This window comes from Leucopleurus acutus (genome assembly GCF_964270905.1).
Source record: "Leucopleurus acutus genome assembly, chromosome: 21".
Classification (NCBI taxonomy): Eukaryota; Metazoa; Chordata; class Mammalia; order Artiodactyla; family Delphinidae; genus Leucopleurus; species Leucopleurus acutus.
In genome coordinates this window covers 33,846,223-33,918,311 of record NC_139163.1, presented here as the reverse complement: position 1 = coordinate 33,918,311, position 72,089 = coordinate 33,846,223, and positions in this window count along the sequence as shown.

Below are 72,089 nucleotides of genomic sequence, written 5' to 3'. Positions count from 1 at the left end.
GGCACAAACTAATAGATTCTCTCCTTCCAGGATAATTTCTTTAGGGCCAACACGCCAAGCTACAATAGCCATATCAATGCCCCATCTATCCTGAAGCAAATCTAGCCTCAAAAAGACTTAGCAGTTTTCAGGTCAATGCAGAGATTAAAGGAAAACATTACGAAGTTTTCAGGTGTAAACTGAAACTGAACCAGGTGCAGGCATTTAAAGTCAATCCCATGCCAAGTTAGTGGCACCTGTGGGCAGGTGGGCTGTAAACAAACCTTCCATCACCGCAGATGAGAAGGACGTCTGCCCAGCAAACAGCCTTAAGGCTTGACTCAAAGCATCCCTGAGAAAGAAGGGCAAAAGCACATTCCGGCAAAGCATTCTAAGGAGGGGTGGTCGGGTGGAAGGGAGCAGGCAGGACTGTGCAGGGCCTGGGTCCCCCTGTATCCCACACACAATTCTTCTGCCAGTCTCGTTGCTGAACTTTTAAAATATATCAAGAAGTCACCACACTGTCTCTCTCGCTCGCTACTCCTGGTTTCGCACCATCAAACTGCAGCCACCTCCCCTCCCCACCAAGCCCTCTTCCATCCTGGCCTCTCTTCAGACGTTTCTACAGCAGCCGGAGGGCACCCTTCAAACCTGCAGTCAGACTGCGTTATTTCCCTGCTCAAAACTCTGCAAAGCCTTCCGACACTTAGAGTAAATCCTGAGGTTCTCAGCAGGCCTCTGGCCCTGGTGACATGTCCCAGGCCTCACCCCACCTCCTGGCCCACCTCCCCTGCCCTCCTGCCTCCACCCCCTGACCTGGCTGCCCAGAACACGGAGCATCTGTGCTTCCTATTCCCTTTTCCTAGAACATTCTTCTCCAAGACCATGGGCTCACTCCCTCATTTCAAAGGTCACCTCCTCAGTGAGACTTTTCTCGACCACCCTACTCAACAGCATCCCTGTCACCTTCACTCCCACCCCCCACTTCATTTCTCTTCTTCCCACTTCTCCACACCTGTCACTTTATCACATAGCTCTTTGCTACTGCCAGTCTTCTACTCTGGAATATAAATCCTGGGAGGAAGAGAAGGACTTTGTTCACCACCGTATTCCCAGTATATAGAACAATTTCTCACACATAATAGGTTCTCAGTAAATGTGTGTTGAATAAAGGAATGAAGAAACAAACAAATTTAGTCCCCACTCTAATAAATAGGCACGTCACTGGTCTCATCTCTGGGATGAGGAAGTAATACTGCATGGTTGCTGACGTCTCCTCTTATTCTAAGATGCTAATATTTCCTTCATCAGCTCATCACCACCATGAAACAGCGGGAAGCTACCATCCGATTAGTATGTAACATGTTTGCAGGTGTTCACGAAAACTACCTCTTAGCACACTTTCCTTTTTTATGGATTCGGGGTTCCTTAACATCCGATTTGTTTCAATTGTCAGTAATATCTGTTTATACATATATACTCACCTGCACAGCCACTCCAGGGAGATAGGAACCCTTTTCTCATGCTGGCTACCTAGCTCTTTGTCCTTCCCAAAACTATCTCAGAAATTTGGGGGATTTTGTAATTAGGGATGCAAGGGTCCCTGTAGCTGAGCAAGTCGTATCATCAGGGTTTCCAGGTGGTTTCTGAACACTCTCACAAAGAATGTATTGACATAGAGAAAGATATATATGATCTGGAAAGCTAATTAACATCAATCAAAATTATAACATATATTTTACTTCATGTGGCTTTTATTTAGATTTTACTTTTTTTTTAAACTTACAACACTTGTCTTTTCCTTCTAAAAACTGTTTTTAGAAAATACACCACTCAGGGCTTCCCTGGTGGCGCAGTGGTTGAGAGTCTGCCTGCCGATGCAGGGTACACAGGTTCGAGCCCCAGTCCGGGAAGATCCCACATGCCGCGGAGCGGCTGGGCCCGTGCGCCATGGCCGCTGAGGCTGCGCGTCCGGAGCCTGTGCTCCGCAATGGGAGAGGGCACAACAGTGAGAGGCCCGCGTATCACAAAAAAAAAAGAAAAAAGAAAGAAAATACACCACTCAATTACTGACTCAATACTCAAATTGTTAGTGTCACTGGTCATCCAGGAAAAGAAAAGCTCTTTCCACACTGACATTTAGTTTAGAGACTGAAATGGAATCATGGGCAAGTTTGAAATCTAATTATCTTTTAAAAATTGGTTCCTCAAAGGATGAGGCCATTACGTACATGTCAACAACATTCTTGTAACGATTTTGAAAAGAACTCTTTTCCTCCATGAAAAATTTGTATAAAGGAATTTGCTCATTATTAGCCAAACAAAAAAATTCTGAACATGATTTGAAATTTTCCAAAGGAAATCAATTCCAAATACTTGATATTCCTTGCACTACATGCATGGGTAAATAGTTCTATTTCATTGCAACGGTACCTTTCATATTAAAAAGCTTAATTTTTATTCCTCAGGGAATTTCAGAATGAAATTCGGTATTTCAAGGCCTTAGTTTAACAACATAGATGGTATGAAAAAGGAAAAAAATCACAAACTAACCTCTTTAACGAACACAGATACAAAAACCCTCACTCAAAATGTCAGCAAACTGAATTCACAAACATATAAAATATCAAGTTGATTTTATTCCAGATACTAAGTTGGTTTAACACAATGAAATCAGGAATCTAGTTTCTCACATTAGCAGTCTAAAGCAGAAATATCATATAATCTTCTCAACAAATGCAGAAAATATATTTAGTAAAATTCAATATTCATGATTCAAAATCCTTAGAAAAGAAGGAATAGAATACCACATCTTTCCTCTTTATTAAATTACCTACGCCCTACCCCAAAATGCTATAGCAAACATCATACTGAATGGTTAAATGCAGAAAATTTCCCTTTGAAATTAAAAGGACAACGATGTCCACCTTCCTAGTCAATAGTAAATGGACCCCAGCCAGCATAATGGCAGTAAGTAAATAAATGGTATAAGGCTTGGAAAGAAAGCCTTATATAATTGGATTCTTCACAAATGACATGATTATGTTTGTTGAATATCCAAAGGTATTTACACATAAGCTGTTAGGAGAGTTTCACAATGCAGAAAAATCAATTAGCAATGCAGAAAAACCAATTAAATTTCTATATAAGCAGCAAACAGAAAATTAAATCCTAAAAACAATAACATTTGCAAGAGTATAAAAAAATCTGTGAAGTGCCTAGCAATAAATCTGACAAAAGATACATAAGGTTTCTAAGGAAAAAACTACAGAACTTTATTAAAAGGCAGTTTAAAAGACTTAGAGAAAGATTCAGTATTATAAAATATCAATTTTCTTCAAATTAATTCACAGATTCAATGCAATCCCACTCGAAATCCCAAAACTTTATTTGGGGAGTGTTGAACTTCACTAAGTCGATTCTAAAATTTTAAATGGAAATGTAAATGGCCAGGACACGTCAAGACTCTCTTGAAGAAGCATGCCCTCTCACATATCAACATTTTTAAAAAAAGTAAACCAGTGTGGGCATTTCCCTGGTCGTCCAGTGGGTAAGACTCCACGCTCCCGATGCAGGGGGCCCGGGTTCAATCCCTGGACAGGGAACTATATCCGGCATGCTGCAACAAAGATCCCAGGTGCCACAACGAAGACCCAGTGCAGGCAAAATAAATAAATAAATAGATATTACAAAAAATAATAAACCAGTGTGATATAGGCATAGAATAGACCAACAGAACAGACTCACATTCTTACTGATATGTGATACATCACAGAAGTAGAAAGGGTAGTCTTTTCAACAGAACTGGGACTATTACATATCCATAGAGAAGAAATCAATCTGGATTTTTAACCTTACATCACACATCAAAATTAATTTCAGGTGAACTTCAGACCTACGTGAAAGGCTACATAAAGAAAATAATTTAATATAGAAAATTCATTAAATCAGAACAACTGCTGAACAATCATCGACAGGAAGACACTGGAACTCACCAAAAACGATACCCCACATCCAAAGACACAGGAGAAGCCACAATGAGACGGTAGGAGGGGCGCAATCACAATAAAATCAAATCCCATAACTGCTGGGTGGGTGACTTACACACTGGAGAACGCTTATACTACAGAAGTCCATCCACTGGAGTGAAGGTTCTGAGCCCCACATCAGGCTTCCCAACCTGGGGTAACGGGAGGAGGAATTCCTAGAGAATCAGACTTCGGAGGCCAGCAGGATTTGACTGCAGGACTTTGACAGGACTGGCGGAAACAGAGACTCCACTCGTGGAGGGCACCCACAAAGTAGTGTGCACATCAGGACCCAGGGAAAGGAGCAGTGACCTCGGGGGAGACTGAACCAGACCTACCTGCTACTGTTGGAGGGTCTCCTGCAGAGGCAGTGGGTGGCTGTGGCTCACCGTGGGGATAAGCACACTGGCAGCACAAGTTCTGGGAAGTGCTCCTTGGCGTGAGCCCTCCCAGAGTCCGCCATTAGCCCCACCAAAGAGCTGGGTAGGCTCCAGTGTTGGGTCACCTCAGGCCAAACAACCAACAGGGAGGGAACCCAGCCCCACCCATCAGTAGACAAGCTGATTAAAAGTTTTACTGAGCTCTGCCCACCAGAGCAACACTGAGTTCTACACACCACCAGTCCCTCCCATCAGGAAACTTGCACAAGCCTCTTAGATAGCCTCATCCACCAGAGGGCAGGCAGCAGAAGCAAGAAGAACTATAATCCTGCATCCTGTGGAAAGAAAACCACATTCACAGAAAGATAGACAAGATGAAAAGGCAAAGGACTTTGTACCAGATGAAGGACCAAGATAAAACCCCAGAAAAACAACTAAATGAAGTGGAGATAGGAAACCTTCCAGGAAAAGAATTCAGAATAATGAGAGTAAAGATGATCCAGGACCTCCGAAAAAGAATGGAGGCAAAGATTGAGAAGATGCAAGAAATGTTTAACAAAGACCAAGAAGAATTAAAGAAAAACACCTAGAAGAATTAAACAACAAACAAACAGAGATGAACAATACAATAACTGAAATGAAAAATACACTAGAACGAATCAATAGCAGAATAACTGAGGCAGAAGAACAGGTAAGTGACCTGGAGGACAGAATGGTGGAATTCACTGCCACAAAACAGAATAAAGAAAAAAGAAGGAAAAGAAATGAAGACAGCCTAAGAGACTTCTGGGACAACATTAAATGCAAGAACATTCACATTATAGGGGTCCCAGAAGGAGAAGAGAGACAGAAAGGACCCGAGAAAATATTTGGAGAGATTACAGTCAAAAGCTTCCATAACATGTGAAAGAAAATAGCCACCCAAGTCCAGGAAGTGCAGAGAGTCCCAGGCAGGATAAACCCAAGGAGAAACATGGCAAGGCACACAGTATCAAATTGACAAAAATTAAAGACAAAGAAAAATTATTGAAAGCAAAAAGGGAAAAACGACAAATAACATACAAGGGAAAAACGACAAATAACATACAAGGGAACTCCCATAAGGTTAACAGCTGATTTATCAGCAGAAACTCTACAAGTCAGAAAGGAGTGGCATGTTATATTTAAAGTGATGAAAGGGAAGAACCCACAACCAAGATTACTCTACCCAGCAAGGATCTCATTCAGATTTGACGGAGAAATCAAAAGATTTACAGACAAGCAAAAGCTAAGAGAATTCAGCGCCACACCAAACCAGCTCTACAACAAATGCTAAAGGAACTTCTCTAAGTGGGAAACACAAGAGAAGACAAGGACCTACAAAAACAAACCCATAACAATTAAGAATATGGTAATAGGAACATACATATTGATAATTATCTTAAATGTGAATGGATTAAATGCTCCAACCAAAAGACACAGGCTCGCTGAATGGATACAAAAACAAAACCCATATATATGCTGTCTACAAGGGACCCACTTCAGACCTAGGGACACATACAGACTGAAAGTGAGGGGATGGAAAAAGATATTCCATGCAAATGGAAATCAAAATAAAACTGGAGTAGCAATACTCGTATCAGATAAAATAGACTTTAAAATAAAGAACATTACAAGAGAAAAGGAAGAACACTACATAATGATCAAGGGATCAATCCAAGAAGAAGATATAACAATTATAAATATACATGCACCCAACATAGGAGCACCTCAATACATAAGGCAACTGCTAACAGCTATAAAAGAGGAAATCGACAGTAACACAGTAATAGTGGGGGACTTTAACACCTCACTTACACCAATGGACAGATCATCCAAACTGAAAATTAATAAGGAAACCCAAGATTTAAATGACACAAAAGATAGATTTAATTGATATTTATAGGACATTCCACCCAAAACAGAAGATTACATTTTCTTCTCAAGTGCTCATGGAACATTCTCCAGGACAGACCATATCTTGTGTCACAAATCAAGCCTCAGTAAATTTAAGAAAACTGAAATCATATGAAGCATCTTTTCTGACCACAACACTATGAGATTAGAAATCAATTAAATGGAAAAAACCATAAGAACCAGAAAAACATGGAGGCTAAACAATACGCTACTAAATAACCAAGAGATCACTGAAGAAATCAAAGAGGAAATCAAAAAAATACCTAGAGAAAAATGACAATGAAAACACAACAATCCAAAACCTATGGGTTGCAGCAAAAACAGTTCTAAGAGAGAAGTTTACAGCAATACAAGCCTACCTCAAGAAACAAGAAAAATCTCAAATCAACAATCTACCCTTACACCTAAAGGAACTAGAGAAAGAAGAACAAACAAAACCTAAAGTTAGTAGAAGGAAAGAAATCATAAAGATCAGATCAGAAATAAATGAAAAAGAAATGAAGGCAGCAATAGCAAAGATCAATAAAACTAAAAGCTGGTTCTTTGAGAAGATAAATAAAATTGATAAACCATTAGCCAGACTCATCAAGAAAAAAAGGGAGAAGACTCAAATCAATAAAATTAGAAATGAAAAAGGAGAAGTTACAACAGACACCACAGAAATACAAAGCATCCTAAGAGACTACTACAAGCAACTCTATGCCAATAAAATGGATAACCCAGAAGAAATGGACAGATTCTTAGAAAGGTATAACCTTCCAAGACTGAACCAGGAATAATTACAAAATATAAACAGATGGATCACAAGTAATGAAATTGAAACTGTGATTAAAAATCTTCCAACAAACAAAAGTCCAGGACCAGATGGCTTCACAGGTGAATTCTATCAACCATCTAGAGAAGAGCTAACATCCATCCTTCTCAAACTCTTCCAAAAAATTGCAGCAGAAGGAACACTCCCAAACTCATTCTACAAGGCCACCATCACCCTGATACCAAAACCAGACAAAGATACTACAAAAAGAGAAAATTACAGGCCAATATCACTGATGAATATAGGTGCAAAAATCCTCAACAAAATACTAGCAAACAGAATCCAACAACACATTAAAAGGATCATACACCACAATCAAGTAGGATTTCTCCCAGGGATGCAAGAATTCTTCAATATATGCAAATCAATCAACATGATACACCATATTAACAAATTGAAGAATAAAAACCATATGATCATCTCAATAGATGCAGAAAAAGCTTTTGACAAAATTTACCACCCATTTATTTATGATAAAAACTCTCCAAAAAGTGGGCACAGAGGAAACCTACCTCAACATAATAAAGGCCATATATGACAAACCCACAGCAAACATCATTCTCAATGGTGAAAAACTGAAAGCATTTCCTGTAAGATCAGGAACAAGACAAGGATGTCCACTGTCACCACTGTTATTCAATATAGTTTTGGAAGTCCTAGCCACAGCAATCAGAGAAGAAAAAGAAATACAAGGAATCCAAATTGGAAAAGAAGCAGTAAAACTGTCACTGTTTGCAGATGACATGATACTATACATAGAGACTCCTAAAGATGCCACCAGAAAACTACTAGAGCTAATCAATGAATTTGGTAAAGTTGCAGTATACAAAATTAATGCACAGAAATCTCTTGCATTCTTATACACTAATGGTGAAAAATCTGCAAGAGAAATTAAGGAAACACTCCCATTTACCATTGCAACAAAAAGAATAAAATACCTAGGAATAAACCTACGTAGGGAGACAAAAGACTTGTATGCAGAAAACTACTAAGACACTGTTGAAAGAAATTAAAGATGATACCAACAGATGGAGAGATATACCATGTTCTTGGATTGGAAGAATCAATATTGTGAAAATGACTATACAACCAAAAGCAATCTACAGATTCAATGCCATCCCTGTCAAACTACCAATGGCATTTTTCACAGAACTAGAACAAAAAATTGCACAGTTTATATGGAAACACAACAGACCCCGAATAGCCATAAAAATCTTGAGAAAGAAAAACAGAGCTGGAGGAAGCAGGCTCCCAGACTTCAGACTATACTACAAATCTACAGTAATCAAGACAGTATTGTACTGGCACAAAAACAGAAATATAGATCAATGGAACAGGATAGAAAGCCCAGAGATAAACCCATGCATGTATGGGCACCTTATCTTTGATAAAGGAGGCAAGAATACACAATGGAGAAAAGACAGCCTCTTCAATAAGTGGTGCTGGGAAAACTGGACAGCTATACGTAAAAGAATGAAATTAGAACACTCCTTAACACCATACACAAAAATAAACTCAAAATGGATTAGAGACCTAAATGTAAGACTGGACACTATAAAGCTCTTAGAGGAAAACATAGGAAGAACACTCTTCGACATAAATCACAGCAAGATCTTTTTTGATCCACCTCCTAGGGAAATGGAAATAAAAACAAAAATAAACAAATGGGACCTAATGAAACTTAAAAGCTTTTGCAAAGCAAAGGAAACTACAAACAAGACGAAAAGACAACCCTCAGAATGGGAGAAAATATTTGCAAATGAATCAAGGAACGAAGGATTAATCTCCAAAATATATAAACAGCTCATGCAGCTCAATGTTAAAAAAACAAACAACCCAATTAAAAACTGGGCAGAAGATCTAAATAGACATTTCTCCAAAGAAGACATACAGATGACCAAGAAGCACATGAAAAGCTGTTGAACGTCACTAATTATTAAAGAAATGCAAATCAAAACTACAGTGAGGTATCACCTCACACCAGTTAGAATAGGCATCATCAGAAAATCTACAAACAGCAAATTCTGGAGAGGGTGGGGTGGAAAGGGAACCCTCTTGCACTGTTGGTGGGAATGTAAATTGATACAGCCACTATGGAGAATAGTATGGAGGCTCTTTAAAAAACTAAAAATAGAATTACCATATGACCCAGCAATCCCACTACTGGGCATATACCCAGAGGAAACCATAGTTCAGAAAGACACATGCACCCCAATGTTCACTGCAGCACTATTTACAACAGCCATGTCATGGAAGCAACCTAAATGCCCATCGACAGACGAATGGATAAAGAAGGTGTGGTATATATATACAATGGTATATTACTCAGCCATAAAAAGGAACAAAATTGGGTCACTTGTAGAGACATGGATGGATCTAGAGACTGTCATACAGAGTGAAGTAAGTCAGAAAGAGAAAAACAAATATCGTATATTAACGCATATACGTGGAACCTAGAAAAATCATACAGATGAACCAGTTTGCAGGGAGAAACAGAGACACAGATGTAGAGAACAAACATATGGACACCAAGGGGGGGAAAGTGGTGGGGGCGGGTGGTGGTGGTGGGATGAATTGGGAGATTGGGACTGACATATATACACTAATATGTATAAAATGGATAACTAATAAGAACCTGCTGTATAAACAAATAAAATTCAAAAAAAAAGAATACATTAAATATACTGAAGTTCCTAATAGAAAATACATTGAATATAGAATTTAATATAGAAAATACTTCCTTACCTTGGGATAGGAAAGGATGTCTTAAACAAGGTCCAAAAAAGCACAACCCATAAAGGAAATAATTTATGAATCTGACTACATCAAAATTAAAATTCTGTTTACCAAGAAACACCATAGGAATGTCATCAGGGAGCTGGAGAAGAGATAAGGCATATGTAGAACCAAAAGAAGACTAGGATCCAGAATGTGTAAAGAATTCTGGAACAATACAAAAGAAACAGATGACACAACAGAAAAATGACCTGCTTTACAAAAGAAGAAATCCATATGGCCATAAACATATGAAAAAGCGATCAACCTCAGAGTAAACAGAGAAAAGCAAAGAAAAACCCCAAGAGATATGAATACACACTCTCTTATAGCAAAAAACAAGGTTTTGCCAACACTAAGTGTTGGCAAAGCCAGATGACCTTCTGGAACACAGCAGAGGTGAAGACAGCCAGAAACTCCCCTTCTCGGCTGAACAGAGAACGCCAAGCTGTGCACGGGACACAGGCACAGAACAGTCATAGCTGCTTCATCTGTGTTCCCCAGACTGTTAGCAAAAGCAAGAGGTGGAGAAGCACATGTCATAGTTTCAGTCAATGAAACACTATATGGCAGCAGAATTTAACAAACTATAGCTACACACAACAAAACAGATGCATCTTACAAACCTAATGCAGAACAAAGAAGACACAAAAGAAGTACAGTCTGACTCCACTTACTTATGATACCAAAACAAGAAAAACCAAATGATATTATTTAAAGAGTGGTGAGATTATCTTTTAAAGCAAGAAAATTATTATCATAAAGATGAGAATGGTTACCTGAGTGAGGAGGAAGGGGTACGATCAGGAAAAGACCGGCAGGCTGTCCATGCTCTCGGTTACAAAGGTGTTTACTTTCTAATTATTCTTTAACCTATATATTTATGGTCTATGGGGTTTTCGTACATCTGTTATATTTTATAATGAAAATTACTGAAAAATATGTAAATTCTAGAGTTTGATTTGGAGCTATTAAAGTTTCATTGTCATAAGCAAGTACAGGATGATAGGAGAATGATAAGAAATAGATTACAAATAAGAGTGGAAGCTATTCCCTACTTACTTGTCCCTCTTCTTAGCCCCCTTGGCTTCTCACTTGTGTTCCCTCCACTGAACCACAGAAAAAATTCACGTCCAAGTGCTGCGTCCATCTCTGCTACAGCTGACCTCAGCCTGTTGTGCTGTGGTCCATGTGTCAGCCTGGTCTTCCTTCACATGGGCAAATAGAGAAGTGGGGGGATGGGCAGGGGGCACAAAAGAGAAGACACCATGACCCCATCTGCCTGGATGCCAGAAACTATCACAAGGCCAAGAGCAGGAAGAACATGCGCTGAAACTGGTTCTACCTGCAAGGAACCAACAGGGTGAGGACGGCCAGGGGAAGCCACAGGGGCCGCCGGCCGAGGAGTTAGGGGGACCTGAGCCACCACGGGGCCACACAGGCAGGGGACAGGTCGCTACTCCAGCTCAAGGCCGGCTCCCCACTCCTCACTCCTGATCCCCCACCTCCACCTACAGCAAAGGACCTCAGGCTTTAAGACACTTCCCTCAGTTTTCAACTTTGAAAAGGCCACTTGTGGTCATTTACAGCAGAGGTCCCCAACCCCCGGACCACGGCCCGTTAGGAACCAGGCCCCACAGCGGGAGGTGAGCTGCAGGTGAGCAAGCGAAGCTCCGTCTGCCGCTCCCCATTGCTCCAATCACTGCCTGAGCCATCCCCCATCCATGGAAAAATTGTCTTCCACGAAACCGGCCCCTGGTGCCAAAAAAGTTGCAGACCGCTTATTTATTTATTTTATTTATTTATTTACTTATTGGGCCTCTCACTGTTGTGGCCTCTCCCGTTGCGGAGCACAGGCTCCGGACGCGCAGGCTCAGCGGCCATGGCTCACGGGCCCAGCCGCTCCACGGCATGTGGGATCTTCCCGGACCGGGGCACGAACCCGGGTCCCCTGCATCGGCAGGTGGACTCTCAACCACTGCGCCACCAGGGAAGCCCCGGACCGCTGATTTAAAGTATTTTTTCCAATTAGGATGACTTGCTCATTTAGTACAAGTTCTTTAGGCTCACACCAAAAGATCAGTTTGAAGTTCCCTTGCAGAGTAGTAAGAACTTAGAAAGAAAAGTCATTTTCAGCCACAGCAGCAACTGGCAAGTCCCTGATGACCCGGACTCACCTCTGCTGGCCCCCACTGGGTGACAGCCCACCTCCACCATCCACGCCACTGCACCGCCCTCACGCCCACCTGCTCCCCACATGCAGAGCTCACCCCAGCTCCGCCGCCTCTCCCGCAGCAGGCCCGTGCCCCGCAGCCTCACTCTCGCTCCAGGCTCACCCCCCAGGCCTCCCACTCCGAGCCTGCTCAGACCCTCGCGGCCTCAGCTCCATGCAAGGGCTCCCAGCAGCCTCCTTGTGTACCACTCAGGGGCCTCAGCCTGCCCCCCCGCCTCTTCCCCCACACTGCCCCCCTCTTCCTGCCTCTTCCTGCCTCTCCCTGCCCCACGCTGCCCCTCCACCCCACACTGCCTTGCACCCCATGACGCCCCCGCTCATCTTGCCCCCACTCCATCGTGTGCCCTGCCCCGCGATGCCCCCATGCTGCCCCCCTCGTCCTGCCCCACGATGCCCCAATGCTGCCCCCCTCATCCTGCCCCACAATGACCCCACACTGCCCCCCTCGTCCTGCCCCACGATGCTCCCACGCTGCCCCCCTCGTCCTGCCCCGCGATGCCCCCATGCTGCCCCCCTCGTCCTGCCCCACGATGCCCCAATGCTGCCCCCCTCGTCCTGCCCCACGATGCCCCCACGCTGCTGCACTCATCCTGCCCCCGCGATGCCCCCACGCTGCCCCCCTCGTCCTGCCCTGCGATGCCCCCATGCTGCCCCCTCGTCCCGCCCTGTGTTGCCCCCACGCTGCCCCCCTCGTCCTGCCCTGTGTTGCCCCCACAGTGCCCCCCTCGTCCTGCCCCGCGATGCCCCACACTGCCCCTCCACCCCACACTGCTCCAGCACCCCATGCTGCCCCACTCCCGATGACCCCACACCGGCTCTCTCTGAAGCCTGGAAGGTGTGTCTTCACGGCCCTACTCACCAAACACCTCCTCCTTGAAATCTCGTGCCTTCCGCTGGGAACTTCCCTAGCCTGCTTTGACCCCTCTGTGTTCTGTGCACCCACAAGACTTTGCTTAAGCTTCAGCTGAGGTATTTATTTCACTTAACATGTCTACAGCCAAACTCTTAACTTCCCTCACCAAACCTGCTCCTCCTTTGGGCTTCCCATCCAGTGCCCAGAGCTATGATCCACCTGGTCACTCAGACTGGAAAGGCATCTGGGATGCCTTTCTCTCCCCGCCACATGCGATCCATCAGCGGCCCCACTGGCACTGCCTGCAGTCCCCCATGTCTCCCACAGCCTCCCTGTGGCCCCCGTCTCTTCTGCGGCCTACAATCCCTTCTCCACAAAGGACACAGAGAGACCTTCTAAAAACATAAAGCCCATGATGTCATTCCCTCTGTTAAAGGACTCCATGACCTTCCACTGATTTTAAAATAAAATTCCTTACATTTTCAGAATCCTGAATTACCACGCTGGCTTTAGATTAGATGAGGATTTTTATTTTTGCAATTATAAATCAGCATTTATTAAAAATAAACCAAAACTTGTAAAGGAAATAAATCAAGAGAAACTAAACTGTTGATCTTGCATTAATCACATTTAGCTTAGAACTTAGCTGTACTTTCTTAGAAACAGAAACAAAATAATCATGAGAATGTGCGAAACCCATAAGCACCACTGGAGAGTCACCACACCCACAGTGACTCCCCCAGAGAGCAGTGCGGCCTCGTGGGCTATTCCCCAACGTGAGCCGATGAGAGAGCAGGTAATAAGTCAAAGATCCTTTGCTTTGGGCTGGAATTACAGCAATTCAAATTGGTACTAAGGAACATTTCATTTATATCAGATGTTCTAATTGGCTATTGATCATAAAGTAATTTCCGAGGGCCGTCTTAGAACAAAGGATCCCAGACAGTAAAAAAGTGGCGGAATTACTGTTAAATTCACCGATAACACCTTGGGAACAAAAAAAACAACAAATAAAAACAGCCACAAAAATGGATGCCGGTTCCACCCTCATAGATTCACATTTAGTTTCTCTAGGGTGAGGTCCAGGTAAGGTTTCAGGCCCCTGCAGACGTTTCTATGGGCTGAGAACCGCAGAACCAGGTGACCAGCTCTAAGCCCTTCTCCAGCCTCGTTCCCTCCCATAAACCCCTCACTCACTCTGCTCATTTTTTGGTTCCTCCAAGACATCAAGTTCATTCTTGCCCTTGGGACCTTTGCAAGAGCTGTTGCCACTGCCCTGTATGTTTCTGCACCCTCTCTAGCCCACCCACAGGCTCACTCCTTCCTGTGCCATCGTAGATATCACCTCCTGAGAGAGGTCTTCTTGGCTGGATCCCCCAGTCAAGAAGCCACTGGTCACTCTGTAGCACTTCTTACTTCAGTTATCTGCAGAGCACTTATCCTTCTCTAAATTTCTCTTGGCTGTTTTCTGTCTATTCTCCACCAAAGTGAAATCCTTATCTGTGCTGTTCATCACAGCTTCCCAAGCTTCTAGGACAGTGCCTGGCACACAGCAGCAATTCGGTAAATATCTGTTGAATGAATGAGTGATAAGCAAAAAAACAAAATAATAATCTAGGTCACCTCTATCTACCATGCCTCATGAAAATCAACACTGTGTTACAAACGTAGCCAAACTTTAAACATTACAGTCAGCCTTCCTGAAAAATATCCTTTTCCCGTATCTATAGGATGAAATATTGAAGACTAAAATCCATCTTTCAGAAAAATTGTAAAATTGATACGCATCATATAAAACAATTACCAGTCTGTGTGACTCCCAGAGTGAATACATTTAAAATAAAGCATCCCTTCAGTTTCCTTTGGCAAAAACTGTCACCTCCCCAGGCAGTGCAGCGTGACTGTTTACTTACATTCTTCGACATCGTGTAACTTTTTTGAATTAAATCTTTTACTCTGTATTTTTGACATTTATTCATATAATTGGGTTGTTAGAGAATCTTTCAAACTCAAGTCCCCCTAATAATCAATTTTAGTGGAAATAAACAGGTAGTCCAAAGGAAAAATGAGAGATATATTCAAATACTATTTCCTCTAGCTCCACTTTTTGGGTACTAAAAGTAGAGGCACCTCTATTCATATATTAAAGAAATTCAAGGCTGATCTAGTCTTTAAGTGTCCATTTCTAGTTACACCAAGAAAATCACCACCAAAAAATAGCTTTACTTTTAGGGGACTGAATGGTGGTCTCCAAAAAGATATATCCACACCCTAGAACCTGTGAATATTATCTCACATGGCAAAAGAGTGAATATCACCTTACATGGTAAAAGATGTGATTATGTTAATGATCTTGAGAGGAGGTGCTTTCCTGAATTATCTGGTTGGACCCCAAATGCAAACCCATGTACCCTTAGATGAGAGATGCTGACAGAAGCGGGGGAGTCAATGTGGTCATGGAAGCAGGGGCTGGAACGAGGTGGCCAACAACCAGCAGATGCTACAAGAGGCAAAGACCAGATCCCTCTGGAGCCTTCAGAGGGAGCACAGCCCTGCCAGCACCTTTCTTTTAGACTTCCAGCCTCCAGAACTGTGAGACAATGCATTTCTATTGTTTTAAGCTTTCAGTTTGTGGTCATTTCACAACATTTGTTATAATGGTCACTTAATTGACCATTAAGATGTGCTAGACACTATGAAAAGCACGGCACAAAAAGTTTGATAGCTATCCAAAAAATGTTTTTGTTTTAAAGTAAATAAAGTTTGACATTTACATTTTAAATAAGTATAATTTAAATATATTCAATTTCCATTTGCAGGACAGATCAAGAATACGGTGTTCTGTTCTCCTCATGATTTGAAGCCAATCGCTTGATCTCTGTAAGGCAGTTTTCCACCTGAAAATACAAGATTAAAATTCTTGACCCCCTCACGGTTGTAAGGATAATGAGAAAAAAGACGATGACAGACAACCCCTCAAAGATTCACAGAGTCTTAGAGCTACAGTAGCCCTAGAGGAGAATTTAGCGCCAACCTCGATCCAGGGAGGGGAACACAACAACTCACGGGGGGAGGCCCTTGCCCTGCGAGAGCCAGGGAACCCTAGGTACCTTGACTCTGCCAAGAGCCCTTTGCACAGGGATGTGCTGCCTATAGAAGGATAAGGACAATATTCCCAATTCACCCATGCATGGGACTGCAGCACAGATTGTTTCCACTGAAAAGACTCTGGCCTAGGCCTGATGGGGGGAAAAGTAACAAAACAAAAACCCAAAATGTATTCTGAGGATAATGAGCCAGACCCTACACAGAACCTGCACAAAAACGAGGTGTCAGGCGATTGTAAACATCAATTCTTCCAGCATCAGTTAGCCAAGAAAGAGATCGAAAGGATCTGCCTGGAACCCATCCCAGGTAATAAACAATCCAAAAGGTCACATCTTAATGAGTGCCAGTCAGCACTGCCATCTTCCCATTAAAGAGAAAGTGTGATAGAGACAAAGTATGTGATAAAACTCACACCCAAACAGGTTAAAAATTCTTAACAACTGAGAATAGGAGGCAGCTTCTTTAATTTGATGAAGGGTATTTACAAAAACCCTCCAATAGGCATCAGACCTATCAGTGAAATGATAAAAGTTTTCCCTTCAGGATCAGGAATGAGATAAGGATGCCCACCACCACTACTTCCGTTCAACACTGTACTCAAGATCTCAGCCTATGCAGTAAGGCAAGAAAAAGAAATAAAAATGATAAGGGATGGAAACGAAGAAATAGAAGTGTCATTATTTACTGATGTGTGATTATATATGTCAAAAATCCAAAAGAAAGCACAGATGAAATATTAGAACTAACAAGCATGTTTAACAATGTTGCTAGATACAAAATTCAGTATGTAAAAATAAACTGTATTTCAATATATCAGCACAGAGAGTCAGAAAACGAAATATTTAAAAGACACCACTGACTACATAATCAGAAATATAAAGTATCTAGAAAGGGGTTTAACAAAAGATGTACAAAACCTATACAAGGAAAATTATCAAGTTTACTGAGTTTTCTAAAAGTAACTCAGGTGTGTGCATGGGTTTTAGTCATAACAAATGAAAGAAAAATAAATTGGATATGATTATCACCATATCTTCTCATTCAAAATTGGTTTTTGAAATCTAGAGGTATCTTGATGCATTAAATAAGAATTCTGATCAGACAGGTACAATGTAGGTTCTGATTGTAGACCAGAAAGACTTCTTATCATTATCCCATGTTTTAAGTAAACATTGAAGAAACATTTGAATTACCATACTTTTCCACACTAAGTACTATATTAACTGTGAAAAACAAAAGGACTTTAAGTCCTTTAATTTCACAATGAATATACAGAAAAGTCTATTGGATTATAAGATCTAAAGTGACTTTAACACATACCTAAAGATATGTATACAATTTTAACACATCTGAGATTCTACTCCATCTACTCTATTCCAATCCATTTAGAATAAGTGGTCCAAACCAATGGATATATAATGGGGCCAATTCATCCTTTAATGGGAATTATTTGAAATTTCTGCCTTAATTTTTAGTTATTCCCCTGTTAGAGCTACCTTTAAATGTAGGTGGAATGGATAGCTTCCCTTAATGTGATATTTAGAAAGCAGACTTCTCAAAATTCTCCATTAGCCTGAAAACATCAAAAATCCAAGCATCAATGGTAATTTCTTTGAGCTAAGACACTATGCCTCCTGGGATCCATTTTTAAAAGAAAAATACTTCTTGGAGGAGGTAATATATATGAGTCATTATCCAATTTTAATACAAAACTTAATTTACCTGACTCATAAGCAAGATTTTGGGGAATCAAATCTGACAATGCACAGGAGAAAGGCACAGTACTTTTAGGGAGTACAGAGAGCTACCATTAGCCAGATGGGCTGGCACAGTGAGGCATGCTGGAAAGTACAAAGTTGACAACATCACAGTGCTGAAGGAAAAGTGAAAAGACGCCAGAGACAAGCATAATGCACTTGACAGTGTAGCTGAGGACACAGTCCTGCTGTCAAGATGTGCTTGAGTGACTTGAATATGGCACTTATTCGCAACCTGACTTGCAGTGCTGATGGCCTGTTCTCTACAGCACCCCAGTGGAATATGGTAAACCCATGAAAGCAGGGGTTATGTTTTATTCTCTTACAGACCCTAAGGCACAATAAAGCCCTCAATAATACTCAATAATAGCATTTGGTGAATTGAAAATTCATTTAAAAGCAAGTAACTTAGCTCTGGGGATATAAAAATTATATGTTTAAATTAGAGATAGCATTTTTTTAAATGTTAAAGTTGGCTGCTGACAAAACCAAGTGTTGACAAAGATGTAGAGCAACTGGAACTCACAAACAATGCTGGTGGGAGTCTACACTGACACCACCAATTTGGAAAACTGTTTCTTAGTGAGTTCTAAAGATACACACAGGCTCTGTGATCCAGTAATTCAAGAATAGATGTGTCCACCAGAGTTTTATTTGTAATAGTCATTGTATGATGGACACAAATTGTCCATCAACCGTAAAATGATACATAAATTGCTGTATATTCCTACAATTGAACACTACACAGCAACAAACAAGAACAAACCGTTGTATCAATCTCACACAGTGAAAGAAGCCAGAAGCAAAGGAACACAGACCTTACGATGCCACTTACCTGAAGCTCAAAAACAGGCAAAACTAATCCAAGATGTTGGATTAGATCAGAGGTCAGAATAGCAGTTATCTTTGAGGGCAGGGGTATTAAGTGTGAGAGAGGGGTGGACAGGGAGCCTCTCTGGTGCTAGACATGTCCTAAATCTTGATCTGTGTGGTGATCTGTGTGGGTATATTTGTATGTAAAACTTCACTGAGCTGCACACTTAAGATTTGTGTACTTTATATAAATTATACCTCATCAAAATGGTAAATAAGAAAAAATGGTGGCTGTTTATCAATGTTTAAAATTTGTTTTAATCACTTTAATTATGAGAAGCCAATTTTCTTTAAACATATATTTGCTGTTGGCAATAATTTGAACATCTAAACACTTGGAAGGAACTTTTAGCCAATAAAATAAAGAACAGGACTCTCTCCCAACTCAGATATTTAAGCGGTTCTGTCTCAATAGTTTGGTCCTCATTAACATCTCAAAGAAGCCCTAATCAAAATCCAGACATCAACGGAGAGCAGGAGGTAATGCGGACAGGCACCGAAATGAGAAGCATCTCCAGCTTTGCGACTGGGGGGCCCCAGGGGCTCAGGGCACTGCTCTTGCTACCCCTGAGGACTCTCCTAATGTAATAAGACGTGTACAGTGATGCCTCTGATTCCTGAAACTCTACATCTGAGATGCATAAGACACTCACTGGCCAGACCCTCTGTCTTATATGAGCCAGTCGCCAGCTAAAGACCTGTTAGTCAGGAAGTTACAGAAACTAGAGCAGGAGAATTACTGCTGACATGAGCCTGGTGTGTCTATGGTGGAAAGACAAAGGCAGCGGAAAGCAGACAGAAATCCGAACCAGGGAAAGGGTCGCTGTTAGCTGCCACCTCTTTCTCACTGACTGATGTGGCTACGATGGCATTTGCATGAAAAAGGTGCTAAACATATTTTAAGTTAATGATTAAACATAAAGGAGTTGTTATTGTTGTTTAAGAAACTCCAGATGAAAATAACCAACATTTGGGAAAAAAATAATATTGAAAAGCCACAGAGAAAGGCATTAACTTCAGCTTCCACAGCCAAAGCCCATGGAAAATGGCCTCGGCTATTTCAGCCACTGACTTTCAGAGCTTTCGAGCAAACCTACAGTCCATCAGCAAAATGGAAAGACCTCTGCCCTTTTTGCTACCAGAACTGGCTACCTGAAAAGCTAAGGTATGATACCTCTGAATTCTATGAAGATGCTGTTAAGTTTTCAGTGGGGTCTAGATAGATAAGTTGGATTCATTTCAGAATATTTAGATGAAAACTGCCGGCCTCATTTTCATCAACAAAAAAGTCATTACATCATTTTTTCCCTTTAGCCGACTTCCCACTTGAACGGGAAACACACTCATCATGTATCACCTCATAATTGCGTATTTTAAATGGCTATAGAAAAATCATCCACCATCAAGTGTTTTCTTCATACTGAAAACAGGAAAATCTGCCAATCAACTGGAAAAATGTCAGCAACAACAACAAAAATGTAAATACTTCCCCTTAAAATATTAGCGAGTCACTTCCCCCAAAGACCTAAATGTTTATCCATCTATAAAATTTCATCTCCCCGATGAAAGGGATGAAAACTTTAAAATTCACACCATTAATTTTCTCCTTTTCTTGTCATTCTTCATGGATATGAGGCAGTGAGAGAAGAGTAGTATTTTAGGCTTAACACTGATTCTAAGAAAAAAAATCAGAGTAATTTTCAGAACAGGTTAACACAGGAAGTCAAGAAAGTAAAAAGCAACAAGATTCAAGAGTCCCTTCTAGGAAACTAGCCTTAAGAATGGTTCAGGCTCAAATATCAAATGTTTCTTTGACCAGCAAAAGAATCACTTTCTGTGTGTACACTACTCACAAAGTAAACGTTTAAATTCAGCAAAAATAATAAATTATTTCAGCAGTTCAAATTAATTCTATTTACCCAACTACAAATAAATAAATTTACCCTTTGGGTGGATAATTTGCAAGGCACACTTCTTATGCAAAAGGGAGGAAACTGGATAGCAAATGCTAAAAATGGCATTTCATAAGGACTATTAAATGTTTACACACAATGTTTTATTAATCGGGCCACTTGTGACAATTCAAGCTTTTCATGGATGTCCATGAAAGACAAAAGACACTACTTTTCATTTTGTTCCAGTTAAGATAAATAACCTGGAATGAAATATAATTGTGCACTTTCTCTAGAAAACTGCCATGGCCCTGAAAATCATATTTAGAAAAGAAGACAATACAAGGGAATCCATGTCAAAACTGTATGCGTTTCAACCTATGGAAATGACATCAAAGGAGAACTACACAGAGGACAGAGGATGAAATTAACAGACAGCGGGTTGGCGCTCCCACCAGCAGATCATTTAAAAGGATACACTCCCTCGGCTGCTCTTCAGAGGTTTTACTTTGATTCAAGACATGAAAAAGATGAAGTCAGCTTGGTTCATACTCTCCTCACCCAGCCCAACCCAGCAAATTAGTTCCCACCCACTCCATCCAAATATGCACTGTCTGAGCAACCAGCACGCTGAACGAGCACAACCAGAGAACGTGATCAAGACACAACGGACATAGAGAACAGGCTGGTGGTTGCCAAGGGGGAGAGGGCTAGGGGAGGGATGGAGGGGGAGGCTGGGGTGAGCAGATGTAAGCTTTTATGTAGAGAATGGATAAACAACAAGGTCCTACTGTATAGCACAGGGAACTATCTTCAATATCCTATACGGCACACCATAACGGAAAAGAATATTAAAAAAAAGAATGTATATATGTGTATAACCGAATCACTTTCCTGTACAGCAGTAGAAATTAACTTTAATAGGCTCAGCTGATTAACAGCCAATGGTTTTACTTCTTCCAGTAACTGCGAGCTGCACACTGTGCCCCCTTCCCCTTGGGAAGTGAGTGATTTTTATTTTCAGTCCATTCCCAAATGTTTTAATCTCCTCTGCTTATTAAAATATTAATAACATTAATATTAATAATAATATTTATATATTAAAATAACCACCTATGAAGTATCTTGTCTAAAAATAACTGAACCTGAATCTAGTCAAGTTTCTAAATCTACCTACCAGCTTCCAGGTGATACCAGGGATAGAGAAACAAGTTAATTGTCACCAAGAGGAATCAGTCAAGAGGGTGAAATGTTCTACAGGACAAATGAACCTGCTTCTCCATCAGTCAATGTCAGGAAGAAAAAAGAGAGAGTTCACTAGGGGAACAACAACATAATAAAAGAGGCATAAAACACAGTAACCAAATGCAAAATGTGGGCCTTGTTTATATACAAATTTGAAAAGCAACTGTGAAATGATCCCTTTGAAATACCTGGGAAAATCTGAATGTGAGTTGGGTGTTATATAATATTAAGTAAGGAATTAATATTAATTTTGTTATAAACAATAATGGCATAATGGTTTTGCAAAAAAAAGTCGTCATATGTTAGAAATATACACAAGAGCATTTACACGTGAAATGACATAATGGCTAGGATTTGCTTTAAAATATTCTCACAAAAAAATTTTTAATAAAGTAGAAGTTGGGGAAGGAGAGAAGAAACAAGATGGGTAAAATGCTGATACCTGTTGAGACTGGGCGATGGGTTCATGAAAGTTCACTATATTCTACTTTTGTGTATATTTAAATATGTTCACAATAAAAGGGTTTTTTTTTAAGTCCATGCAACATTTCAATCTCACATTCAATTCTAAGATTTCCCTCCTCTCTGTAAAGCAGGCCAAGCTGTTGGTCCTAATGGCTGAGGAGGGAAGAGGTGGGTGGGCAGAGGCAGAGGAATGGGTAGTCAGCTCCCCACACCAGTCCCTCTTCCCTGCACCCGCTCCTCTGGTCGCAGAGCAGAGAGGTTCGTGGTTAGTTGCTTCTGTGCTGGTGTCCTATTCCTTTACACAATAGACACAGAAGGATGGGTGGAGGCCCCAGCAAGGCTTGCTGGCAGGAGGCTCAATCCCAAGCAGTAACTGGGCATCGATGGCATTAGAGTCGATTGCACCTTCCAGGTGAACCCCCGCCAGCAGCACCATGCCACCCTGCGCTGATACGAGAGCTTTCTCTCCACGCCCGTGACAACCCAAGCTAGTTTTCCCTCTGTGGGCCAGGACGTGGGCCTGCTCATGGTGGGAGCCTGCCTGCGTATTTCTCAGGGACCCTGAATTCGAGGGGGCTGTCTTGTGTCCTCTGCATGTTACCCCACCACACCCTCTGTCATCAATGCTCTGCTCTGTGCTCCATCAGCCCTGGGGCAGGTCAGCAGACATCCAGTAAGATAGCACACATGCAGCCTTCGCTTCTTGAAGACCCCAGGAATTTGATGAGCAATCCTCTGGCCCCTCCTCCGCCTCAGCTCAGAAGCATGGTACCCTCCCAGCCCCCTTAACCTCTCTGCTCTCCTTTGGGAGATTCACAAAGGTTGTCTCCAGAAGTCCCTCTTCTTATCTGTCACTGGTAGAAGTTTGACAAACTAGTGTCACTTTTTTTTTAAATTTATTTTATTATTTATTTATTTAATTTTTGGCTGCATTGGGTCTTCGTTGCTGCACGTGGGCTTTCTCTAGTTGCGGCAAGTGGGGGCTACTCTTCATTGAGGTGCACAGGCTTCTCATTGCAGTGGCTTCTATTGTTGCGGAGCACGGGCTCTAGGCTCACAGGCTTCAGCAGTTGTGGCTCCCAGGCTCAGTAGTTGTGGCTCGCAGGCTGTAGAGCACAGGCTCAGTAGCTGTGGCCCGTGGGCTCTAGAGTGCTGGTTCAGTAGCTGTGGCCCACGGGCTCTAGAGCGCAGGCTCAGTAGTTGTGGCTCACAGGCTCTAGAGTGCAGGCTCAGTAGTTGTGGCTCGTGGGCTCTAGAGCACAGGCTCAGTAGTTGTGGCGCATGGGCTTAGCTGTTCCGTGGCATGTGGGATCTTCCCGGACCAGGGCTCGAACCCATGTCCCCTGCCCTGGCAGGCAGATTCTTAACCACTGCACCACCAGGGAAGTCCCTAGTGTCCCTCCTTGCACATGGAAATCAACTGGGGGTGTACTGGGCCTTGGAGAACTTAGAACTTGTTCTCAACAGGACACTAGCTCTACTGTTGGGGCTGGGGGTGCGGCACAAAAGATCTCAGCCAGCACCTCCCACTGCCCTGCTGCATCTATTAGGCATCAGGCAATGAGAATATGAAGGCAAATGAGACCTGCCACACTGGCTTTGACATCACAGCGAGTGAATGTGGGCACAGGACCTGACACTTCCCAGGGCTCTGCCTTGAGGAAGACTCTGGAGCCTTGTGAAGACTTTGCCCGTCACCAGGAGAGGAGAGGTGCCCGGGACGACTCCCTGACCCAGAGGCCTGGAGGCCGACGAACAAAACTGCTGGCATTCTGGGATCCCAGCCCTCTGCCACAGCTGATTCAAAAGTGAAGAGCCCATTGGCGTGGGCCCTGTAGGTGTGGTTCCCTGAATGGAGTGGTGGAAAACACTGTGCCACAGCCTACAGGCCGGTACAGGGTCCAGATCAGGTGGTGTGCACAGCCCACGCCCAAGTCACCAGGCAGCAGGTGGGCTGTAGAAGCTGCCCTGAGATTCTACTCCCCCTAGCTGTTCACCCTGCCACTGGCATTCAGGATGACAATGTATCACAATTTCTAATATTATCTCTCCCAAAAGCCGAGTCCTATTATGAGAGCTAGTCCAGCCCCTGGCCACCGAGAGACCTAGGATAAGCCAATGCAGTGGACACCTGCCATGCCCTGGGCTTTGTGTACACACCTCCTATACTTAGGAATCAACCTTATGATCTTCTGCCTCAAAGAAGACATTTAGTTTTCCAGGATCTCTTGCATTTAGGGTGAACCATCACCCTGGATTTTAAGTTAAAAAATTAACTATTACTTAAGTCACTGTATCTGGGGGTAGTTTAGCCCAGTCTCTAATACTCACATGAAATGAAAAGAGTCTGTTCTACAGGACTGCAGACCCTACCACCTCTGTGCCATCCATGAATTTACATTTGAGTGTGCGTGTGAATACTGACGCATAGCTAGGTTTCTCAGAACAGCATCCACCCTGGTGTCTCTGTCTTCTCACCTCTCAGCCCCTCAGTCTGGCTGCCTCACCACCACTCCACTCACACTGACCCTCCTGAGGTCACCTCTGAGCTCCTTTACAAAGCCCTGATTGCCAAATGCCTTAGGAGTCGGGTCAACAGAAACACACCCGCCTGAACTCCATCCCAATCATCGTGATCACTGACTGTACCTAGATGAATAGATTTACTCCACTGCCCAGCAGAAAAAAATTAAGTCTTCTCTGGAGGAAGGTAACAGCATCCAGAGACCTTACGATTTTCATATACAATGTCAGGTCCTTAATGAAAAATTACAAAGCACAAGAGACAAGAACAAATGACCAAAAACTAAAGAGAAAGGACGGATAATATATACACTCTAGGTGTACTATCTAGGGGATATACAATCATTATCAAAAAGGAATTTTGATATAATTATAATGGCTGTGTGCTAGAAAACATAGATTAAAGATGATGAATTTTATCAGATACCTGGAATCTATGTAAAAGAATTAGATAGAAATATAATAATTGAAATTAAAAATGCAATAGACAGGTTTAAGAGCAGATTAGACAAAGCAAAAGAGGGATTTCCTAAAGTAAAAGAGATGTAAGGAGAAAATATCCACATAAAAAGCACAGAGAGAACAAAAGAATGAAAATACAGAAGAGAGCTGAAGTGGCACCTGAGACATGGATCAAAGAACTAACATGCCTGTAACTTGAATCCCAAAAGGAGAAAAGAGGAGAAAGAAGCAATAGTTGAAGAAATACTCACCCAGAGTTTTCCAAAACCAATTAAGGATATTGAGCTGCAAATCCAAGATGCTCCGTGAACCACAACTAGGGGAAATATATTTGGGGGTAGGGGGCTAGTGTCTGCTACCCACCAACCTTGCAACTTTCAAAAGACCCTTCACCTCTGCACTTTTTTCATCTGTAGAAGGCGTATGTTCTTATAACTTAAGTTTAGTCAAACTAAATGATCACCCTCCAGAGCTAACATTTGAGAAATCTGTGTTCCCTAAGCCTGAAAGCTTACAGCCATGTGCCTCCTGAAAGCTTACAGGCAGTGGTATTTGGCTTCTGGAACTAAGTTATGGAGACAGTTAACATTACTCATACTGAGCTTTTGCAAGTCTATGGTGATTTTCACGTTGCAATTTCAAACTGAGCTGAAATAAAGGTTTCTTTCTCTTTTTTTTTTTTTGTTTTAACACAGTAAGGTTTAGCTTGGATTCTGAATTAAGAGAGTTTAGGCTAACAGTTAACCTTGGATTAATATTTATCTTACTAATGCTGGCTTTATATCACATGGTGATATTCTATTTCCTCCAGGAAATTTTTTATGCCATTATAAAATTCTAGCTAATGCCACAAATTCTAGATGTAGGGCACACTGCCAGAGAGCACTATTGACTGCTTATTTGAAAACCAATCATCTATTTATAAAATCAGAAGAAGCATAATCTAAATATACTCAGAGGAGAAAAAGGCTGGATCCTGTGCCACCATGTCCTTTTCTTTCAGAGTCTGTCCCAGAATGACTGGTGACAAAAAGTGCTCTGTCCCATGGCTGTAGTGGTATCTGATAAGCAATAAAGCATTACAAGGCATCTCTTTATGTTTTTAAGAACTTGTTATCCAGCTCAACCACAAAAAAGATATTCAGAAGCAAGAGTGATGGCAACCTTGACATGCAGACCAGCAACAGACAGCAGGACAGGCTGGGAACATCCAAGTGGACTTTGGAATCAAATAGATTTAAGTTTGAATTCTAGGCCCATCACTCTCAAGTCATCCGTGTACCCTTGGACACGATATTCTACCTCTGAGCTTCCGTGTCTCTCATCTTTACTTAGAGAATTAATAAGAAGTACTGTCCATAGCTGTGACGGGGAACAAATGGGGGGATTATACAGTATATGTGAAGTAGATTATATAGTGCTTGGAACCCCATGCAGAAAGTGGTCCCCTTTTCTCACCTTCTAGCCCACCCCTGGACTGGTCACTTCCCAGCACCACAGAGAGAGACCAGTGAGGGCTCTTTCCTCTGCCCATAAATTCACAGGACGGGGATTGCTTTCTGTCTGAGTTTACACTCTCTGGTGACAACTGGCATCATTTCTGTGGTGAGGCCAGTGACCCCACGTTGACCATGTGAAGACAAGCTTGATTCGCCTGCCTCTGATCCAAGATTTAGCCGCTGGGGCCTGTCCCACACCCCGTGCAGCGTGGATCAATTTGGTGGACGCTGACTTGGATTTAAACCCGAGCAGGACCCTATGCGGCCTTCCCAGGACAGACCCCTACCCACCATGTCCTATTCCTGCCTTTTGTCTGTAGAAAACCTTTAGCCAAAGAATAAACTTAATCAGAGAAGTGAGAGAATACAAAAGCAGAGAAAAGCAGTTAAACAGGACAAAATAATAATAATTTAGTCATTAAACAACGTCAAGGACCTTTAGTTCCTCCTTAAGGGCTATGGATAATATTCTGAGCCATGTCCTGTGAGCAGTCTTGTAGATACTGAAACTCCCACCAGGTGGAAGAAGTTAACTAACGACACGCTGACCAGGCTGTAGCCATGACATAAGCTGCCGCAATTCGGAGAACTGGCCTCAAGGAAATGGGAACTAACCGACCCTGGAACTGAAGATTAACTGTACTGAAAACAATCAAGCTGACGCTGACCAGACCACCGCAGGACCAATTTCGGTGCTGTTTCTACACGTAGCCCCTTCCCTCCGCCTGTACATCCCTTAAGTTCCCCCTTCAAAGCTCTTGCCCCTGGTCAGCAGGGGGAGTCAGCCTTTGGACATGAGTCTGTCTTCTCCCCTGGTTTCCAGCGTCCAAAATAAAGCAACCTTTCCTTTCTACCAACACTTGTCTCTCCAGTATTGGCTTGTGAGCAGTGAGCAGCTGGACCTGAGTTTAGTGACAGCTTCTGTGTCCTATGTTCTCACCTGGGCCCTTTCCTGGAAAAGTTCCCAGGGGACACAGCCTGTGGCTGCAGGACCCACCTTACTCTCCCTGTGTTAATTCCCTGAGGAGCTACTGCAAAAACCCACCCACCTCACTGAGCCATTTCCCACCTGGCTTCTCATGGTACGAGGCAGAGGAACAGAGATTCGAGAGGATGTCAGGTCCTGAGGGGAAAGAGCAGAAGAACCTAACAGGACATTCCTCCAAGAGGACCTGAGACCCACCTCCACGTCACCAAGTCACCAGCTGACTGATGGGCAGAGATCCAGGTCTAAGCAGCACTGAGGGCTCAGAAGCAGGACCCTCAACATGCCCTCCTCTTCACCACTTCCCTCCACCCTCCAGCAACCTCAGGACCACACCTGCAAGAGACCGGGGCCAAACCCCCGGCACACAACAGCAGGAGGCCCAGGGGCTGAGGACCTCTGAGCCACACGTCACATCAGATGTTTTTCAACACGAAACCATTTCCCTCGAGGAAACATCCCAGCATCAAAGAGCGTGAAGTGGAGACAACTACCACAGCCTTAGAGAAAAGAAACAGAATTAGAAACCTCTTCCAAGCAGAGTGACTCTCAACGTCCAGCACATCTGAGACCACCTGCAGAGCATCTTAAAAATACACGTCACTGGCACCAGACCACTCAGGATCAGAAACTCTGGGATGAGCTTGGGCATTGGTATTTTTTCAAAGCTCCAAGACAAAGGCTGAGAAAAACTGGCTGAATCTGTGACTATTAGTGAGGAGCAAATCAAACTCAGAATCAGGTTTTCCCATCATGGGCAGCGTTTCTTCAAGGCTGGTGGGTGGAACACTGTTCTTAAAAAGTTAAGAATTGTCATGCTGGAAAAGGATTCTGTGGAGAAGAAAGCTGGGACCCATGAGGTTAAGCCAAACTTAAGTCTTCCCTTTAGAATTTCCAGAACCTTTAACAGGCCCAGGTTCATCGTACACTACAAGAGAGGAATACGCTATATGGTATTTTCCAAACTTATCTGATCAGAAAACTCTCCCTTCGAAAAATGTCTGGTAGCTCTAGTAATCTCTGGGAAACACTTTGGGTCTGACAAACTGTCCTCCGTTAATTGTTTCTAGAGGTTTCCTGAAAGAACAGTACAGTGAAAAGGCTGGAACACAAGGAGGGGCAATGACGACTCCACTCGGAGATTAGTCAAGAATCCGGTGACGAGGACCTCTTTTCCCATGTCTCCCCGCCTGGGATGCTGCTCTACACAGCCCAACACTCTTCTAACTTGGTCCCAACAGAAACACACATAGGTAATAATGACTCCCAAGCAGTGAATGAAAGTGAGCCTCTGCACACAGCACCAAATTTCTTGGAATAAAGTTGCCAGGTATATCCACGTTCTCAATGATACTGCAAACTTGTGCGGACCTCCTCCCAAAAAGATGATGCTGTACAAGCCCTGTAAGCTGTTATTCTAGGAGCTAGTGCCAAGGGCACAAACACCCCTGCATCACAAGAGAGATCCTTAAAAGGGAGGCACCTTCCAACCTCAGGTCACACAGGGGCACAGCTTTCCTCTGTTTCCCCTCTTGGGGGGTCAGAATTTTAAACTCAACATAAGCAACAGACGCCGGCTATGATCGGATCACACTTGCACTTCCTTTGTGGCCGGCACTGCAAATACACAACAGAATAAAGTCATAGGCAGGGTATTCAGTTGGTGATGACAAAAATACTAATGTCATAATACTACCTTCAATATCACATTCTAGCCAGTGAGAACTCAGCACAGACATTATTATTATTTCTGCAGATTAATATTTGATTGTAACATGAAATAAAGTTCATCTAAGCAAACGTAAAAGAATGCAGTAACTTATATCCTGCCAGAATACTGACTACCTAAGTATAGTATTACCCACAAACTTTACCTATAAGTTAGAGCATGCCTTTGCTCCCAATCCACACATCTCCGGAGTGTCTCCTCTTCACCAGGCAGTATCCTAGGAGGTTGAAATGCAGCAGTGAACGAGACAAAAATCCCCGCCCTCCTGAAGCTTTTATTCTAGATCCAGGAATCTAAATATTTAGCAAGTTAACTGGATTTTTGCCATTTCCATTTTCTTCTGAGGTTTCTTCACTATTAAACTCCGATCTCACGTGCACCCCAATGTTCACACCAGCACTAAGACATGGAAGAAAACTAAACGTCCATTGACTGATGAATGGATAAAGAAGATGTGGTACATATCTACAATGGAATACTACTCAGTCATAAAAAAGAATGAAATAATGCCATTTGTAGCAACATGGATGGACCTAGACATTATCCTACTAAGTGAAGGAGGGCAGACTGAGAAAGACAAATACCATATGATGTCACTCATATGTAGAATCTAAAAAACAATACAAATGAACTTATTTACAAAATGGAAACAGACTCACAGACATAGAAAACTAATTTACGGCTATCAAAGGGGAAAGGAGATGGGGACAAATTAGGAGGTTGGGATTAACATATACACACTACTATGTATAAAATAATCAACAAGGACCTACTGTATAGCACAGGGTACTATATTCAATATCTTGTCATAACCTATAATGAAATATAATCTGCAAAAAAAAATCACTTTGCTGTTCATCTGAAACTAGCACAACACTGTAGATAAAAAACATAGTTCAATAAAAGAAAAAAAAACCTCCCATCTCTCTTTGATCACAAAAATCTTGGATTATCACAGCTGAAGGAAATGACCGGGGCCGCTCTGTCCCTGGCATGGACTCCAGGCAGGCGGGCAGGGGACCAGATCCTGGCTGTACTCATACCTGTGACCTCAGATGACCCTTTTCCTGCTCTGAGCCTCAGTTTCCTCATCTGTTAAACAAGGATTGGGTTCGAGTTTGACCCAAGCACGGGAGTGGAGGGTGTTTGGAAATGTTGGAGGGGGCAGATTCTGGCTGACAAAACAGCTGAGTGGGCCCAGGAACGCCGAACACCCTGCACGTCCCCGGTCAAGCCTCGCCCGGGCCATGGAGCTTGTGAGCACAGAGCTGGCACAGGGCCGAGATCGCTACACATAGCTGAGGGCTCCTTCTGGACACCGGGCCATTCCTCTCTTTAAGGACAGTCTCGGCCTTTGATGAGGAGGCCGCCTGCCATGCTCCTGTACCCTGAAGTCCCCACACTGGGTAGAGCAGGTGCCCCTCGTCACTGTTTTAAAGCTACACTGATTTTCAAAATATCCGCCTTCCTCTCACAAAAGCCTTTTCATAGCTGAAGCTCAAATATATAAAATTGCAATTATTATGTCAACTAGATCTAATTTCTACTAGGAGCTAGTTAATCCGCATCTTGTTACCAAAGATATAAACCTTACGACAACTTTGGTTTTGAGATGATTTTCAGCATTCTTACAAAGCCTGAAGACAAGCTAATCATTAATCCATAGAAAATAAGCAGCTTGTGGGGAGAATAACATGTGAACCAAACCAAAAAGGTTACGTAAGAAAATCTCATCAAATAAACAATGTATTTAAACAGCTATCTGCTTATCCATGGTAAGCAGGGTATAAAGCAGTACTGACCAAAAGGCAGAGATCAGGCCTCCTACCTGAGCCATACCATAAAAAAAAGAAGGAATTTTCACCTTTTGCCAATTAGGTTGAAATGTCATCTCTGTCTCCTGGCCGTGTGCTGTGAAGTTATAATCTTGCTGCTTACAGTTATTCAACCCCTAACTTGCCCTGGAGGCACAGATTTGGGCGTCTAAAGGCTACGGAAGGGTTATAAAGCATCCCCAGAAAGATTCTTACGCCTAACTTGATGGTTCACAACTGTGTCCCGAGGCACCCCGGGGCACCAAAGGGAGCTCAGAGCTGTGCTTCAGAATATTTTAAACTTTCAAGCAAAGCACTGGATACTAGACATCTGTTGGACATTATGCAAACTGCTGGATCCAGGTAATTCACACTTTCAACGTTAGACTGAGCTACATTCCTTTTGAAGATATCACAGCTTTGTGAAACTACATTTTGAGCAGTTCCTGTGATGAAAAGCAACGGCTACATAAGATGAAGCGTCTAATCTGACCCCAAGGTTTGGGGAGCTGTGCAGCACCCTAGAGAGAGACACATCCCATTATTAAGTAACTGCGGTTAAGAATGAGATAAAGCAAGTATTTTTCTTTCAATTTATTGTATTATTTTTTCAAACAGCTACTAAGTTGTTAGGACATAAACACTCACAGGCTAATGAACGTTACTACTTAGTGGGGAGAAAAAAAAAAACGTTAGCCATTTTCTTAGCCAAGGGGTGTTGGGAAAATGAATGGGACACTAACGACACTGTTAAACAAACCTCTGACCTAAACATCTCGGTCAATCTCTAAAACAAGGCAGGGAACAGGAAAGTTTCTTTTGCAAAGGGCAGATCTTTGGAAAAAGAGGTCCACTCCTGGGCGGCCTCCTCAAGCGTCACGGTGACGGCATCGCTGCTGTGGGTCCCGTGGGACGGCCAGGACCGCCAGGACCACCAGCTCCCCACATTGTTTGGCCTTGTTTCTGGGGTTCAAACACAGAAGGACAGAATGACTGAATATGTACAATAACACAGCCTACAAGCTAAAGATGGATTTCCACATTGTCACTGCAATTTTTTATCATGAATTTAGGAGTGTGAGCTCTTCGAAATAATTCACCATGAGAGCATCTGTAAAACATCAGTGATGGTTACTTCAGTTCCTTTTCAGGCCTCCTATTCATCAATCTCCAATCCATCCAACTGCTGCCATAAAATTAAGATCATGCGGAAGCCTCGCATCTGAATTGTACAGAGTAGGCTTTAAGACTGCTAACTTCATTACGGGCAAAGAGTTGATGGATAGGCATCAAAACAAAAGGGATAAAAGTAAGGTATTTCTCATTAGTTACAAGGAGAAAAACAGCAACCATACAGTGAAGAAATGAATCATCACCTTGCTTGGGTCATCAAAATTAGCATCACCAGTGAGGGGCAGATGGGGACCTGATGAGAACACATCCCTAAGCAGAATCCCTGCTAGGAACGCACAGCATGAATCCAACCACAAGATCATTCATCTAACCCCAAATGAATATTCTTTTTTTTTTTTTTTTTTGTGATACGCGGGCCTCTCACCTCTGTGGCCTCCCCCGTTGTGGAGCACAGGCTCTGGACATGCAGGCCCAGCGGCCTTGGCTCACGGGCCCAGCCTCTCCGCGGCATGTGGGATCTTCCCGGACCGGGGCACGAACCCGTGTCCCCTGCATCGGCAGGCGGACTCTCAACCACTGCGCCACCAGGGAAGCCCCCAAATGAATATTCTTTAAAAGAAAAATGATTGTATTCTTCAAAAACATCATTTCACAAAAGAAAGACTATGAAAACGTTTCAGATTTAAGGAAGATACAGACATAACAGCTAAATGGAATGCCTGGTCCTAGTACTAGAGGGAAATGCTATAAAGGACATGATAAGTGAACTTACAGAGTCAGAGTACAGTCTGTTATCTAATAAGATAAACGGAAATAAATGTTAAACTGACTGAATGATGCCTGCACCATTGTTATATTAGGAAACATGCTTATTCTTGGGAAATACACACTGAACTATTTAGGAATAAGGGCTATGATGTATGAACTTAAATGGTTCAGAAAAAAACCTAATGTACAATAATCTTTATGTGTATATATACTATATAGATAGAGAGAAGGAGAAAGAGGGGAAGAGAATGCACAAATAAAAAACGGTGCAAAATATTAACAATAGGTGGATCTGGGTAAAGGCCTTATGTACTTTTGGTTCTGTTTTTTTTTTAACATTTTTATTGGGGTATAATTGCTTTACAATGGTGTGTTAATTTCTGCTTTATAACAAAGTAAATCAGCTATATATATATACATATACCCCCATATCCCCTCCCTCTTGCGTCTCCCTCCCACCCTCCCTATCCCACCCCTCTAGGTGGTCACAAAGCACGGAGCTGATCTCCCTGTGCGATGTGGCTGCTTCCCACTAGCTATCGATGTTACATTTGGTAGTGTATATATGTCCATGCCACTCTCTCACTTCGTCCCAGCTTACCCTTCCCCGCCCCCCGTGTCCTCAAGTCCATTCTCTACCTCTGCGTCTTTTGATTCCATATATATGTGTTAGCATACGGTATTTGTTTTTCTCTTTCTGACTTACTTCACTCTGTATGACAGACTCTAGGTCCATCCACCTCACTACAAATAACTCAATTTCATTTCTTTTTATGGCTGAGTAATATTCCATTGTATACATGTGCCACATCTTCTTTATCCATTCATCTGTCGATGGACACTACACAAAAGGATGCTCAACGTCACTAATCATTAGAGAAATGCAAATCAAAACTACAATGAGGTATCACCTCACACCAGTCAGAATGACCACCATCAAAAAATCTACAAATAATAAATGCTGGAGAGGGTGTGGAGAAAAGGGAACCCTCTTGCACTGTTGGTGGGAACGTAAATTGATACAGCTACTATGCAGGACAGTAGGGAGGTTCCTTAAAAAACTAAAAATAGAACTACCATACGACCCAGCAATCCCACTACCGGGCATATACCCTGAGAAAACCATAATTCAAAAAGAGTCATGTACCACAATGTTCATGGTTCTATTCTTATGTTTACAACTTTTTGATAATTTGAAATTATTTCCAAATAACGTATTTTCAAACAGTAAAGTGCTGAACCACATTTGGGCACAAGAAAACAACTGCTTAAGTAACTAAACATGACACATGCACCACAGCTAAAGAATGTGCATATCAGAAGTGTGTGGTCTCGGTGGCAGGACATTCACCATAACCCAAGTGTGATGACAGCAGAGCACGTCGAAAGAGGCTCTCCAGTCATCAGCCTGTTGGAGGCTCTGGAGTGAGGTGCAGGGACAGTGAAAAAACTGGAGACAGCCAGCCTGGAGCAAAGGTCACGCCTCCTTCGGGGGGCCCTGGTTGAGAGGTTCTCCACGAGGAGGTGAAGTCGGCATTATTCTGAGGCTCCTGCGGGCAGAGCCAGAACACCCGAGCTCCCCAAAGATTCCAATTCCAAGTGAAGCCTGGGATTCTGGGTGGGTCCCCAGCATCCCAGATGACTCAGTGCAGTGGCTCAAGGACCCCGCCATGGGCTCCTGGAGGGCAGGGACCGTCCATCCCACCAAATCTCCAGCGTCTAGCAGTGGAGGGCTCATGGCCGACACCCAAGCCAACGTTTGCTTAATTAATTAATTAACAAACAAACAAGTGAATTCTTTCAATTATGGAAGCTGGGAAAGGAAAAGGGAGGAAGCAGGGACCACAGATTTTCTTTTCCATTTTAGAATAATGTAAACATTTACATGCTGTTAGTTAATATTGATAATTTCTTGCATCCCCACTATGTGCCAGGAACTTTTCAATCCTCACAACAACTCCAAAAGGTACCATTCGTTTCATTTTCCAGAAGAGGAGAAGGGCAGAGGGGTTCCGCAACCTGTCCAGCTCACAGGATTAATAAGGGATGGAGCTGAGGCTCCAATCCCAGTTCTAGGGTCTTTGTGAAGCCAACTGCCTTGCCTCTAGAAACAGGGAAATGTAGACCTCAACGCCAATCGGCTGAACAACCAGAAGGGCCAGGGTGAGAGCCACCTGTGCCCTGAGTTGAAGAAGAAGAAATTCAGAAGAAAGGGGATGCCTAGGTACACCTTTAGTCTGCTTCTAATGGGAAGAAACGCACCTTAGGACAAAGACATCTTAGGGAGACATGCAGTCCGCAAGTCGCCAGGCTGGTGGCCACGTACTTATGATCCCCAAACCAAAGTAAAACACCTGGAAACAGGAGTGAGAAGGGCAGTGGGTAGGGTAAACAAGAAGCTATTTTTCTGATGCACTTTTGACTCTTTAAGTTAATTATCTTCTTTCATTCATATCGTCCTTTGTCCTAAGTTTCTCCCATGATTTTACTCAGGAAGAATGAGAGCCCTTCCTAGAGGGGAAGCCACAGAGCAGGAGAAGAGGGGAGAAGAAAGACGCTGGTTTGAATCCCTCGACAGCTCGGGTCCTCTGCATCCACGCATCCACGCATCCACCGTCCTTGTCAGAAGCGCAGGTGGGCCCGCTCCCAGCCGGTTCACACTCACCCCTAACCCAACCACTCGTGCCGCTGAGCACGTGCTCTATGCCAGGCAACAAAGGTGTCAAGGGGTCCCGATGGGGCTCAGGACCCTCCAGACACCTCAGGTTAGTTAACAGGAAAGAAAGGCAAGAAAATCAAATGGAATAACACCATTTAGTGAGTGCCAAAAATCGGGAGGTTAACCCGCAAGTCAGCCCAGGGGAGAGGCCTGAGCCAAGTCACGGAGAACGAGTAGGAACCGGCCCGGCCAATGAGTCCGGAAGGGCGTCCCGGGGAGAGGACCCAGCAAAGGCCCCAGGTCAAGCCAGAGAGCCCTCAGGGTTGGTGCGCCAGAGCGCAGGCCACCGGAGGTGCTGGGAGGCCACTGGGAGATTCTGAACAGGAGCAACGTGAACCTAGATGACATACCTCAGAAGGGCCGCTGTGGCCACGGGGGGCGGGTGGGGGTGAAGGTGAGGAGGTGAGGTAAGGACAGCCTGGGGAGTCCAAGTGCAGCCTGACGCACGAGGAAGAGGGGTAGGTGGGATGCAGGCACTCGGCGACGGACCGCATGAGCACCTGAGCGACAGTAAGGAAGTCAGGATGCCTTGGGGGGCTCTGGCTGGTGACTGAGGGGGAGCCCGAGGGGACGTAACGAGTGCAGGGTGCTGGCAGGACACGTGGCAGAGATGGCCGAGAGTCCGCGGTGCCAGACGGCAGTGTGACCTGGGGAAACAAATGTGAAGTCAGCAGAAGTTCACCATTTAGCGCAGAGGAAACTGCGTGGATAATACAGAATGAGAGGGCAGAGAGGATGGAATGCTGGGAACAAGAGACGGGAAAGGGGGCCACAGGGATCAGCCACAGAAGGAGGGAGAAAACCAGGGAGAGTTCATTGTCGCCGTACATAAGCCAAGGGAGCGAGAGTTTCGAGGGCAGTGGTCAGAGTGTCGGATGCTGGAGAGACGCGTGTCGGGGCACACGCATCTCCATAATCTGACTTCCTAGGTACTAAGCTAAGAGCTAAGATGCCTTATCAGACTACAGTGAGAGGAGCAATAACGCTGAGACCGAAACTCACAACCGGAAATTCATCCCAACATTTGCTTGTAAATATAAACAAACACGCTAGAGGCTGCGAAGGTAGAGACGGTGCTCCCTTTGAGGACAATGGCAGCCAAAGGACAGACATCTAGCAGGTAAACAACTGTAGGCAATGGAGAAATAAGGTGGGAGGTGGCAGGGGGGCACAGAGGCCCAGCCCCAGGCCAGGCAAAGGCTCAGGAAAAGGCTTTCCAGGGCTGAGTCCTGAGTCCAGAGAAGGAACGCAGTCTGGAGGGCAGAGGACAGAGGAGGCAGGGAGGGGAGGGGCTGCCAGGACAAGACGCAGGCGTTAAGAGGCTGAAGCAGGAAACCAACGGGATGGAAGAGGCGTCTCAAAGAGCAGAGCCCCGGAACAGGGCAGAAAAGGCAAAAGCCAGGCCTCAGGAAGTGTCGATCAACAGGGAGAGATGGCGGCCCGCTGGCAGGCGTGCACCAGTGGACACCCACGCTGGTGCCAGCGTGACCCTCCTGGTGTGGCCCGGAGAAGCCTCATCTGCGGAAAGTAAACTGTGCTCAGGAGGATAAGTTAAAACTGCAGCAGCAAACACTGACACTCATGAAAAGCCTACAGACTTTACGTCTCATTCCATTAAATGGAAAGATTTTGAGAGTCTAAAACAGGTCCCAAAGAAGGCTACTTTATAAAACACAAACTGCTCTACTGAATTCTCTAGTTTTGCAAAAATGCGCAACTTGCCAAGTGTCTCCATTATAGCTTTATATTAGTATTTACTTATAATACCCGCTTCGTTCCAACATAAAACGGAATCAGCTACCATTTTACGTGAGCTGGTAGACGCATGTCACGGGCTTGTAGAGTTGCAGAGAACGACAGGGTTATCCGTCCACAGACAGAGTTTGTATCCCTCAGACATGAGGCGAGGAACTAAGTGGTTCACAGAGGTGAGAACAGACGGGTCTGCGGCCTGCTGCGGGGGGCGGGGGCGGGGCGCTCGGGAGGCCGTCGTGGAACAGGGATGACAGGGCAGTGACGGGCGCCAGTCCGAGAGGGTGTGAGGGCCGGGGGCCAGTGGCTCCTGCAGGGCCGGGACCCCGCTTGTTCCCTTTCCCACGCACCCGCTCACCCATTCATTGCTTCCTTCTGTGCCTCCAGGTGCCAGGCCCTGCTTCTGAGTGCCGGAAGCCCCACAGGTGGGTTGCTGCTGAAGGACCAGTAAACGTCCCCTGGGGAGTGGCAAGGAAGGAAGAGCTGCTGGTGGGAAGGAGAGTGTGGAGACACGGGGCACAGAGTGGGGCACAAACATGGAGGGCAGCGCTTCACCGAGAAGGACTGGCGGCAGCACAGGCTCCGGGGAGGACGCGGGGGCCACCAGGAGATGCCCCGGCAAGCCTTTCAAGGCCTCGTGCTGGTGTGCATCTGAATCAGTCACCTCTCCTGGCTGGGACTCCATGAGCACCGTGCATGGCCTCGTGCTGGTGTGCATCTGAATCAGTCACCTCCTGGCTGGGACTCCGTGAGCACCGTGCATGGCCTCGTGCTGGTGTGCATCTGAATCAGTCACCTCTCCTGGCTGGGACTCCGTGAGCACCGTGCATGGGGGTGGCACATCTGCCGACCAACACCCCAGACACTCTTTCCCCAGTTGACACCACTGCTCCCCACAGGTCTGGTGAAGCTCCACTACCGAGGGACGTTCAAGTCCCTGCGTCTATAAAGGACTCAGTCTGCAAGAAGCAGTTCCTGGAAAACCAAAGGCTTTCCCAAGCTCGTACTGCCCCGCTGGAGCCTGACTCCCTGGAAATATCCAGTCTTTGCAGCGGGATGCACGGCCCCCAGGCCGCTGCCAAAACCCAGGTCCGCCGCCCTCACTGCTCGTCCTGAAGGATAAACATCTTAATCGGCTTCTGATTACTTCTCTATTTTGTACAGTTGACTTTGGCTCTTTTCTACTATTACCTCAAGGCTTTAATATCATGGAGTTCTAATGAACTGCTCTCTTCTACATCATCCAAGTAATTCTCAAAAACATTAAACATCGCAAGACCTCAGATTAGAAGAATTCCATTATGACCCTTAAGCCGGCCTTGAGTGACTTAGGCCTCTTAGCCACTCGACTTTCTACTCAGAAAAGAACTGGTGAAGAATTATTCTTTAGTTATTTTTGTTTGATTATTAACTTTGGCCAAGGTTGGTTTTATTTTTCGTTACTGGTGACTCAGATACAGTGCCTTTAACTCCTCATTCTCTACTGTTTGAGTACAAAGTGGTACATTAACCCAAAATCACATCCTGTGTTTTGACTTTCACTCTTTTATCTTAATCAGTGTAACAAAAGTAAAAACAAAAAACACAAAATCATGAACAAAACCTCCATAGAAGTCTGCTAAATGAAGAAGGGTGAAGGCATTTTCTTGAAGATATGCAAAGGCTGAGCACAGCTTACCTATTTTCATTTTTATGGCTCCAGAATCATGTCCAGAGAAAACTAAAAAAGGGTTTTAGCTCTGCTGAAGGTAAGAACCACATATACGACTTCCCATCTCATGCTGTTCCATTTCGACTCATGATGTCCCCGAGGTTCTTGTTTTTTTCAAAGTTTAGTATTGCCAGATGTAATAAAATAATTATTGCCGAGAAATTCAAAATTACTGGTTACAACAGCTGAACTAAAACAACGTTCCTGAGATTTACATGCGTCCCCAGTCTGAAACCAACCGTACAATCCATCAGCGTACTATTATTCTCCAAGAATTCTAGAAAGTATTCCCCTAAGATATTATAAGTTAGAAAGGAAGATCATCCTTCAATTTCCTAAACATCTTATTTAAATAATTATTTTGTAGCATGGTGAAAATTACGATGCCCTTTTGATTATGAGTTAAATATTTGAGAAAGCTTAACATTTTGTCACAACTTCCAAAAGGAGAACAAATGTTCCTATTTAAGTGAACTTTTTTTAAAACGAATTATGCAGTTCTTCTAACTGTTTACATTACTGGTTTCAGGCATTTGCTACTCTGAGAAGAGACAAATTATGAGGAAGTTGGCAAAGTTAAATGTTGATTACAGGCTTTACAAGTGAAGAAAAGGCTTTTCCAAAGCAGCCAAGTAATTGTATTACGTTGAAAAAGTACTCATATCTTAAAATAGTAATTTGTTATTAATGGAAAGTAAAATGAAATTTAGCACATTTCAAACACAACCACAATATTGAATAAACTCAGATCATACAGAGGTTCATTTCTTAAGTAATTCATGATTAACAGACTCACTTACCTGAAGTATAGGAAAAGAAGGTTACGAGGAAACTACATCATTTTTTCACTGGGCAATAATATCTTGACTTCTCTCCTTGAAATGGAAAGGAATCTAAAATACAAAAAATAAAATAAAAATAGGAGTCGCCCTTGTGAATTTCCACGTCTTAAATTACGAAATTTTAAATCATTTAGGAGATAAAATGCAATTCATCCAAAGTTCTGCCCCAAAAAGCAGGATGGTATTTTCCCTTTTCTATCTTAATGGGTAAAATGCAAAATATTTGTTAAGACACACACACACACACACACACACACACACACACACACACACACAGATAATCAAGGTTTAAAACAAATGCTGAGAGCCATGCAGAAGTGTGTGTAAAAGCAAAGCAGAGTCACATGCTCGGAAAAGACCCCAAAAAGCAAACCTCGCAGCGAAGCAGGGTGTCCGCCGCCCGCTGGGGCCTGGGCGCTGCGTCCGCACGGAAGCCGCAGCTCAGGTTGGGTCAGGGGACCGCGCAGTGCGCCGGCACTTTTTTTTTTTTTTTTTTTTGATGGTCGTAGGGACTGAAATGTTACGAAACAGCAAATCCCCGGGAAGTTGGAGAGCCCAGCTCCCCGGGACGCGCGCCCCCGCGGACGCCCCCGCGCCCCGACCCGGGGGCGCGCACGGCCCGTGGGACCTGGCCCGCGGGACATGCCCCCCGGCCCCGCGCGCCGTGCCCCCGTGCCCCCGCGCCCGGCCTTGCAGGAACCCACCGAGCCGCCCCTGGGTCCACGGAGATCAACGCAGATGGGGAAGAGGTAGGAGCAAAACACCCGGGAAGCGAAGGCGAGGAAAATACTCTGGAGGGGACTGAGCCTCCCTGCTAAGTAGATGTTAATAATGCTACCTTCAACTCTCACGCAGAGTCCTTTCCCGAGTTTGTGATTTCATCTCGTTTGTCTTTATAATTCAAGTCATAGCAAAAAATAAAAAATACTATATGGTTCCCTTTTCACACGCAGGAATTAAAAAAGGCCCAGGGTGGTTATACGAGGACAAAGAAAAGACTGATAAGCTGCTGAGGTCTGCAACCACTAACTAGTCCCCCTGCTCCGCCGTGTTGGCCTCAGGGTGCTAGAGCGGGGCTGTCACGTGTTTGTTCCCCCCTCCCGTTACATTTGAAGGTTTTCTCTGCGGCATTGACACTCAGTCAGTACAAGTGTGAGGAGCGTCACCGTAGAAGTTGGGAAGCCATCCGTGTCCACACACTCTCACCACTTTCCTGCAAGTGGGCCAGCCGGGGCCCCGCGGCAACGCCTCTCCTAAAAGCCACTTCCGTCCCTGCCTGGCGAATTAATCTGTGTTGAAATGGAATTGCAGTTGGCAGAACGGCAGCAATGCCAAGATCGAATAATCACTTGGACCCGAATCTGGGTTGTTTCCATCCTTGACAACAAATAATGTTACCCTCCGGAGCCTGCGGGGCCAGGAGTTGAAATGAGTTTATAATTTGGCTTCCAGGCTCTCTTCTCACTCTCAACCACTTAAATGTCCTTTTCTGCCTTTTAGCATGCAGGGGGCAGCTTTGGAGGCTGAATCACCGACGTGGTCTTTATTGATATCCGTCATGAATATTCTTTGCCAAATAAATAAAAAGGAAAAGCCCACATCATTCAAAACCACATTTGTTTTAACAGTGAAACTAAATAGACTGTCGGCTCATACTACCACATGATCATTAATAATCCAATTTGTTCTTCTCACTCCAGCAACTTGAAGAGAAATGCTCAGTGTTTTCATCTCCACACAGAGGCCCCATTCATCTGGCCCCTCAGTGCCTGATCCTGGTGATGCCAAACTGCAGGTTAAGAGCCACGGGACAACCCAGCGCCTCCTCTTTTCCTAGTAAAGAACTAATTAACACTCGGATCCTTGGCTCTGGGAAGTACATTGTCTCCTTAGCAGTTCCAAACATCATGTGCCCTGAGAAGGTAGTCATCTCTAGCTGGTGATGGAAAAGGAAAGAGACAGGAAGGCAGAACCACTGGCAAGACTCCCTAGAGATCAGGGTGGGACGGGAATTAGCATCTCGGAAAATTACTGGAGGTGAACCACAAGTATGCAAAGGACAGGTGGGCGTGTCCAGCTAACATACCCTGTTAGGAGGAAGGGAAGTATCATCACCCACACGCCTCCCACACGCCTCCCACTGAGTGAGCGGCTCTGCGTGTGCGCTCCCCCCATCCCCACAGCGATGCCATGGATGTCTGCGTTAACATCCCCATTTTGCAAATGGGGAAAATGAGGCTCAAAGGTGTTAAGAAACCTCTCCGACTGGTACATGGTAAAGCCAGGATTTTTCTGACTTCAAAACCAAAGCTCGAAAAAGAGAAAGAAACGCAAGCCCTTACTTCTTCTAGGATGCAACGTGGCCTTGTCTGCAAGCGCTAGTCCTCACGGGTGGTTCTCCAACAGGTGGGTGGCTGCCGCCAGTGGTAACCTGGCAGATATGCTGCCAGCATCCAAAGGCTGCCCGTGAGGTACTGGGAACAAAGACCCTCCCTCATCCTTCATAAGAAATCACAGTGACAAAGCCACTCTTGGACGAGCCTTCCTGAGTATCAAAGAAATAGACAATAACAATGTGCCAAAAATAAAAGCTAAATCCAGGGAAGCAACTGCAGGTACAGAGCAGAGAGAGTACCTTTCTTTGTCCAATTCAGAAAATAGTTCTCGTCGACATCCCTCAGGCTAAATCCAGGTCTGAGGGCTCCTCTCCTGTCATCTGATGCCCTGCTGTTCTCAATAGTTTGGCCTAGAGAGTGAGGATTACAGAGGGGCTTCTGTGGCTTCCCGAGTTCTAGTTATGGTAAAGAGTGAGCAGGAGAAGGCAGGATGCGCCTGAGAGTGGCTGGGAGAGCGTCCATGGGAAAATCACACACTCGGTTTTGGAAATCTCCCAGTTGGGATTCTAAAGGTTGGGAAGCCTGCCTCACCCCACAGCCACAGTAATAGAGTTTGACATCCGTCAATTAGCAGCACTCCATAAATAAGTCAGCTTTTAATCATGCCAAAGAAGCCAGCCAAAAATCAACTATGGAAAAGAGCAGTTGAAAACGAGCACACTGAGATCAATACTATTTTAACAATCTAGGAAGCCATGCCATTCAACATACAATGAATAAGCGAAAGTCACCCGCACTCGCAAAGAACTTCAAAGGCACAATTGGTCCAATGGTGTGACTATAGCCATCTGTGTAGGTTAAGTTCCAAGGCTTCCTCATATTCATAAATGTAAATCTAAATCTTTAATCCATCTAAACCACGTCTGTGTCAGACACATTGATTCCTGAAATGTGAAAAGTAAGACGGGAAGACGAAAAAGCCCTTTCATCATCAGTGTGCCTAAAATAACAAACAAAAGCACCGAAAGACTAGAAACGTGTCTGCCGACTCAGGCTGCCTGGTGGGATTTTCTTTGTGCAAATGTGGATAGTAATATACATGTTTTAAAATCTTGATGGTAGTGTTTTCATTTGTATAAAACGATGGAGTCCCCTGGGTAGCAGCACTGGGAGACATAGCAGGGTTAGGGTCAGGAGCTGCGCAGCCAACTTCTAAAATTATCTTTCTCAAGAATATGTTTCAGAAAAGAAAGTGCCCTTGCATGCTACATGTTACAAGCGGCATGTGATTATAGGCTTGACAAGATTCCTTCCACATTAAATAATTTTACTGAAAACAATATGTTTTAGGACTCAACTGACTTTAAAAGTCATGAGTTCTTCCCCCCAAATGTTGTCTTCTATTCTTCTGTGAAATGAAAAACAGGGTCTCTGTGTTCTGGTCTTGTGTGTACAGATGTGGACTGAATGAGAAGATGCCCCTTTCTTATTCCTAATCCTGCCTGTGAAGTCGGCCACCCTCACTTTCTTCAGTTTCTCGCTCTGGTAAGTGAGGATAAGCACAGATACTATGACCAGAACTACGAAGATGGTGAACAGAATTATGATGCTAAATTATTTGAAGTCTCTTTTAAAATGCATTGGTCTAATATTACCTTAAAGGTATCAAGTAGATTTCCTTATGCTCCAAGGATTTACCAAGTGCCTCCTACCCTAGGCCATGGGGTCCCTGTGAGGCCCCTGTGTGAGCCGTCTCCACACAATCAACATGTAAACCACCAATACGAGAGACAGTGAAATGACTCACATGCTAAATAGACACAAATAATATGCCATTAAAGCATCAGAAAAGATGGGCTAGGACTGGAGAGAATCGGAGTTACATCTTATCTCTCGGAAAGAAACTAAAGCACTCTGTTTGCCGTTGATCGTAAGACCAATAACACAATCTTTCCCCTAAATCAGCTGGGATACAGACAGTTGATGCTCCTTCATAAAAGAGAGCTATTTCGCAGCACAGTCTGCAGTTACACTCAACGCCCTCTCCCAGGAAATTCTTCCAAGGCCAGCCCTGCCCCTGTGAGATGCTGCAGCTGCCAGCACACGCTAGACAACATCACAGATGCTAATGAGGGAGACCTGCTGCACTTAAACCCTGAGCAGAGCAAGAGATTCAGGTTTTCATCTGTTATGGACTGAATATTTCTGCCCCCCCCCAAAATTCATATTTGAAATTTTAATCCCAGTGTGTTGGTATTTGGATGTGGGGTCTTTGGGAGGTAATTAGGTCATGAGGGTGCAGCCCTCTTGAGTGGAATTAGTGCCCTCATGAGATGCCACGAGAGAACTAGCTTGCTCTTTTTTTGCCACGTGAAGTCACAGTGAGAAGTCAGCTGTCTGCAGTCTGGAAGAGGGCCCTCACCAAAACCAGACCATGCTGACACCGTGATCTTGGACTTCCAGCCTCCAGAACGATGAGGAAAAAGTGGCTGTTGCTGATAAGACTCCCAGCCTGTGGTGTTTTGTTACAGTGGCCTGAGCTAAACCATCATCTTAAATCTGCTGTGAGATTGTATACAAGTTCATAACTTCTTAGCCTGTGTTTCCAGATTTGTAAGTGAGGGGTTGGACCAGGCCATGGTTCTCAGTGAAGGAGGATGGTCTTTATCGGCTGCCTCCCCTCCCCACTAGGATTACATCTGTGGAAAAGATACATTGCAGAGAGGAACAAGCAACACAGACAGAGGAAGATGAGGCAGGACAGCATCTAGACTTCGATGTGAAGGGGAGGGAAAGGAACTTTAAAAAGCACAAGCTCTTGCAAGACTTAAAGTTATGGCCTTCCTAAGTATAAAGGTTCTACCAGACTAGTTGATAATGGGTAATTTGACGATCAAAATCATGCGTTTAGGGGCTTCCCTGGTGGCGCAGTGGTTGGGAGTCCACCTGCTGATGCAGGGGACACGGGTTCATGCCCCGGTCCGGGAGGATCCCACCTGCTGTGGAGCAGCTGGGCCCGTGAGCCATGGCCGCTGAGCCTGCGAGTCCAGAGCCTGTGCTCTGCAATGGGAGAGGCCGCAACAGTGAGAGGCCTGCGTACCGCAAAAAAACACAAAAAAACACAAAAAAAGAAAATCATGCGTTTGTCCATTAACCAAACATCACATCTCACATAATTGCTAGAGCCGGAAGCACAACCCCCCATTCACCAAAGTACACCCACCCCCCAAAGACAGGATGCTCAGGAAGAAGAGACCGTCAGGTTGAGGTGCCCCAGGGAACAGGGACCCCTACACGGAGCAGCTCAGAGAGAACAAATCACATATTCCTGCCCCGTACACACCAACAAACCAGCCCCAACACAGCAGAAGCAGCAACACAGAAAGGGCATGAGTGTGTGGTTCAGAAATCCCAGATCTAGTCCCAGTTCTGCCATTAAGTTATTGTGTGACCTTGGGCTGGTCACCAGCAAAATAAAAGTCTGGACCAGATCATCTCCATGTTAACCTTCCAGCACAGAAAGTAACTGACTTACTTTTTACCGTGTTACATAAAAATTTATCTGATCCTAGAATCCTTTCAGCATTTTTAAGGCCAGTATATACAACTCCATTTACGGACTCAGTTTTTAAATTAGTGCATTCCCAGGCTTCCTAGGACAACCGACCAGAACACAAGTCTGAGGTGCAGAATGGGTGAAGTTTCTTTTCTCTGGCTTTCTTTATGATTCCCTATGGCTAAACTCTGCCCTCGCCGCTGCCAAGTCTCTGCACTCCTGGCACTGAGGTTTGATCTGTAGTTTTCATAGGGCTCGTAACACTGTGATAGATGAAGAAATTAAACCTTTCGCCAAACTTGAACAGGCGTTTTGAATGGTAATTTTTATCTTCTCCCTTCCCAGATGCAGAAATGTCAACAGTTGAGAGATACTATGATGTTGGTAAAAAGTCATTACAAAAATGGACTTGCTGCCCAAATGATCTCTTATTATCTTGCAAATGTATTACTTTTGCTATATCAATTTTTTTTAGTTTATTTCATGTTATGCTCCAGCTACAAGGGAATTGAGAACATATTGTCCACATTTTCATAAAAAAACTATAACATTAACAGAAGAAATATTTCACCATAAAAATGAAAACTATGTGTAAATATTCATATAATTGAATTTATTCAATCACTTTATTGAGTCAAGCCAATGGAAGGATGCTTTTTTTGTGTAGTGAGAGCCAACAACACAGGAGAAAATTTTCATCTCAGTGTTCAAATAAATAAATAGTAATTTTGCTTATGGATATCAATTTTTTAAAATATGCATACAGAATATAATGCGTGTTGCTCTCAGGGAATGTACAATTCCTATATACTATTTACTAAGTATACTGGATAACAACAAAATGAAAACTAAGAAAGAGAAACACATATTTAATCAAGGAGTATTTAAAAATCATTAAAATATGTTTTCATTCCATACCATGGCCAGTTAAGCAAGACAGGGGTAAAGAGTAAACAAAGAAAATATTATTGGAGTAATCAGCAGTAACAAGGAATGAACTATTGGTACACATATCAACAGGATGATAATTATGCTGATTAAAAGAAGCCAAACAAATAGTAAACGTACTGCATGATTGCATAATATAAAATTCTAGCAGATCACACCATTCTAGCATTTGCCTGGGGATGGGTGTAGAGGGTTGGGAGGGGCCAGGAGGGAGCAGGAGGGGTAGGATGGTGGGATTACCAAGGGGCAGAAGAAAATTGTCCTGATGATGTACATATGTTCATTATCTTGATTTGGGGGGTGGTTTCATGTGTATATCAAAACTAATCAAATTGTGTACTTTAAATATGTGAGTTTATTATATATCAATTATACTTCAATAAAGCTATAAAAATTATTGAGTAGAGAGACAAAAATAGGGAAAAAACTTTAAAGATTAGGAGTAGTTATATTTTGAGGCAATTAAGATACCTGTTGGATGAAAAGCTACAGAAAAAAATAGGCTACACTAGACCCATAAAAGACTACCAAAGAAAGATTTCTGATTGTTGCTATATTATATAAAGAGAATTTTTTTATTTCCTTAGGATTTTTCACAGAAATAGTTCTAACTACCCTCAGAGTCTCAATAACAATGGCTAACATTGAGCCATTTTATCCTCACCTAAGGAACCTAAGAGTTGGGTACTGCCTACTATGATGAGGATACCAAAGTTCAGAGAAGTTCACGTCCTTCACCAGCCCAGTGGTGGAGCTGGGATATGAACCCAGGTTGAGCTCCTGAAATTAAACTTCTCACCCTCTGCTAGACAGACAGGATCCTGGACCAGTGTTGTGGGTCACAATTTGCTGATTCACACCTCTGATGGCTTAAAGAAACAGTGCATTAAACAGCTACATTTCTAAGTCTGAAGTCTAACTGTGGTAGCACAGAAAAGGTCAGTAATGAAGCGGTGGTGGAAGGCAGGGGAACTGCAGCAGGGGGAGCAGGAAAAATAATACCCGGAAATCAACAGATTTGGTTTTGGCCACATCCTCAGTGATGAGTATACACTTGGGCAAGTCACTTCTCTTCCTGGAGTCTGTCTCCTCTTGATTTAGTAAAATCAAGAGTTTGGACTAATCAATTTCTAAGGCTCCTTCCAGATTGGTGATTTTGCCAGTCCTCTTTGGGGTAATACGCCTTGCATTTTGTAACCTGGGTCAAAACTTTTCCATGATACCAAACACATTTCCGGTACAAAGCTTCCTCCGTCTCTTTTAGCACCTGCACCTAGCAAATCCCTTCACTATTTCCCAGAGGCATTCTGTTCCCAAAGGACAGTGCTAAGGGAAGGCCCAAGGAAAAGGAGGACGGTCGCTCAATCAGAGCCCACCATGTTCCCCTGTGCACACTAACAATCTTTTCCACTTCAAAAACACTAAAACATTGACTTGAGAGGTGTGGCCAAGATGGTGGCGTAGGAAGGCCCTGAGTTCACCTCCTTCCATGGACACACCAAAACTACAACTATTTACAGAGCAACTATTGATGAGAACAACCTAAATACCAACAGAAAAGATTTTCCACTGCTAAAGATATAAAGAAGGAATCATGAGATGGGTGGGGGACGGAGATGTGTTATAGTCAAGACCCATACCCCCAGGTGGGCCACCCACAAACTGGACGATAACCACAGTCTCCCCAAGGAGTGAGGGGTACGAGCCCCACGTTGGGCTCCTCAGCCCAGGGTTCCTGCACTGGCAAGACGAGCTCCCGGAATGTCTGGCTTTGAAGGCCAGCAGGGCTTGTATATGGGAGAACGAGAGGACTGTAGGAAATAGAGTTCCACTCTTAAAAGGCACACAGGATCTCACATGCTCTGGGAACCAAGGCAGAAGCAGTAATTTGAAAGAAGCCTGAGTGAGACCCTCTTGGTGATCTTGGAAAGCCTCTGAGAAAGGCAGGAGGCAACTGGGACACCCCCTCCCCCCACCGCCGGGGACCTAGACACTGGAGGCAGCCATTTTGAGGGCTCTCTCTGCCACCTGGGCACTGGTGCTGGTGAGCACCATTTTGGAGCCCTCCCTCTAGCCTATTACTGCCAGGGGCTTGTCTGCCCACCAGTGGGCTGGCACCACTTCCAGCCCCACCACCCAGGCCATGCAGCCAGGGAGACCTGGCCCCACACACCAGCGAGCAACCAGCCACTGCACGAGGCAGGGCCCGGCAGCCAACCAGGCCAGAGGCAGCCTAGCTCACCAGCCACACCCAGAGAAGTTGGCCTCACCACAACAAAAGGGTCCACACAGCAAAGACAGGGGCACCCCAGAGCACACAGCTCTGGTGAGGGCACTGTGCTGCTGGGCCCCACAGGATATCTCCTACATAAGGCCACTTCTCCAACGGGGAAATGTGACCAACCTAAATAATGCATAGAAATAAATACAGAGAATTAGGGAAAATAAGGAAACAGAGGGATATGTTCCAAACAAAGGAACAAGACAAAACCTCACAAAAAGAACTAAATGAAGTGGAGATAAACAATCCACCCAATAAAGAGCTCAAAGTAATGACCATAAAGATGCTCAATGAACTTGGGAAAAGAATAGAGGAACACAGTGAGAAACTTAACACAGTTTAAAAATATAAAGAAGAATGAAACAGAGACAATGAATAAAGTAACTAAAATTTAAAATACATTAGAAGGACTCAACAGTAGATTAGGTGATACAAAGAAACAGATAAGTGATCTGGAAGACAAAGTAGTGGAAATCATCTAGCTGAACAGAAAAAATGAATTTTTAAAAATGAGGACAGTTTGGAATAAATTAGGAGTTTGGGATTAAAATATACACACTACTATATGTAAAATAGATAACCAACAAGGACCTACTGTATAGAACAGGGAACTATACTCAATATCTTGTAATAACCTATAATGGAAGAGGATGTAAAAAAAAGAATATATATATTTACATATATATGAATAACTGAATCACTTTGCTGCACACCTGAAACTAACACAACATTGTAAATCAACAATATTTCAATAAAATAACTTTTAAAAAGAATCTAAATCAGTAAGTAAAAAAATAAATATGAGGACAGTTTAAGAGATCTCTGAGACAACTCAAGCATACTAACATTCACATTATACAGATCCCAGAAGAAGAGAGAGCAAGGGATGGAGAATTTATTTGAAGAAATAATAGCTGAAAAATTCACTAACTGGGAAAGGAAACAGACATCCAGGTCCAGGAAGCACAGAGAGTCCCAAACAAGATGAACCCAAAGAGGTCCACACCAAGACATATTGTAATTAAAACAGCAAAAATTAAAGATAAAGACAGAATCCTAAAAGCAGCAAAAGAAAAGCAACTCATTATATAGAAGGGAACTCCCCTAAGACTATCTGATTTTTTAGCAGAAACTTTGCAGGCCAGAAGGGAGAGGCACAATATATTCAAAATGATGACAAGAAAAAACAAACAAAAACAAAAAACAAAAAAAACAAGAATAGTCTACCTGGCAAGGCTATCATTCAGTTTTGAGGAAGAGATAGAGAGTTTTATGTAAAAACAAAAGCTTAAAATGTTCAGCACCACTGAACTGGCTTTACAGGAAATGCTAAACTTCTCTAAGCAGAAAAGAAAAGACCACAATTAGAAATTAGAAGAATGAAAAGATCACAGTTAGACAAATGAAAACAGAAAACACACTGATCCAAAATCAGTGGGATGCAGCAGTTCTGAAAGGGAATATGAGCCTACCTCAGGGAACAACAATAAAAAATCTCCAATACACAACTCTACCTTACACCTAGAGGGACTAGAAAAAGAAGAAAAAACAAAAACCAAAGTTAGTAGAAGGAAAGAAATCATAAAGATCAGAGAAGAAATAAACGAAATAGAGACTAAAAAAAAAAACAATAAAAAAGATCAATGAAATTAAGAGCTGGTTCCTTGAAAAGATAAACAAAATTGATAAGCCTTTAGCCAGATTCATCAAGAAAAATAGGGAGAGAGCCCAAATCAATAAAATCAAATGAAAAAGGAGAAATTACAACTGATACCACAGCAATACAAAGGATCATAAGAGACTACTACAACAACTATGCAGCAATAAAATGGATAACCTGTAAGAAATGGACAAATTCTTAGAAAGTTACACTCTCCCAAGACTGAATCAAAAAGAAATAGAAAACATGAACAGACCAATTACCAGTAAGGAAATTAAATTAGTAATTTAAAAGACTCCCAATAAGCAAAAGTTTGGGACCAGATGGGTTCACAGATGAATTCTACCTTCTCAAACTATTCCCAAAAAACTGAATAGAAAGAATGCTTCTGAACTCATTCTACCAGGCCTGTATCACCCTGATACCAAAACCAGACAACAAAAGAGAAAATTACAGGCCAATATCACTGATGAACACAGATGCAAAAATTCTCAACAAAATATTAGTAAATCAAATTCACAATACATTAAAAGAATCATACACCATGATCAAGTAGAATTTATCTGAGGATACAAGGATGGTTGAATATCTGCAAATCAATCAAATTGATTGATACACTACATTAACAAATTGAAGAATCAAAATCATATGATCATCGCAACAGATAAAGAAAAAACTTTTGACAAAATTCAAATCCATTTATGATAAAAATGCTCAACAAAGTGGGTATAGAGGGAACATAACAACATAATAAAGGCCATATATAAGCCCACAGCTAGCATCATATGCAACGGTGAAAAGCTGAAAGCACTTTCTCTAAGATCAGGAACAAGGATGCCAATTTTATTCAACACAGTGTTAGAAGTCCTAGTTACGGCAATCAGACAAGAAAAAGAAATAAAATGCATCCAAATTGGAAAGGAATGAGGAAAACTGTCACTGTTTGCAGATGGCATGATGCTATATATAGAAAATCCTAGATATGTCACCAAAAAACTGTTAAAACTAATAAATGAGTTCAGTAAAGTTGCAGAATATAAAATTAATATACAGAAACCTGTTGTGTTTCTACACACTAACAACAATCAGAAAGAGAAATTAAGAAAATAATCCCATTTACAATTGCATCAAAAAGAATAAAATACCTAGGAATAAGTCTAACCAAGGAGGTGAAAGACACAGAAAACTATAAGACACTGATGAAAGAAATTGAAGATGACAGAAACAGATGGAAAGATGTACCATGCTCGTGGATTGGAAGAATTGTTAAAATGACCATACTACTCAAAGCAATCTACAGATTCAATGCAATTCTTACCAAAATCCCAATGTCATTTTTAGCAAACTAGAATATTTTTCACAGAAATGACTTCAGACTATACTGCAAAGCTACAGCAATCAAAACAGTATGGTATGACACCAAAACAGACCTATACATCAATGGAACAGACTAGAAAGCCTAGACATAAACCCATACTTATATGCTTGATTAGCCTAAGACAAGGGAGGGAAGACTATATAATGGGGAAAAGACAGCCTCTTCATTGAATGGTAGTGGGAAAACTGGACAGCTACATGCAAAAGAATCAAACTGGACTATTTTCTCATGCAATGCACAAAAATAAATTCAAAGTGAATTAAAGACTTAAATGGAGGACCTGAAACAATAAAACTCCTAGAAGAAAACATAAGCAGTATGCTCTTTGACATCAGTCTTAGCAATATTTTTGATATGTCTTCTCAGGCAAGGGAAACAAAAGCAAAAATAAACATGACTACAGCAAACTAAAAAGCTTCTGCACAGCAAAGAAAACAATCAACAAAATGAAAAGGCAGCCTTCTTAATGGGAGAAGATATTTGCAAATGAAATATCTGATAAGGGGTTAATATCCAAAATATACAAAGTACATACAACTCAACATCAAAACAAACAAACACCCGATTGAAATATGAGCAGAAGACCTGAATGGCCATTTTTCCAAGAAGATGTACAGATGGCCAACAGACACGTGAAAAGATGCTCAACATCACTAATGATCAGGGAAATGCAAGTCAAAACTGCAATGAGATACCACCTCATGCCTGTCAGAATAGCTATCATCAAAAAAGACCAGAAATAACAAGAAGATGTGGAGAAAAGGGAACTCTCCTACACTGTTGGAGGGAATGTAAATTGGTGCAGCCACTGTGGAAATCAGTATGGAGGTTCCTTGAAGAAGTAAAAACATAACTGCCATATAATACAGCAATTTCACTTGTAGATTTTTACACAAAGAAAATAAAAACAGTAATTCAGAAAGATGTATGCACCTTTATGTTCATTGCAGCATTATTTACAATAGCCAAGGCATGGAAGTAACATAAGTGCCCATCAGTAGATGAATGGATAAAGAAGACGTGGTTTTATATATATATATATGTGTGTGTATGTGTATATATATGTGTGTGTGTGTGTGTGTGTGTATATATATATATGTACATATATATATATGTGTGTGTATATATATATATATATATGAAATGAAAAAAAATGAAATCTTGCCATGTGCGACAACATGGATGGATATAGAGGGTATTATGCTGAATTAAATAAGTCAGAGAAAGACAAATACTACACGATTTCACTTATATGTGGAACCTAAAAAACAAAATAAACAAACAAAACAAAATGAAAACAGGCTCTTAGATACACAGAACAAATGGGTGGTTGCCAGAGAGGAGAAGAGTGGGGGCTGGGTGAAATAAGTGAAGAGGATTAAGTGGTACAAACTTCCAGTTTTATCAGTTATATAATAAAGTCAGGGGATGTCATACACAGCATAAGGAAGACCATTTCATAACGTATGCAAATGTTGAATCATTATGTGGTATACCTCACATGAAACTAACATAATGTTGTATGTCAGCTATATTTCAATTAAAAAAATTAAAAATACATTTTTTTTAAAGTTGGTTTGGGCTTTCAGGTGGTTAAAAAGGAGGCACCCCATTGCCCGTGGCTCATTCCATTTTCCCTGTAAAGCTTCCAACATCTGAGATGATCCAAAGTACTCAGCATGTTGTGGCCATGGGGCCAGGCTCCATTTATCTCCATTTCTGTTGGTTCTCTAAAGTGGCTATTCTCTCTTTACACTAAAAACTGATCATTTCCTCTTTTTAAATGATGAATTTTTGTTACTCTTTGGAGAGACATAAAAAATAAGGGCAACTAAGTAAGGCAATTGTAAACCATTTCAGCATCTATAAAACTGCCTCCTTTGTCACAAAAGAAAAGAAGGAAAAGCCGCTGGGAAAAAAATGCAACTAACAGGGAACCAGATATCCTAAAAACAACTTCTCTATGAGTTTTCTTCTCCAAATTTGAGGGTTTTAGCTGCCTTGAAAATTATTTCTGGGAAAAGTGTGTGTGGTAACAGTTATCAAGTGTGACAACTACTTTCACCGGTGAGGCAAATGCTTAAAAATTAAGGGAAGCATAATGTCTATTTTTCTATAATTCGACCTGTATTTCAGTTCTACATTTTTATTCTGTAGTTCATACACTCTCTTTTCATAGACACTCTGTTCTATCTCAGAACATATAATTTATATTTTTGACTGACTTAGCAATCATTATACTATCAATATAATGAACCAAAAATTAAAATATAGATCACCTCTTTCCCACATAAAACTGGAGATTCACAAAGTTTGCTTCCAACCTTTATCATTGCACAGGCATGGGTTTTACATGGTTGTGTTCAGATGTACACACGATTTTCTAACTTTTTTGCCTGAATTCTCCATGCATCTACTTGGTCCTCATATCTGTCATTTTAAATGGAGAAATATTCCACTGTATTGCTAAAACGGTTTAATTAAGCCATCTTTCATCTAATTGTTTCCACCCGTTATAATTCAGTCAAGCATTTGTAAATAAATAAATTTTCTTTTTCCTTTTTGAGCTGTTTCCTCAGGCTGTAATCTGAAAAGTGGGATTACCAGCTTAAAGACCATAATCAGCTGGGTGACTTTTATTACAAGTTGCCAGGAGCTCTCCACAAGAAGCATTACCAATTTGCAATGTCACCAGAAAAATATGAGTCTAGCTTTTTCTTCATAGTCTCTTTAACACTGGGCTTTCTGGGTTTTATTTATTTTGGGGTGATTTCAAAAGATTAATGTAAAGTATTTTAGTTCTTTGAATCTGTCATATGTTTGTTTAATACTCTTACTGCCCCTTCTTAAAAATAGGTATTGATCATCTACTACATGCCAGGTGCTTTATGTGCCTTGTAACTCACTTAATACCCCTGACTGCCTCATAGAGTAGACACTGTAAATGTCATTTTCACTTAAGAAACTGAGTCTCAAAAAGTTAAATAATGTGATTTGAAGGCTAATAGTTGATGTTGTCAGGATTCAAACTCACTATCTACTTCCTGGGAATTAGTCCATACACCATCCTGCCTTATAACCACAACCTTTAAACATCTTGCCAGTTTTTCTTCTCTCTTTTTTTTTTTTTTGGTTTATCTATCCTGTTTATCGAGGTATAAAACATACAAGTAAAGTGATTAAGTTGCCTTCATCTTAAAGGTACAGCCAATGCGTTTTTACATACATATACACAATATAACCACCACACAGATCAAGACACAAGAGTCTTTTATCAACTTAGGATCTTTTCTCTACTTTTTAAACACAGACAGGTTTTGTGCTTCTCATTCTCCATAGGGCCTGGTACTGAAGCTATGCAAATAAGCATTTAATAAACTTTCTTTAATCGTAGAAGGTTGAAACCTAGAAGTGACCTCAGAGATTATGTGTCCCAACCTCCTAAACTTCCAGTGTGGAAACTGAAGCCCAGAAGGAAAGGACCTAATATTCAGAGCTATTTCTGCCTCACCATGCTGCCCACGCAGGTCTGGACGGCTGCTTGCCACTCCTTACACAGGAGTCACAGTGAGGCTGACAGAAAAGGCAGGGTGCACAGCAGAGAGAGAGCCTAGACAAAGATTTTGTTTTGCTATCTTTATTTTAAATGAGTCTTTAAGTAACCAAAGGGTCAAATTACAGTAAGCTGACCTTACTGTAAAACACTATTTTTTTTTTACATAAAAGTATCAACACTTGAAATCAAATGAGTTTGCCTGTCAGAGCAACCTCCTTGGTTGGGTAGACACTTACTCCAATAATGCTCCATTGCTCATGACTTCTTTCGAATGCCCTCTTTTACAAGAACTTTCAGAGCTAATGAGTCAATTTTACTTTTAAAGCTATAAAATTGGCAACAACAGAATAAAAACTGGATGTTGCCTTTCAAATCACTAGAAAGAGAACAAAAATATAATCCATATAACAAAAGCACAGAGAACAAGAAGCATATAAAGTAAAAGAAATTTTTTTAATGACAAAATATCAAATTTATCAAATATGACAATAAATATGAATGGGTTAAACAGACCCCAACAAAGACAAGGATTCCCAGCACCCAATTATATGCTGTTTATAAGACAGACCTAAAACCAAATGACTCAGAAATCTAACATAAAAAGAAGGGCAAGATGTTTCTAGAAAACACAAATGGAAGGAAGGTTTAGATAGCAATATTTATACCAAATAAGGCAGAGTTTGAGGCAAAAGAACACTTAACAAAACAGACTACATAAAAAATTTCAACTGTACTAATAATAAAAATTTTGCTTTTAAGAAGCAGTTTAATTTATCAAATTGGTAAATATACTTTAATTATAATAGTTTTATCATTGAGTGTACAGGCAGAGAGACACATCCAGGAGCTGCTATTAATAAGACAATAGGAAAATGGTCAATACAGTATGGATACATATGATGGAATAAAATGTAACCACTAAAAATCACCTTTTAAAAATTTAATGAATGGCAATGTACTCATCATACAATACTAAATAAAAGAGGCAAGATACAGGCAGTAGGATCTCTATTTGTCTTAAATAAAATATACATGAAAAAAATAATAATAAAATAAAATATACATGAGATAATTTTTAAATTAGAAAAAGTATACCAAAATAATACTCTGGTTAACTTAGGGTAGATATTTAGTTACTTTTTACACTATTTTTCCCTATTAAAAAAAAAAAGAGGGCCTGAAGTCCAAGATAAATGAAAAGATAGCATGAGGGGACTTTGCTTCGTTAAATGAATTCAGGTGTCCAGACTTCCTGACACAGACAAACCCCGTCCCAGGGCACTGGCAAGCGAGTTAAAGAAAAGACTTTTTGTATAGGATGAGAATTCTGAACCTCACAGCACCTTCAAGATCTAAAACCATGATGTTTAGTGTTTTCTTCCAAGGGCTGACTAATTTTTAACTGGAATATAAACTATGTTAATTTTCTTTTCTATTCTAGGTTCTCCAAATGAACACAGAACAAGTAAACTAATAAATAAGTAAACAAAGCAGTAACACAGTTCGATCACCCACTTTGTTCACAAATCTATCCTGCAAAGACAGATTTGCCTGCATTAGAAACAAGAATGTGCAAGTTCTCAAGGATGATTCTGAACAGAAGTTCCAAACGTATTTTAAGCAAAGGCAGTCTCCTGGGAACAGCATCCTGGATAACTTCACTGAATTACTTTGCATTCATTTTGATGTACATATTTTACATGTTAGGGTATCTTAAAATAAAATTGTACTGATTTATGTTACCATGTCATTTATTTAACAGTTTGAAGGAAGAATAGATAAGCTTTTACAAGACGGACTCAATAAAATTCATTATATTCCTATATGCTTAAAATGAGATTTGTACTCACTATCATGATTAGGAAATAATCAGATTCCAGATCTTTTGAGACGTTCTGTATCTTTGCACAATATACCCCCCCCCCAAATTATAATACATCGGCTATCAGGTGTGGCAGTAAGGGCCACAGACCTGAAAGAATCCCGGCAATCACGGCGCCCAGTGTCCCCTTCTCCTGGAAACCACAGCCCAGGGAGGGCGATGACTCGTCCAAGTTCTTAGCTGGAGCTCTTTCCTAGCGTAGCCGCATGTGTCATGCCTTCAGAATTTTACCCCCCCTGCTGGAGCTACATAATGTAATTATCACCGCCACCCATTTTCATCCACATTGAACTCTTTACCTCAAAAGGAGAAGAGAAATGTTTAATGGGGTGGAGAGCAAGTGCTTGAACAGGTAAACCTCCCATTTCTCACTCATGCAACAGAAATGTCCCGAGGGCCCTCAAGGGTCCAGTTCTATGGTGGGGCTACAGCCCCTGCGCTCAGGGAGCTCACAGACCCTCTGGTCCACCACCATCCAAAATTCAGAAGGCTGTGGGGTCTGGAGGTGCATTGCAGCTGCCGTAGGAGCATCTAATCAGAGTAGGGGGCTCAGACTCACACCTGAGCCGCGACAGGCAGGTGGGAGGGAAGGAGAGAGGAAAACAGCATTAAATGTGGCTGGACGTGCGGATGCCTGGGGGTCCTGGAAGCAGGCAAGGGGGCAGAGAAGGCTGGGAGCCTCCCTACAGGAAGGAACTGTGCCCAAAAGGCCATGCAGCCACTAACAGAACTAAATTGAGAGATGGAAATGGTCAGACTTGTGTTTTAAAATGCTCACTGTAAGGCCGTGACACAGTTGGGCTGAAGAGGTGAGGACCCCAGGTGTGGAACATTCCAGAAGGCTCCAGCATCACCCAGCCGAAAGGACTGGGGGCTAGGTGAGGGGGGTAGGTGCCATGGGTCAGGTCGAGGGGACATCCAGGCAGGCACTCGGGACAGATGATGGTTCTCCCATTGGGTGAGGGAAAGGAGGAAGCTATTCAAACTTAACTTTCTTCTTTTTCAAAACACATGTTTGAATCATTTACACATTCTTGTGTAACCACAACAAAATGGCCCTGTCCTCAGACTCTAAATTTCAAGGAATCCTGACTAAATTCTCGCAATAAAAAGGGAAGCAGGCGCCAGTAAGGTTACCTGAGGGACAAAGGAGAAAGAGCACAGGCCGCTGACCAGTCACGGGACAACATAGCGGTTAGAGTGACAGGTGAACTTGAGTTCAAATCCCAGGCTGGCCACTTGAAACCTCAGGCAAGTTTTCCTTATTAAATCTCAGTTTTCTCATTTTTAAAATGAGGGTAAGGATGGGGCCTACATAAGGACGTCAGTCAGCAGGTTGATATAAGGAGAAAGTGCAAAATGCAGGATCTGACCCCAGTGAGCGCCCCTCAAGTGATTGCTATCATTATATAGTACCAGAGGATTTCCTAGGGCTGGAAAAGAATAACTTTTTAATTTATAATATTAGCTTTTACTGTTAAGATATCCTGAGTTCTGGGCATTGGGCAAGAAAGAGAGCATGAACACCCAGCAGGTGGCAAAGACTTAATGGCCACGGTCAGATGCTCCTTCTTGGTTTCAAGCAGGGGCATCAGAGGGAGCAAAGGTCCTCACGGGGGACGGTGAGGTGTTCCTATCCAGAATCTGCCAGCAGGACTCAGGGAAATGCACCTTCAGAAGGCGCTGACAGAGTAACAGAAAAGTCTTTTAAGCAAAAGGAGAGGGATTATCTACTTTGTATTCTGAATAGATAAGCAGAGAAACCCACTACTATAAAACATACTGTAAATATTGTGAAAACCTTGAGTGAGGCCTGGGTAGTTTTGACAGAGGTGATAAGAGGACAACTTGTCCAAGTTCGGGGGAAACGCTAGTAAAGAAATGTACAAAGGGTTTCCCTGGTGGCGCAGTGGTTGAGAGTCCGCCTGCCGATGCAGGGGACACGGGTTCGTGCCCTGGTCCGGGAAGATCACACACGCCGCGGAGCGGCTGGGCCCGTGAGTCATGGCCGCTGAACCTGCGCATCCGGAGCCTGTGTTCCGCAACGGGAGAGGCCACAACAGTGAGAGGCCTGCGTACCGCAAAAAAAAAAGAGAAATGTACAAAGAAGCAATTGCCATATTTAAGTCAGTAACTTCTGTCACCTTTCATCGAAGGATTCCTAAGTCAGCAGATACAATAACAACACTTTTAACTAGTTTTAGAGGAATGATTCAGTGGTGTGCTGGCGAATGTTAGCAACCAGCTCTCTGGAAAAAGAGGAATTGCCTGTATATCTATACCTATGTACATACGTAAATTATGAATTTTACTGATGTAGAGTATTAGTACACAATTTACAAATAACAATAAAATATACATTGTTCTTTATTATAAATTCCATATAGCCAATTCATTCATTAATTTTTGCTAAATTCTCGTATCTGTAGAAAACCTATGATGGTTGCAGCTGACAAATGAGTGTATTAGTTCCAAGATGAATGCTTGTCCATACTTTATTTTACATCAAGAGCAAGACAACACATCACTCGCTTATCAATGGCAAGAATGAATTTTTGCTGAGTCAGATAACTGTTTTTTAATATTAGAAGAATATTTCCACAATTTTTCATGCTTTTCATGATGTAACGCTACAGACAGGAGACATTATTTTTTTTTTTTTTTTTCTGTACACGGGCCTCTCACTGTTGTGGCCTCTCCTGTTGCGGAGCACAAGCTCCGGACGCGCAGGCTCAGCGGCCATGGCTCACGGGTCCAGCCGCTCCGCGGCATGTGGGATCTTCCCGGACCGGGGCACGAACCCGCGTCCCCTGCATTGGCAGGTGGACTCTCAACCACTGCACCACCAGGGAAGCCCCAGGAGACATTATTAAAGTTAATCTGCAATTTTCTTAAGTCTAGGAAACAAAACAACAAATCATGCTCTGATGTAGAGCCAATACTCCCAAGAAGTAAACATTCCACTGAGGCCAGTTTCAATCCACAGCACGCCCACCACTCAACAGGGCTTGGAAGGAAGGCAGCAGCACACGGTTATATGGTGTTTCCACCATGCAGGTACCTCATTGTGGCACGTTTACAAACTCCTTCTCAATCCTTCATCCAAGTCATCAGTAAAAATGTGCCCTATTTGTTGAACTTGACAAAACATGGTGTTTGTTTCATTGTTTAGGGATCATCTATACCCATGTTTAGATGCTGAGATGTTTGGAATTCCAAGGATTACTTGTATTAAACTTGGCTATCAGTCTAAGAAATGACCTTACTAGGGACTTCCCTGGTGGTCCAGCGGTTGAGACTTCGCCTTCCAGGGGGTGCAGGTTCAATCCCAGGTCAGGGAGCTAGGGTCCCGCATGCCTCTCAGCCAACAGGGCCAAAGCATGGAACAGAAGCAATATTGTAAGAAATTCAATAAAGACTCTAGGGATGGTCCACAACAACAACAACAAAATCTTAAAAAAAAAAGACCTCACTCAGTGGCGCTTGAGCCAGCTCATACTGGCTCAAAAAAGATAATTTTCAAGGATTTTGCAAACTGGTTGTTAAATACAACCATTACTAATAAATGAATTATATAGATGTATAATTAAATAAGTTATATTTTAAACAAAGATATTAAATAATCAAGAACCGTTACTTCCTATCAATTTTACCACACTGCACCATTATCATTGCTCATGGAGTTATTCAAAATACATGAATATAGTAGCATATAAGAAGAGGTGGGACAAATAGAAATCAAATAGTAAGACGGTAGCTTGAAATCAAAATAGATATGTAACTTCAAAGGCAAACAGACTAGTCCAATTAAAAGACAAAGACTGACAAACTAGATGCACAATAAAATTTAATTATGCTGCTTGTAAGAGACATACTTTGAACATAAGGATGAAAATGTTTGACAGTAATAGGATTTTTTAAAAACATAGAGCATGCCAACACTAACCAAAAGAAAGCTGGAAGAGCTATGTTAATCACAGTAGACTTCAAGGGAAAAATCATTGTCATCAGACTAGTAAAACAATTCTGTATTTTGTATAAAGGTAGTAACAGGCCTTGAACCATATAAAGCAAAAAGTAAAAGAAATGAGGGAGAAATAATCACAAGCACTAAGCCATAATCATAGTGAGATATTTCAGCATACCTCTCTCAGGAGCTAACAGAATAAACCTGAAAAATTCAATTTTTCTACCTTTTACTTCTCTCTGTCCTCAATTCAAGAATTATCTCTTATAAGCAGTATAAAGTTGGTCTGACACATTTTTTAAATTAAACAATGCTATTAACACTCTTGAACACTCAACAACTGTAGGATACGCATGCTTTTCAGGAATAAATAGAATGTTTACAACAACTGACTGCATGCTGGGCCAGAAAGCATGTCTCAGCAAATCTCTAAAGATGGAAATTACACTGAGTGCATTCACTGATCACAGTAAAATTAAGCCAGAAATCAAGAACAGAACTGAAAAATCCCCAGGTGTCTGGATATTAACCAATAAACTTTTAAATAATTCATCATCAAAAACTACTTAGCACTGAATGATAATGAGAATATAAATTCTTCCAGGCGGAAAAACCTCTAAATCAAAAGGGCATCTTTTGATCTATCCACTGAAAGTGGTGAAGAGGTCTGCTCCCCTCAAGACGTGCTGTCCTGAGATCTCGGTCTATTTTTTGTGTGTGGTACGTGGGCCTCTCACTGTTGTGGCCTCTCCCGTTGCAGAGCACAGGCTCCGGACGCGCAGGTTCAGCGGCCACGGCTCACGGGCCCAGCCGCTCTGTGGCATGTGGGATCTTCCCGGACCAGGGCACGAACCCGTGTCCCCTGCATCGGCAGTTGGACTCTCAACCACTGCGCCACCAGGGAAGCCCATCGGTCATTTTTATTAACGAAGCACACTCTGAGCCTCCGCCTGAGAAGAGGCCTCCCTCCTGCTTGTGTCTGGGAGGTCACTGGAAGCAGATGGTTAAATACCTTGGATATAGACCCTGGGCAGCCACCCCAATGGAACACACTCTTTTACAGTGAGAAATGGTACAGTCTTTCCTTCTGGTGCCCAGCATTACTCTCCCAGGAGAAGAATGCCCACCCCCATCAGACCATCCAGACGACCTCGTCAGCAAAGGAGTCCCTCTGAGACTCTGGTTCCTTCTGCCACTCTGGCTCCTGATGCCCCTTATCCTTAAGGGACTACTGCCTTGACTTTCACCTGGATAAAGGACCTGCCTTCTGATGCTTGAAAATCACATAAAACACACATAAAACCACAATCACATAAAACTCTCAAAAATATTTTAGTTTGAAATTTTATATTCATCACAAATGAAGATCTTGTGTTATAGCCTCCTATTAAATTGCCTGCAGGCTTCCTAATGTATTTCCTGCAGCTCATTAAAATCATGAAGCATTTAGAGTACTATAACAAATATAATATTCAAAAGATAATTTTGTTTTAAGTTTTTAAACATTCATCAGTACGTTAATTGGAGTAATTACCACCAAGTGCTGTAACCCATCCCCCCAAATCTCAGTGGTTTAAAACAACAAAGGTTTAGTTCTCTTTCAAACCACTACAGTGACTCGGGGACTCAGGCCACCGCCACCTTGCTGCTACAGTGTTATCCAGGTATTGTGCAGCAGAAGCAGACACATACAAGGGACGTCAGACCAGACAGGGTCAGACTTAGCCTCTCAGCCCTGGAGTGATACACACTGGCCATGCTCACATTCCATTGGCCAGAACTAGTCACATGACCCTACCCCGATGTCAAGGGGCAGGCAGGTGTGGTCTCCTGTGATCAGGAGGAAAGTGAAATGGTCTGTTAAACCTGTAACACTGTCCCAGCCTCAAGTGAACATCAAACCTCCCAGGCCATTAAGGAGGAAGGAGGAAGGAAGTGGCCTTGACTGATGTAAGTACCAATTTCACACACATTGTGTTTAAACAGAAAGAAGATTTGTGAGCCAGATGCCGTTATCCCCATTTTATAGATGAAGAAACCAAAGCACAGAGTTAGTAAACAGGCAAGTGAGGAGTTGATCCAGTTCGATGACTCCAACGCCATGTGCTTTCTCGATCATCTCAGGTTGGGCCCAACTGCATCAGAGCCCTTGAGGTGCCTCTTCAAATTGTGGGTTCCTGAGCCTGCACCACACTTACTGAATAAGAACCACTGGGTACACGAACCTGTACTCTTAACAAGTTTCCAAGGGACTCCATCTTGTTGCCCCTGGAATTCAACAGCAAAGTCTAAATAATCCCTTCCAAGAAAGTAGAACAATGCATGGGAAAAAGAAAAGATTCAGTAGGTTTAAGAGGGGAGGCCTTGTGGAAAATTGAAAATCCTGCAGACGAGAGTCAGAAGCCATGGACACTGGTCCTTGACCAATTAACCTCCTGAGTGACCTTAGGAGCCACTCAGCCACACTGAATCTGTTCCAAAGAAAGATGACATTTTCTCCACCAGAAAACATTGGAATCAGGCTAAATGATCCTTTCTTAAAAAATTTAATTATTTATGTATGTATTTGTTTATTTATTTTTGGTTGCGTTGGGTCTTCGTTGCTGTGCGCAGGCTTTCTCTAGTTGCGGTGAGCGGGGACTACTCTTCATTACGGTGCGCGGGCTTCTCATTGCGGTGGCTTCTCTTTTTTTTTTTTTTTTTTTTTTTTTTTGCTGTACGCGGGCCTCTCACTGTTGTGGCCTCTCCCATTGCGGAGCACAGGCTCCGGACGCACAGGCTCAGCGTCCATGGCTCACGGGCCCAGCCGCTCCGCGGCATGTGGGATCTTCCCAGACTGGGGCACGAACCCGTGTCCCCTGCATCGGCAGGCAGACTCTCAACCACTGCGCCACCAGGGAAGCCCGCGGTGGCTTCTCTTGTTGCTGAGCACAGGCTCTAGGCGCGCAGGCTTCAGTAGTTGTGGCACACAGGCTTAGTTGCTCCGCAGCATGTGGGATCTTCCCGGGCTCCCCTGCATTGGCAGGCTGATTCTTAACCACTGTGCCACCAGGGAAGTCCCAGGCTAAATGATCTTTAAAGCCCACTTTGGTTCTATGATAATGTGAGAACTGTAAAGTGAGGCAATAAAACAAATACAGAACGAAAAAAGTGATAGGAACATTTAAAATTACAGCTTACCCCAGCAAGGCTTTTTTTTTTTTTAAACAAAGATGAGCTGCTTCTAAAATTAATAGGGGAAGGCAAAAGAACTAAAATAACTAAAAACAACTTTGGAAAAGAAGAATACAGAGAGAGGAATCACCATACCCAATTTTGAGACTGACTCTATAACTGCAGTAATCAAGACAGTGTGGGATTTACTGGCAGAGGAACAAACAGGTAGATCAATACAACAGATTTTGGAACCCAGAAAGAGCTCTGCGTCAGTATGGCCAATGAATCTGTTTATAAAGACACGAAAGCAACTGAATGGAGGGAGTATAGTGCTTTTAACAAATGGCATTGGAATAATTGTTTATCCATATACAAAAAGAAGGAAAGAATTTCAATCTAAACCTCATAACTTAAACAAAAATTAAATCAAAATAGATCCTAGATCTCAATGTAAAATTTAAAAATATAAAGCTTTTAGGAAAAAACATAGGAGAAAACCTTTATAATTTAGGGTTAGGCAAAGAAATCTCAGACATAACAAAGGCATGATCAATAAAAGAAAAAAATCAATAAATTAAAAACTTTCACTCTGCAAAACATCCAGCGAACAGGATGCCACAAAAAGGAAGAAAACATCTGCAAATCATGTATCTGACAAAGGACTTGTATGCTGAATATATGAACTTTCTAAACTCAATAGTAAGAACATAAAGAATCCAATTTCTTAAATAAGCAAAAGACTTGAAAACAGACCATCACCAAAGAGAATATACAGATGACAAATAAGTACATGAAGAGATGTCCAGAGTCACTAGCCTTTAGGGAAATGCAAATTAAAGCCACAGTGAGATACCACTTCACAGCTATTAGAATGGCAAAAATAAAAAACAGCAATGCAGAGAAACTGGATGTCTCCATTGCTGGTGGAAATGTAAAATGGTACAGCCACTAGAGAAAATAGCTTGACTTTTTTTTTTTTTTTAAGTTAAACATACACTTCACATATGACTCAGCAATCACAATTTTAGGTATTTATCCTTTGAGAAATGAAAACACGCTCACACAAAATGGACATGAATTTTAATAGCAGCTTTGTTTGTAATAGCCAAAGAATAGCCAACAACCTGAACGTCCTTCCAGCAGTCAATGGATGAACAAACTTGGGACATCCATACAATGGGCTGCTACTCAGCGGTGAAAAGTCAGGCACTGCCACCTCTCGAACAACCTGGATGGCCCTCAAGGTCGTTATGTTGAGTGAAAAAGACCCATCCCAAAAGGTATGATCTCCCCTTGTACGACGTTCTCCAAGAGTGATGGAGAACAGACGCTTGGTTGCCGGGGGATGGTTGGGGGGAGGGTGTGACGGCGCCGGGACAGCCACTGTGGAAACGGATCAATTCTGCATCCTGACCGGGGTGGTGGTTACACAAAGGCGTGTCATGAACTTTCATAGAACTGTACACACATACACATGAACACACAAAAGAAAGCATGGAAAACAGGTGAAATCTGAGTAAGATCTGTAGTGTTATAGCAATGTCAGGTTCCTGGGTTTGATAAAGCATTATCATTATGGAAGATATTATCATTAGATGAAGCTGGGGTGGATTCAGAACTTTCTATAATATTTCTTCAACTTCTTGTGAGTCTCAATGATTTCAAAACAAAATGTAAAAAAAAAAATAGCTAATATTTGTTGCATACTCTCTGTGTAGCCATACTATTCTGAGAACTTTATATTTATCCACACATTAACTAGTTGAATCTTTACAGTAGACACTGTATTCATCACAGTTTACAGATGAGTTTCAGAAAAGTTAAGTACTTTGGGCAAGGATGCAGTTGCTAGGTAAGTAAAAGAGGTGGGACTCAGACCCAGGAAGGCCAGCCCCAGAGCCTTAGCTAATAAGCAGTATTTAAAAAAAAAAAAAAAAGGAAGTCAAAGAAAAGGTCGGCACAGGAGTCAATAATATGGAAGGAAAGAAAAAGGACACAAAGAGAGTACAATGGACACAACAGGAAAGGCCCCAGAGTGGTCATTCCTCGCTGCTCTGTGTGTGTCCAGGAGGACACATGGTCCCTTTTGACCCACATGTCTCTATGGACTGAGGAGGTGCTGGAGAGAGGGAAGGGACACTTTCAAAGGGGCATCGATCAGTTACAGGAATTGAGGTGATTTAATCTAGAGGAAGTCAGGAAGGTGGTTTAATTTCCACCTTGATGAAGGCTCTTGAGAGAGTGTCCAGAGGATATGGGACAAAGGAAAGGAGACTTACACTGAAAAAAGACAGTTTAGTTTGACATTAAAAAACATCTTCCCGACCACGTGAGGAGGGAGAAAACTAGGACAGATGAGAGGGAGATGACTCTTCCGAGACCTTCGAGGAGGAAAGCATGAAATTGGCAGTTCACCCTGCTCACTATTAAACCTGTGTGGACGGTCCCCCACCCCCATGCTGTGCAGGCCCCGTGGAGGGCACGTAATACATGCTATCTGATTGAATCAGCTGGTTATAAAGTAGGTGTGGCCGGTCCATTTTACAGATGAGGAAACTGAGCTTCAGAGAGGTCGACTTCCACCCTAAGCCCCTCAGCTGCTAGGGTGAACATGTGGGGTTCAAGCCCATGTTTTTCTGCCTTCAAGCCCAGACTTTTCCACTACATGACACACTCTGCTAGGTTCAAAGAAGTAAGGACTTGAAGAGTCCTCTGCCTGCTGGCATTAGAAATAAAAAATCAATTATGGTCCTTTACAGCTGCAAAAATATCTATCCCTCAAAGTGTGGAAACCTGGTTTTACATCGGCTCCATTTCCCCTGATACCTACCAGGCTGATCTTTCAGGAGCTCGATTCATCCAGAAAGTTAACCCATGTTTCTGATTATCATTCTCTTTACAACATCCCTGTGGGTGTCAAGTCGAATGAGAAGAAAACTCTAGAGAAAAAGGAAGAACAATGACTCCCGCCTTCTAGATGAGAACCTGGGCTGCCCCCTCGGGTGGGCGTGGGAAGCGACTCGGGGGCTGCGGAGAGAACCACAGGAAGATTTCAAAACAGAACTAGTGCAGCCCAGGGGAGGCCACCTCAGAACAGACGCCCCTGGGAGGACTCCTCCCATCCAGCCTATGCAGACGGTGATGCAGATGGTCTTCTTCAGCCTGATTATGTGTGTGTGCTCCAATAAAATTTCATTTATGGATACCGAAATTTGAATTTCATTTCACTTTTTGCTGATTTTTTAAATTAATAGACAGTGATGCAGCCACGGTTACCATGTCAGAAGAGGCATCCGCCAAAGTGCCGCAGTTGTGTACTTATGTGTGTGTGCTCCAATTAAATTTCATTTATGGACACCGAAATTTGAATTTCAGTTCCCTGTTTGCTGATTTAGGTTTACAGAAAAATTGAGCAGAGAGTACAGAGTTTCCATATGTTCCCAACCACCCCACGGAGTTGCCCCTATTACTCACATCTTGCATTCCTGTGAAACATTCGTTACAACTGCTGAACCAATAGGGATACATTATTATTAATACACTTTGCATTAAGGCTCACTCTTGCTTACAGAGTCTATGGGCTCCGCCAACTGCATTATGACACACATCCACCATCACAAAACCACACAGAGTAGCTTCACTGCCCTAAAAATCCTGTGTGCTCTGCCTGTTCATCCTTTCCCACCCCAAGCCCTGACAACCACTGATCTTTCTACTGCCTCCAGGGTTTTGCTTTTTCCAGAATGTTACAGAGTTGGAATCACACAGTCTGCAGCCCTTTCAGACTGGCTTCTTCCACTTAGCTATGTGCATTTAAGGTTCCTCCATGTCTTTTCATGACCTGAGAGATTTTTTTAATAGACTTTTTTCTTAAGAGCAGTGTTAGGATTACAGAAAAATAGATCAGAAAGTACAGAGAGTTCCCACAAACCCCCTCTCCCCACACATTCACAGTTTACAACTTGTATTAGTGTGGTGTGTTTGTTGTAATTGATGAACCAATACTGATACATTATTATTAACTGAAGTCCACACTTTGACATTAGGGTTCACCAGGTTATGACAGTTGTATATGGACGTGTGTCCATCATTAGCTCCTTTCTTTTTATCACTGAGTAATGAATACTCCATGGTATGTTTGTACCATAGTTTATCCATTCACTGATGAAGGACTTTTTGATTTGTTCCAGTTTGGGGCAATTATGAATAAAAGTGCTAGAAATGTTTGTGTGCATGTTTTTGTGTGGACCTAGTTTTCAATTCATTAGGAAAACACTTAGGAGCGTGACTGCTGGATCATGTGGTGAAAACATGTTTCACTTTGTAGAAATTGCAAACTGTCTCCAAAGCAGCTGTACCATTTTGCATCCCCACCAGCAACAAATGAGAGTTCCTGTTGGTCTACATCCTCACCAGCACTTGGTGTTGTCCGTGTTTTAGATTCATCCATTCTAATGGTCTGGAGCGGTATCTCAGTGTTATTTTAAACCAAGTATATATTTTTTAAAAGCACAATGTTCAACTCCCTAAAGTAAAAAAGCAAGTTCTAATAAACTGCATAATAAACTGCCAGGATTTAGCCCATAACGGTCATTCTCAGAAATTCCAATCACACAAAAAGGCTACCTTGAGAGAGAGAAAAAAAATCTTTAAAACAATTCATTCCTATTGCTGAAGGCAAGGTTGGTATGACTTGGAACTTGAAATACACTGAGCTTGAAAAAGCCAAAGCAAAATTTGTCTGTTCATCTTTAATATACTAAGATGAACTTTCAAAGGCAGGAGGACACCCGAAGTTTAAAGATTAAAAAAAAAAAGTCTTCTAGTGACCACTTGCCACATACAGGCATTTCCTCTGACATTCCTGGATTTGCTTTAACACAGCTCTCAGATTTAAACACTGTGCAGTCCTAAATTGCTCTGTACTATTTCTAAGACACCATAACTTGTGGAGAGGGAAGCGGAGGGAGGGTTGGGTTTTTCCTTCTTCTATAGTTTGTCCAGATGTTCTCTAACACTTTTTATGGAAACTAGAGCACCAGAATAATGGAAAGAAAGATTTTACTGTATATTATTACACCTGCTATAGCTTGAATTTTCACAGTTAAAGATATTCTCTTACTATATTTATGTCAAAGCAGCATTTCACACCTGCATGTTGATACAATGGTTTTGATAAGTTCATTAACTCAACAAAGATTCGGGCAATAAAGTGCAAAAAAATTCTTGAAGAAAGAAGTCATTCAATTTCATATTTTTTTGCATCCACGTGAACTTGCCATATGAAACTTAACATAATCAAAAGTCACATAACACATCTACCTTGAAAAACTACTGGCATCTTAAATTTTTAAACAGCCCATTTTATGTTCCCATTCTTAATAGGCATGATATAACCCATATAAAACAAGTGTTTTATCCTCAATTCTGGATCTGCTGTTTATGGCAGCTCCTCAAAAGCCTTGGAAATAGTCCATGATGAGGTGGCAAAGATGCCTGAAAACTTTTCCAAACCAAATGGCAAAACATTTAAGAGAAGCATCAAAAAAGAATTTGCCAGGAATAAACCTAACATGTGGAATACCTTTTCTTTGCATTTTGAGGATGCATTTTTGGAGGATACGTTCAAATACTTCTGTTTTTAACCGCTGGCTACCTACAAGAACTGATGCTAGGCGTCCCCATATTTTATATGGCAACATCTCTAGTGTAAGAACCTTCAAGTAAAAGCTGAAACACCCACACTTCGGTAATGCTAAGAAAATTCTCCCCATTATTTTGCTGTCACCCTCAGCAGAGTGACTATGCACTCTGCTGAAAGCTTTTTAAGGGGAGTTTGGGGGCTAGTAAAAGTAGAATATAGTCTAACTTATTTAAAATTTCCAGAGAGGGAATTTTGACCCAGAGCATACTTGATTACCATGCTGAATTGAGGTGTCTTTGCCAGGTCAACCACATACCCTCACTAATCATGTTGGGAAGTCTCCAGGACAGGATAGGTACAGATGTTTAACGTAGTACAAGTAACTGGAAGATTTTTGTAATTCACTCCTTTCCTTTTACACCCATAGCTTAATAAACATACTACTCCCATCCACACCAAAGATGGAAAATATTCTAGCATATAGTTATGGGTTGAATTGTGTCCCTCCTTCCCAACAAAAACAAAAAAAAGATATATTGAAGTCCTAATACCCAGTACCTCAGAATGTGACTTATTTGGAACCAGGGTCTTTTCAGATGCAATAAGGTCACCTCACTGGAATCAACTGGTCAATGGAATAGGATGGGTCCCTAATCCAGTACGGCTGGAGTCCTCATAAGAGGACGATGTGCAGACACAGGGAGAGCACATGACAACAGAGACAGATATTGGAGAGATTGAAAGATGCAGCTGAAAGCCAAGAAAGGCCAAGAATCAACACCACTACAAGAAGCTAGGAAAAGGGAAGGAAGAACTGTCCCCTACAGGCTTCAAAGGGAGCATGGTCCTGCCCACAGCTTTCAGACTTACAGATTTCAGACATCTGACCTCCAGATTTGTGAGACAATACATTTCTGTTGTTTTAAGCCACTCAGCTTGTGGTAATTTGTGTGGCATCCTTACAAAACTAATGCACAGCGTGATCAAGTGGGATTTCAGCATACACAAGACAACCAATGTGATACACCACATTAACAGAGTCAAAGGTAAAAATTATGTATTCATCTCAATAGATGCAGAAAAAAGCATTGGATAAAAACACAACAGGCTCTCATGGTAAAACTCCTAGCAAACTGAGTACAGAAAGAACGTACCTCAACACAATAAAAGTCATATATGACAAACTCACAGCCAACATTATTCTCAATGGTGAAAGACTGAAAGCTTTTCCTGTAACAACAGAAGCAAGAAAAGGGTGCCCACTGACACCACTCCTATTCAACCTAGTACTGGAAGTCCTAGACAGAGCAATCAGGTAAGAAAAAGAAATAAGAGGTATCCAAGTAGGAAAGGAAGAAGTAAAAGTGACCTTGTTTGCAGATAACATGATCTTACATGTTAAAAATCTAAAGACTCCACCAAAAAAAAGTGCTAGAAGTAATCAGCTAAT